The following is a 72,089-nucleotide window of genomic DNA, read 5'->3' on the forward strand; positions in this document are numbered from 1 at the left end:
TCTATTCTAATGATGGAGAAATAATAATAAATAATAAAATATATTCCAAAATTAGCAAGTGAAATCAATTGCTACTTTAATATGTAAGGAACTATGTTATGAAGAAAACCAAGTGTGCTAGACACAAATTTTACATGCCCTAGCTAAATGTGAGAGAAGAATGGGGACAAACTATGCCCCTTTTTTTTCCTGAAGGTAAACATGGGTGGAAAAACTGTTGAATAGAATGCTATAACTTGGACTTTTCTCTTATGTACTCAGTGTGTGTCTAACACAATGTGTTTGCCCTCCTTTGCCTTAGGTGAATAAAACTAATTTTAATTTTATAATAGGAAGCATAAGGTTAAAGTATGAGTGGAATAACAATACCTATTACGGTGTCAAGGCACTAAAGGAAAATAAATGAACCCAAGTAATGTCAAATATCTTGCCTATTATTTGGGGGAAAATGTTGGAAACTTACAACAAAATACCAAGAGCGCATCAGTCAGTTGAAAATTTGAAAAAAAAAAAAAAGTGCACAAACTCAGTCTGTCTTAAAAGTATTGGTATATGTGTGAAGTAATGTTAGATTATTACTTGCAGCTATATCACCCAGACCAGTGTTATCCCAATAACTGTCTAACCATGAGATTTAACAGGATAAATTACTTGACCCTTATGTTTTCTGTTGAACCTAACTCAACAGCAGTGGAATGGATGTACTATCTCACTTCAGTTTTAAATTTACAGCAGACAGAGCCTAGGCAGGATCCAGGCATGCCCATTACTTGACGTCTCTGGGGCTCTGGGTCCTTAGAAGTAATAAAATGAGTTTCCAGGTTTAGTGAGGGAGGCACTGGACAACATATGCTGTCTGCTAGGTCTTCCAGTGGACATTCTTGGGACTCTTTGCCCTTTGCAGAAACTCTTCTCTGTAGTACATGGGCTGCTTGAATAAAAGAGAATAATTCTGGAAAATATCAGATTCATGACTAGGTTATGGCATAGAGTTTGGAGAAGGGCAAATCTGTGCACATATATCTATTTTAGCAACAATAGAATTGTCATTTTTTAAAAATTTATATTTATTTATTTGTGATAGTCACACACACACAGAGAGAGAGAGAGAGGCAGAGACATAGGCAGAGGGAGAAGCAGGCTCCATGCACCGGGAGCCCGACGCGGGACTCGATCCTGGGTCTCCAGGATCGTGCCCTGGGCCAAAGGCAGGCGCCAAACCGCTGTGCCACCCAGGGATCCCAGAATTGTCATTTTTTAATCCTTTTATGTCCATCCATCAGAGTTGCAAATGACATTATTAGTGAAGATGTTTAGTGACATTTATACAGAACATAAAATAACTTTCCTAAAGGGATGACTTAATATTTGAGTTGTCCTGTTAAACAGATTCAGGATGTTATATAAAGAAAACTGCAATTTGACTCTGGGGACTTCTTATGCCAATTTTTAAATGGGTTTGCAGAGCCATTGATTTCTATAGAGATTCTCCTAGAGCTTCCTAAAAGTGGAAAGGAGATATCAGGGGGGAGTGGGGAGACCAAGCTGAGAACCAAGATGCCAGGGCGCCCACGACCATTGTCCTCTATAGTTGCTCTGCCCATTTGTCTTCCGTGTTAGAATCTCAAGAACCAGTTCAGCTACTTAAATTAAAAACTGCTGATCTCATCTTGGCATCTGATTTTACACATGAGGAAACTGAAGTATTGAGAGATTAGGTGGTTTGCTCGTAGTCATCTGGCAAGAGTCGCAAATCAGGTTTGGGCTTAATCTCCAGTCTACTAGTCTCAACTACACTAGGTTAGATCTCTGTATTTGGATTGCTACTTTAAGGTACAACTTGCAAATGAGACCTGGAGGATGGTCTTTGAAATAAGCATCCAGTGAGGTGTTACTTAACAAGCTACCCTGACTGTGATTATTTGTTCATAGTATACAGAACACACCAGGATGGGAAGCACGTTACACGATTTCAGAGGGCAAGGAAAGCTTTTCTTCACACTCCACTCCTAAGCAATTACTAAAAAGCCAACTCCAGTCCACGGGGAAAGCTAACTCACTTGCTGAGGCTTATATATTTCCTTTTACATTGGAAAAAACATATGACACTAATCATATTCAAGCTTCTTAGCCACCAGAACCTCCATGTGAATGAGCTCAGTGCATCATGATTTACAGCAGAAGAATCCAAGGTGTAAGGCATGGGGAAAGGGAGAGCACAAAGATTAGAAAGAGTAAAAGTAAATAAATAAAATTGCCATGGGAAAATTGTGTGACATTTCTGTCTCTCCATTTTGAGGAAAAGTCTAATTTTCCTTATTTTCTTAGCTATGCAAGTAATGTTCCTGAAAAATGAAACAGTTCCTCCAGTGGAAATAAGTGCTAATGACATCGTTAAAGGTGGCACTTCTGTTGCAACTAAGCTGTGGAGGGAAAATCCGAGATCATTACAAAATATAATTTTTGTTATTGAGTTTACGGTGCTGACAAAAATATTTTGTGAATCTTTTTTTGTCTGTAGTCTCCATTCTTTTAGCACTGTGTTTTCCATGGCTTTGGGCAAAGAGGTAGGGAATATTTGTTTATAAGCTACAAAGCACATTTTGACTGTTTATCAATGTCAGATCAGCCCCACTTAAAAGAATATTGTTACAACCAAAGTATGAATGTGTTTCCAAATATGAGAAGGAATAAACTCTTAAATAGAATTACTCACTTCAGAAATCATTTTCTTTCAATCTTTGTGAAATAACCACATAGTATATACAGGCACCAAAAGTAAGATCTGCCAGGTGAAATACACACTGGCACAATTTAATTGGTTTTAACACAATTGGGGTGAAGCAATTGCCCATGATAAAAAAAATAAACAATATTGCAGTTGAATATGTAAAAAAAAAAAAAAATCTCTGAAGCTAGTAACAAAGCAATGCCTACCATTAAAATTAGACATCCTCTACATTATATATTTTCTTGATATTCTTCATACCTCTGGTCTGAACAAAAGTTAATTGTTAACCACGAAATTGAAAGTAAGGTATACTTCTTTGAACTATTCAGTTTTCCACATTGTTTATAAAAAAAAAACAATTAGGCAAGAGCTCAGTATTCATGAAAATGAGATTTTCTTTTAGTAGTGATTTTAATTTTGGTGACATCAGAGGCCTTCTGGTATTAATTTCCTGACAATATATTTTCCCAAGTTAACCATGCATTTTTATTTTAACAGCTTACAAATGATTAGAAGAATTGGTTCTTTCTGAGACTCATCAGAACATTTCCTATAAAATCTGACCTTGCTACAGACTCGTGAATAAGGTACAGTAAAGACAACACCATGCTTGCTTGGCATTTGACAGAGAAGACCTCAGTCCGCACGAGAGCTACAGACAGGATGTGTGTGACTGTGTGTGGGGAGAAGCCAGATGAAGGGCGAGGATGCATCTGGGTGTCCCGGGACAGTAGATAAGGGAGAAAGCACAGTAAGCATGTTCTCGGAGATACCATTTCAATACTCATGCAATAGGAGAAAATTTCAAAGACGAGAATTTTGAGGAAATACCCTATATGATAGTATCTTTTGTTTCTTCCACTGGTAGGTAGGTAGGTAGGTAGGTAGGTAGGTAGGTAAAAGCAAGAAAGGGGAGGGACTAACCTGGTGAGTCCATCTCATTAAACAAAAGGAAAAAGCATCTGTGTATTTGGAACTGGCAAAGGGATATTTCAGTTGCGTTTTCTTTGTACTTTGATCTTGTTGTACTGATATTTAAGCTTCTGTTTTATGATCTCTTTCTCATGCTAGACCCAGACCTCTGGAAACCACCTCATCAGACCTGGGAGTCTGAGAGCAGCAGGTGCTGAACCTGAATTTTTTTCCCTGCGTAAGAGAATGGGCTGTGACCGCAACTGTGGGCTCATCGCGGGCGCTGTCATCGGGGCAGTGCTCGCCCTGCTGGGGGGCATTCTGATGCCCGTCGGAGACATGCTGATTGAGAAGACAATCAAGAAGGTACGGGGTTCTAAAGGGTATTTCTTGGCCCTGCGCTGCAGTCTGCCTTCTGTCCCCATTGCACTGTGCACCGCTACTATACTTCATGGTGCCTGGCAACTTTGTGTCTTTAACACAAGGGTGATTCTGAACCCTGGTGACTTCACATGACACAGGAATGTTCAGAGGATAACTACATTTAACAAGAATGCACCATTGGCTTAAGAATGATATCCAAATTCTGATAAAAGCTGTTTAGAGGGACGCGGGTCAGTTAGTAGAAATCGTGGCTTTTTGTTATGTCTAAAGGCTATGTTGATAGCTTTTGAATGAGAAATAAGTAAGTGTGTTTTGTGATTAATTATAGAATTATGTATTAATTATGTATAATGTAATAACTATTATGTGTTAATTATAAAATTAGTTGTGCTTTGGTTAACAGAGAAAAGTTTTATATAGATAAGAATACATATATATACACACACACTTAAAATTGATTGTATTTAATAATGAAGCAGGAGTCTTTGGCGAAACTGGTATTAACTTTTTCACTTGGTGAACTGCTGCTTTTTACAATACATGTAATAATGTATGATTGTCTTGTAAACATTTCCTACTTATAAAGCTTTATGCTGATTCTGCAAAAATACTTTCAGAAACGTTATGTAGGACACATGCCAGCATATATGCAATGGGTTGCCTGTAGTCTTAGCAAAAATTAATTTTTGATTCAATACACAGGCTTTGCACAGCAAACTAGGATTCATCTCCCACCCTGGTTCTTTCTAATGAGCTTCACACTCACTGAACTATACTGAGAGAGAGGGAAGACCAGACTAAGAAGCAGATCTGCTGAATTTCTCAACCAGCAGTGGCAAATTCAAATGGCTTCAGGGGTTTGGAGACAGGGTTTAAAAAAAAAAAAAAAAAAAGTGAAGGTTCCAAGAACATTCCAAGAACAAAATAACATAAGAACACGATGATTGTGAACCTTGAGAGTGTGTGTCCTGCCCCAAGGCATGGAAGCTCAGTTTTTTTACTACAATGCTGGCCAAATAAAACATAATCAGGGTGCTGCCCTGGGCTCTCAGCCTGCTTAGATACCAATGGCTCAAATGAGTTAGTGAGCATAGTAGATCATGGAGAACAACAAGAAACAATCCATAAAATGGGCTAGATTGACCAATTTATATGGAAATTTCTGTTAGTGCCAAAGCCTTTTCTTCTCTCATCCATTCATCCCTTTTGACCTCTTGCTCTTACTGTGAATATAAATAAGTACCATTTTATTTCACTGAGGCATTGACTTAATTGGCAAATTAATATGAAGTATTCATTTCAAATCCGGTTATTCATGACAAGAGGGTACAATTTTCCGGTATTTTTTTCCTTAGCTACAAATGATAATGGTTTTAAAATTAAATGAAATTGTCTCACTATAGCTGTTGGCTTAGTATAGAAGAGAGGACAGTAGGACATTAGATATAGGTATAGATACAGATATAGATCGGAGTGCTATATTTTCTCAATAATAATATTGGCATTTCTAGCTTTTCTATTGCTAACAGATTCCAAATCTTCAATGCCATGCATTTAACTTTAAAAAATATATTGTAAATAGGAATGTTATCCCCTTCCTTGGAATTCCCCATTTTCTTGCTATTATTTATGATCTAGTTTAATAGAGACAGGCAGATGTGGATGAGGTGAGGGCTTAGGTGAGCATGTGAGATGGAATTCCATCACACGGTCCTCTCCTATTCTGTAAACTATGCTTCTCTTCTAGGATCTTCTGTGGAGAGAGAACAGAATCGGTTTCTATGCTAACACACAGGCTAGAATGTAACGTTTGGGAAAGTCTTCAGAATGGAAAGTCACAATAATCTCCTACTGCACAGCATTTTAAACTATTTTTTTTCTGACACATAACAAATGTCCAACAGCTAAATATTGATCATTTATCTTTTTCTTTTTTCATTCAACAATAGTACAGATAGCCTCTCTATGCAGTGGTGTGTGAGGGGCTAACATCTATTTTAATGTTTAATATTTATGTTCATAATAGTTAATCAAAAGAAAATAAGAGTTTTGAGATGTTAAAAATTTGTTTTTATAGAGTGACAGAGAGTAAAATAATTTTTTTCCTCAACAAGTATAGGATTTAACTGGGGACAAGCATATCATACCAACATATAGGGAACTGTAAGCCTAGTGCATACTATGGGAAAATGCTACTTAGAAAGAGTAATCTCTCAGAATATTCAATAACTTCAGAAAGGTGAAACTGCTGATTTTGAGCAAGTATAGGATTTTGAAAGTCCAAAGAGGACTGCAATGAAGGCATCTGAGGTCTCATTAATATTATGGAAAAAGATGTGAAAATGCAACTAACTACTGGGAGGCAGAAGGAAGAATATAGAAAATGTGTCCTAATATGGTATCAACAAAAGAGATTAGAAAAACAGCATGGAGTAAAATTTAGGAAGCTTCAAACATCAAGAAGAATATTTAATTGACTATGTGACAGGCAATGGTATTTGGGGAATGTCTCCTGGTAAATGTAAGAGATAACAAAGCCTGTGTCTAGGGGTTGATATCACATGGCTAGCCTTTGTTCAGTGCTGTGAAGAGCTTCATGTATACCAGTTCATTTAATCTTTGTGGATATCTATGAGAAGGTACTATTTATTATTTTACTCATTTTAATCATAAAACCTTAAATCGACTTGCCAACTTGTGTGGCCAAAAGGAGGAGTCAGTTCCCGAAACTAGGAAGTAGGAAGGCAAAAACTAGAGGACACACAGTACTGTGCACTATGATCCTACAATAGAAAGGACTGGAGAGCAAGGAAGCCAAAAACAGGAGAATGAAGAAAAACTACATAGGACATGGCCACTTTCTCTTTCTCAAGGAGAACTTGAGACTCCCTTTTAGGAAGATCTCTGCTCAGTCTGCACATTATATCACAAAGGTGCCCCAGATAGCATGGTGGAGTACACAGAAAAAAAAATAGGTGATGGAGTGCAGTGGAAGTTTGGATATGGAACAAAATTAGGAGAGAGGGTAAAAATACTTCAAGATGTCCAGCTGAGTTATCAGGAGAGATGTATACCTTAGGAGAAAAAAAGATAGAGGTTTTATGAGTGCTGTGATGTGAACATGTATGTATTCAAAGGTCAGAACTCAGATTGATCATTGCTATAGAGATTATAGATAAAACCAAACAGTCAATTTGCTTTCTAGAGAGCTTGAATGTAGAGACAAAAAAGCAGAGAGATTACTACAGGTTCTATGCATAATTCAGAGGAAAGAAAACCAAAAAGCCACAATGATTTTAGGTGAAGAAATAAAAACAAAAGAGTATAATTAATTTGGAAGTTATCAAGAGGCCAGCGCTCAAGGAAAGAAAATAAAATGCTCTCAGGCAGATGAAAATTCAGGAAATAATGGTTAGAACATGGTCCCTAAGGTTCTTGAAAATAGAAATTCAGTAGGAGAGGGCAATAAACTTAGTAGAGTAGGACACAACAAAGAAATGGAGTACTTTCTCTTCTTGTTTTTGAAATAAGGGCTATCTGTGCAATCTTTTACAGGACAAGGGGTATACTATGGATCTAGACCTAGAAGGCAGGAGGAGGCACAAAACTGAGCTTTAAGGAAGAATGGGTTCGAAAAAACTATGACATGATAGTTTATATTGTACGCCTACCACATATCCATTAATCATCAGAATCCCTTCAATGGGGGTGCCTGGGTGGCTCAGTGGTTGACCACCTGCCTTTGGCTCAGGTCATGATCCCTGGGTGCTGGGATCGAGTCCCACATCTGGCTCTCTGCAGGGAGCCTGCTTCTCCCTCTGCCTGTGTCTCTGCCTCTCTCTGTGTGTCTCTCATGAATAAAGAAAATCTTAAAAAAAAAAAAAAGAAAGAAAGAAAGAAAGAAAATAAAGAATCCTTTCAATAGTCAGAATCTCTGATGTATTTAAGACTAAGCCTGATTTTGCTCTCAGATTTCCTTGTCAGTTTTAGTCCTATAAAGATGCTGGGACTTTTTCTTTCCTTATTCTAGGCTGTTTCCTTTTTCTTCAGTTTATAAAACTGTCCTAAAATAAAATTGCAATATGTATCTGTTTGACATAGTGTGGGAGTCAAATCTCTGAATTATGCATAAACCCAAAAGAGCCAAGTGCCTTTTACCCCTTTACTTCAGGAGGACTTAGGTTAAAGCTGTCCTTTTACAAATGTATAAAAATTTTAGTTCTGGTTTTTGTTTACTATTGAAATTCACTGAAGATTACTTTCTTCATTTAATTGACTAACAGCAAATTGGGAAAGTTATTACCTATATACAAGCACAATTTAAAAAAATTAAAGTGCTTATTTGAAAAAGATCAGAAAATCATCCCATACTGTTCTCTCATTTATAAAGTGGAGCTGGAACTCTGTGATATGTTCTGTGATACTGAAATGATAGCACCATGACAGCGAGACTTAAAATGGTCTAAAATGGTCCGGAAATTTTACTTCTTTGATATATATGTGTGTGCATGTATAGGTAAACATACACTCATTTTACTCTATTTCTAAGGGATGTTTTCTAGGACTTCATACCTTTTTATGGATTACAGCTGAAAACTTTCTTACCAGTTCTTTTTAATTTTTTTTTAAATTTTTATTTATTTATGATAGTCACAGAGAGAGAAAGAGAGAGAGGCAGAGACATAGGCAGAGGGAGAAGCAGGCTCCATGCACCGGGAGCCCGATGTGGGATTCGATCCCGGGTCTCCAGGATCATGCCCTGGGCCAAAGACAGGCGCCAAACTGCTATGCCACCCTTACCAGTTCTTTTGACTATGATTCCTAACAGAGGTCTGTAGAGCCAGCAGGTTTGTGCAATCTTACGTAGATGGACAAAGTCAACAGTATCAGCTGCCACAAATGTAGAAACTACCAGAACACTTTGGAAAAGGTCAAAGTTCTGTCACCATTTACAAAAGATAATTTATTAATTGACATGGTTAATATGACTTGATAAATGTTTAGTGAATTTTGTATAACATTGGTATTTTTGAATAAATCTTAGTTTCCCTATGATATTAAGTATAGAACATCAAGAAGCAAATTAAAGCTTTCTTATCTTTCCTCCTGAAAGACTAATGTTAAATTATAGCATCACTCAATTATATCATCATTTCCTTCCCCTATTCTTGAAAAGAACAATCCTTTAGTAGCTTGTAAGCCGTGGCTTCAGATAAAATAAATTGAAATACTATTTTTTATTAAATGGCCAATATTTGACTCGATAGTCCCTATTTTAAATAATATAATACGTATATTACTTTTATAATATAAGCTTATGGTATTTCCAGGTATGAAAAAATAATTTGTAGAGATTGTTTTATATTAATAACATATGAGAATATAAACATGAACATGAAACAGTCCAAAGTAAATTTTAAATTAAAAGAGAGGTATTAAAATGGATTAAATGCTACATATAAAAAAAAAAATGCTACATATATTTGCATTTTAACTGCAGTAATAAAATTACTTAACAGTGTTTCAAGAAACAGCAGGTATGTATATATAATTTTCTTCCATCCAATTTATATTAACATAACAACATAATTTAGTATTCATGCCGAATGCACAATCTCCTATATTAAGTTCTCACATAAATTTTTGGAGGCTAATTTCCTGGGTTGCAGAAACATTAAATCTAATCGGTTTCACCAACTCTTATGGTGGGTTTTAACTGATGACCTGAGACTGAAGCCCTTTATTGACTGTCAGCACAACTGCCACTAATAATTCAGTGTCTTCCTGTGCACATGCACTATGCTCACTTGCGCACACGTAGTGCATGCACAAGCCTTTTTGCGAGTGAGGAAATGGCTTATAACTGGTCCTAAACGGAACACATTGTGGTGGTGAGTAAGGGGGGGTGAAGACTATTTTCAGCATGTCTCTGCATTTTAAGGAAGTTTTAATGTCAATTCAGTGAGAATAAATTTTAAAATGATTAAATAGCAAAAAAGAAGTGTCACCGTATCCTACATGAGTTATTGCCACATGACTGGTTGAGACAGGAAATGCTGTGAGTGAAATAATTCAAGCAGTATGGAGAGCTCATGATGTTAGCATTCTCCCTCCAAAGGCCAGGTAGGATTTGCATAAGAATAATAGCTAACTTAGCACACAGCTTGGTGATGTGCTAACACTGGGCTAAGTCCTCGCATTTATCAATCTCTATAAGAGGAGGATAAATATTCAATTATATGAAATGCATACATCTCAGAGGTAGGGAAGTTTTCTGTCCTGTCAAATACCTTCCATCACAGTTCTTTTTCAATTCTATAACCATTTATTGAGTTTCTTTCATTAGGAACTAAAGTAAAATGTGTGGCTTAAGAGTTATAGGATAAAGAATCGATATTGCATTAGTCCTTAAGCTTCTTATGGGGCAAGCGTAGTAGTGTGTTTTCCCCCTCATACAGTCTCTTGAAATTGGTACATTATCATAGCTTTTAGCTCCAACGCCCTCATCTAGCATCTGCATGTAACTCTGTTTTAATATTGAGCTTGTTAGTATTGGAAGTAAGACACTTAAGGAGCTAATAGAAAGTTTTTCAAGGGCAAGTCGTAAAAAGTAATGGTCTAACATCATTTTAGCAGCTCCAGTGAACCCAGTGAAAATGCATTGCAACAGCATAGGATTTCATCATAGCATTTCAGCTTGGTGCCCTGTTCTTCTCTAAGGAATTTCCTTAGTCTCTGCATTAAGCAATAAGTAACGTATCCTGAAGATATGAAATTTAATTTGACTTCTACCAACTAAGTCCAGAGTTGACAGAAGGAAAAAAAAAAAAAAAGATATTTTTAGCAGAGTGTAAAAGAAGACCAGTCCAAGAGTCAGAGACTAGGATTTTCATGGTGGTTCTGCTCTGGCTAGATGGCCCGGGCGCCAGCCACAGAGCTCCTCAGAGCCTCCGTGTGCTCTCCTAGAAGACAAGGTGATGTTCAGTGTCCCTTCAGATTCATCATTCCATGAATTGATGCTTCCTGGTGAGGGAAACAAAGAGGTCAGATTGTTCCTGTATTCATGGGTCTGTGTGGGCTCATTTCCTGTGAAATACTTTTCTTCCTTTTCCTCAAGCACAAAGATCAAGGTTTCCATTCTGGGCATTCTTCCCAAGGTACCTAGTTGGAAATGCTGCCTTACTACCAAATCACCTTGGTTGGCTCTAGTTAGGATAGCTTTACAGACCCTCAGCTCAGGGAGTGGGAGCCATGGACAGCGACTTGGAGAGCTTCTAGAACTCCCTCATTTAATAGATGGTGAAATTGAGCCTGAGTGGGTTGGTGACTTTCCACTCTGTCCCACAGCATCTAAAACAAGGGAACAGATTTCTAATATAGCATTTTGTGGTTCTGTCATTGGCACTTTTTCCACTTGTTTATCTTCACTACATGGGGTGTCGAGGATTTGTAATGAATTCCACAAAATAATAGGACAACTTCCTTATTTCATCCTTTTATTTTAAAAGTAGGAACTTAATAATGTTGACTGTTGTAGCTTTTGAAAACATGTCCTATTCAGTTGCCACAAATATATTGAGTTAGGGATTGAGAAGGATTTTGAGAGAGAGAGAAGGTGCACAAGCAGGCAGGAGGGGAGGCAGGGAGAAGCAGAAGAGGAGGGAGAGAGAGAATCTTAAGCAGGCTCACACCCAGCATGGAGCCTCACATGGGGCTTAATTTGACAACCCAAGATCATGACCTGAGCCAAAATCAAGAGTTGTATGCTTAACCAATCGAGCTGCCCAAGTGTCCCAGGATTGAAGATTTGGGAGAGAAGTCAAATTTGTTCTTTTCATCCAGAAGCTTTTTTTTTTTTTTTTAATTTAATAAATGTTAAGTGATCATCCTCTGCAAGTGTCCAACTTTTGAAGAAAAGTTAAAGCTTTCAATATCACCACATTTTTCTCTCAGCTTTTCTGTTTTGTCTCATCAGTCTCACTAAGGGCAGAAGAGAAGTTAATGTTCAAGCTGATAGGAACTATTTGGAACGGGTTTAATAAAATTTGCTTAATAAATTGTGTTAAAACTGTTGCAATATTACCAGAGGGGCACCCTGAAGCTTGCCAATGGTTGGCCTTTTTTTTTTTTTAATTTTTATTTATTTATGATAGTTACACAGAGAGAGAGAGAGAGAGGCAGAGGGAGAAGCAGGCTCCATGCACCGGGAGCCCGACGTGGGATTCGATCCCGGGTCTCCAGGATCACGCCCTGGGCCAAAGGCAGGCGCTAAACTGCTGCGCCACCCAGGGATCCCAATGGTTGGCCTTAAATCAGCTGCCATGTCGGCAGTATCACACACTGACTCCCTTTTTAAAAGGGTGACTGAAAGAGGTTTGCCCTGATAATTTATTAAAAACATCTCTGTTGCAACTGTATGGCAAGTTTACCAAGGTTCTCAGGAACAGGGTCCTTGAGCTTGGTCCTTTCAAAAGCTAACCGAAAGTGAGGAACTCCCAGATGTGCTCCTATCTTACTACACAGAAATAACGCAAACTTGTTTTCTCTTTCATAGGAAGTTGTACTTGAAGAAGGTACAATTGCTTTCAAAAATTGGGTTAAAACAGGCACAGAAGTTTACAGACAGTTTTGGATCTTTGACGTGCAAAATGCACAGGAAGTGGTTGCGAACAGCAGCAAAATTAAGGTTAAACAAAGAGGTCCTTACACATACAGGTGAGTCCACACAGATAAGGGGCATTCTTTCCTTCACCATATGTATTTCTGAAAAGACTTGGAAAATGCCACTGTTTTCAGATGTGCTTATTATTTTTCCCAGTAACATATAATGAAATGTTTTAGTTTCTGTCTATAGTGAATCCTAATCTAAGGATTTAATGATCATAAGAAATATGGATTTTATTAGAAATTTAGCAGCATCAAATAACTGCCCTACATTTAAGAAATCATGGGTGTTTTACACTTGTGACATATATTCTTGACAACTCTCAAGTGTGCATGCTTAAAAGTAAACAATCTATCAGAATTTTAAATAACCAGAGCGTCTTAAAATCCTAAAATTGAATGTATACATTATACCAGTGGTTCTCATAGTGGGGTTCCTTCCCCAGCAGCATCAGCCTCACCTGGGAACTTGGTAGCAATGCAAACTCTCAGATGTCACCCCAGATCAAATGAATCAAATTCTTGAGTCGGAGCCCAACAGTGAATTTTACAGACCCTCTGGGTGATTCCTGTACATATTCAATTTTGAGAACCACAGCATCAAATGGATTTTGTGTAACTGCAGTACCTGCTAAGGATTTCTGTTAAAACTAATTTCCAAGTCAGACAGGTGTTTGTATTGATTCAGTGGTTTCATCCTTATATTTTCTCCAGGACTAATATTGAAGCTGCTGTAGCCCTATCTGATATTCCCTAATAGTTGAACATGCTTTTGAATAGAATCTTCACATGTTAGAACTAAAGGGAAATGGTTAGCCAGGAACTTTTCATTTTGCAAACTAAAAAAACTGACACCAGGGAAAGTGAAGTGATTCGTCTGTGTTCACACGGACCTAGGAACTGGTGACTCCTAGATTTTCTTATGTATTTTTTTCCTATTTAAACTACAGACTAGGGGTTTCTTCCAACTATTAGGGTACAAAAAGGGGGGGGGACTGAGGTGCAAAAGGCACTAACCATAACCAAAGATGAGGAATACATTTATGATATCCATGTGGGAACACAGTTAAGCCCTGCAGTATCAGCTATTATACAAATAGCTGGCTTTTCCTCCAGGATAATTACTACTAGTTACACAGCATGATCAATTCCTACCACAAAATTTCATATTTATAATGATTTCTTATAATTCATAGTTTTGAAATCGCATCTGTTTTAGAGAGTCTATATAATTTCTTTCCCCTCTAGACGTTAATATGTCTGTAGATTGACAGGTCACACTCAAAATAGAATACACCGACAGCAGTTGGGAGGGTAGTGCCTGGGGCCGTAGCTCATGCTAGAGGCCCTTGGTGACTCGTCTGTCCTACCAGTTGTCCAGTCTCTTGTACCTGTGCCTGTGTCTGTGACTATTCACACTGCTACTGAAGAACACTTGGTTTTCATTGTTGGCGGAAAAAAAGAAAATCTTACCTTGGAAAATGTTTTCATTTTTTCATGGTCTTAGAGTTCTTGTTATTATCAAAAGCCTCTATGAGTATCTTGCTAAAAAAAAAATATTTATGGCTATGATGTATACCTATGAAAATCTGGAATTCACACATGGACAAATGAGAATCTAAGAAAAATTATCAAACAAAATTATAACCCAGGTGAACTGAACATGCGAGGAAAGTGAATCGTTGTTAGAATTTGAGAACGTCTCTGTTTGTTTGGGGAGAAGGTCACATCTTTTATTTTTAAAGCTATTACTTGAGATATGGAGAAACATCAACATAACACTGAACCCAACCCTCTGCTCTGATAGGTGACAGCTAATATATATTTTCTTTCTAGAGACTTTAGCCTATCCCTCCAAGGGACAGAAGGGTTAGATATATTTGATTTACTTGGAGAGGCAGTGAGAAGAAGGTTGAATTAGAGAAGTTGGGTTTGCAGCTAAAGTTTACAAATAATAAATTCCCGTTTACATAATGATGTTAAAGGGATTTCTAATTAACTCGGGGTCATCTTGTCTTAGGATGTCACCAAAGTGGAGCCATTAGTGTCTGTTTGGTTGCCTTAAATAACGGGAAAACCATTTGTTACCTTTCAGAAAAAAGTTAGTCATTTTAGAGTCTTCCTAACAGTTAATAGTCTGAGGTGACCTTGCTTCCACATATATGACACCCTGAATGCTGCTGATCCTGGAAGCTTAGGAGGATGTCCCACCCCACACAGAACCACAGGCTCATTTGGCTGATGTCTGCTAAAGTGAGTTCAGTGACACTTTGATTGACAAGGTATAACATGGGTCCAAGCATGAAATTGCCTGCGTGCAGATCTTAATTATATATATTGCAATTTCATCATCTCTATGAAAGGTCAGTAATTCCCAGAGAATCTTCCCTGATCCCACATTACTGCTTCTTGTTGTTGTTTTTAAGTTGCTTCTCCTTGGCAGCGGTACAAAGAAAGCAACTGGCGCTAAATCTAAGGCCAATTTCTCCCTTTGACCTTATTAACTGACACTTTCCAAAACCTGTATACATTCCACGGTTTTAAACAAAAGAAGTGAGTGATTATGTTCTTTCTCAAAGTACATTTTAAACACAAGCGTCAGTTTAAAGGCTTTTTCTCTTAGTGCCATCTACTGGTACAATGTTGTAAGTACAATTTAAGTGAGCTGGAATCTTGGTCACTTACTTTGCTATGGTCTTGATGATTACACATAGATAAATGTTCCTGAAAATGAAAGAGCTTCAATTTTAAATGTTAATAGCAGGTTGTCTGATTTTAAGATATAATTGCATCAGAGAAAATAGTAGTTGTCTAGTAATAGACTGTCCTGGGGGATGTTTCAGAATTATATATTCCTGCTATGCCTACAGTACTACAAGAAGAATAAATAATAAATCTTTGATGAAATCATGGTAAAAATAAATTATCTTCTCATCTTACTGTGAACTCTTTAAAAGAATGTGATCCATTAATTAATTTATTCATCTTAAATTTATCAAGAACTCATGTGCCATGCACTGTGTGCTTGGGGATACAAAACAGTGATAATTCCTACCCTACAGTTACTTACTTAAAAAAAAGAAAGAGAGAAAGACTCTATTTATTTAGAGCTTGAGAGAGCACTTGCATGTGTGCACATGCGCATGCGAGCTGGGGGATGGACAGAGGGAGAGGAAGAGAGAATCTGGAGAGGACCTGGTGCTGAGCAGGGAGCCCAAAGCAGGGCTCATGACACCACCCTGAGACCATGACACCAGCTGAAATCAAAAGTCCTGTGCCCAACTAACTGAAGCCACCCAGGAATTTACATTTTTATTATACCTGAGTGAAATAGTGTGTTTTGTGTTTTTACATTTTTTAGTTCCGTGCTTTTTGTCTTCACCTTACCTACTGGATTCATCTCATGTATAGACATGCACATATGTGATAGTGCAATGATGCATACTTTGTTTTGTCTCAGTAAATCTCTCATATTTGCAAAAGATTTTTCCACATAATAATTACCCATCACCATGTTCCTAAAAGTAGTCGGTACTTTTCAGCCTAGAGATTTTACAGCCAGGAGCTTAGAACTAGTAAGTATTTAATATATGTCTGGAGTGGGGAGGGCAACTGGCCTGTAAAATGGAAATCATATTCCATTAGTTATCTTTAATTCTCATTAAAGTACTGGAAAATATGGAAAAGTCAGTGCTGGAGAGGCCACATATGTTGAGCATTCTTTCTAATATAAGGAAAGGGATTCTTCATATTTCCCTATGTGAACCTTTCTACTGTCTTCTTACCCTCAGGATAGAATTAGAGAATAGGATGCAACCCTTTATGTGTGAGCTCTTGCTTATGTTTGATGGCTTTATTTCCCACTGTTCTCCTTATTCTCACTCTGCAATCCAACCAAATTCAACAATTTGCATTTCTAACAATACACTGTGGAGCTTTTTACCCAGTTTCTCCTAATTTAACGTCTTTTGCCAGATCCCTTATATGGAATTGCTACCAAAATGTATCTTGACCCTTGCTCTCACCATGACCAAGTATCTGTTCTGGGTTTTCCCATGGATTCCATGAAAACTCATAATAACACCTATTACTTCTCCCATGTTGTGCAGATTTAAAATCCCCTTCTCTTATTTGCCCACAACCCAGCATTGGCTTATTTATCATTGTAAACCAATTGGTTAATTTCTGACATAGTCTATCTACTCAAAAATTATTTATTATATGAATGGATGGAATTTGAGACCTGTTCACTTGAGACAATTGTTTTGAATTTTATCAATTTCTGTTTTTCAGAGTTCGTTATCTAGCCAAAGAAAATATAACTCATGACACTGAGAACCACTTAGTCTCTTTTGTCCAGCCCAACGGTGCCATCTTTGAACCTTCACTATCTGTTGGAACAGAAGATGACACTATGACCGTTCTCAATCTGGCTGTAGCAGTGAGTGAACAACAACATTATTTGTTTTGAAATACTCTAGAACTCAGTGTAGTTAATCACATGAGTAGAACTATCATCAAGTATTCTTTATTTTGTCATTTTTATAAAAATATGCTCCTATGTCATAATTTTGAATGGAGTAAAGGTCATTTGGAAAGATGACAAAAATCATAACAACTGAATTGGAAGACCACTTAAAGTATATTATTTAAAAAAAATAGGATCTGACTTTAAATGTCTCCTTGTGCCTAGAGCTGAGGTAGAGAAATGTAATCATCCAGAGATTAGACAAATTATACTTTTTGTCCTCTAAAGATTGGAGAATAATTTAAAGGTACAGTTCATTTTCCCCCATTATAGTTAATTCTAGTATTTAATCCATCTGTTAGATACTAAATAGATACTGAAACTTATGTCTCAAACAGTGTTTTGCTTTGTTTTTTTGTAGGCTGCACCCCATCTCTATCCAAATGCATTTGTTCAAGTGGTACTCAATTCACTTATCAAAAAGTCAAAATCGTCTATGTTTCAAAATAGAACTGTGAAAGAGCTCTTGTGGGGCTACACAGATCCATTCTTGAGTTTGGTTCCATACCCTGTTAACACAAAAGTTGGTGTGTTTTATCCTGTGAGTACCAAATATAAATGTTGATTTTTTTATATGTTGATTGGATAAATATGTTGGCATTGACAATTTATAATTTAATGATTTAGTGGGTTTACATGATTTCTGATCTGGGAACAAATATTCTAATTTTTTAAAGTCTCTGTCTCACATGGCTTCAGCTTTCCTGGGTGGGAAAATTTACTCATCTAAATTTAACAAATTTAAAATAAAGATGATGAGATTTAAATTGCGTTTCCATTCTTTGAGAAATACACAATTGTCTAAAATAGGTTGTAAGCCAATAAGGTTTTGCATTCTATTTTCAGCTTTGCTTTCCTTTCTCAAAATATCAGGTTTATACCATATTTTTATTTGTGTTAAATGGATTAATCTAATCATTCCTCCGTCTCCAGACCTCTTAACAAATTTGTGTTAATATAAATTTAAAAGTTAGCCTAAATTTGCACACAATGAGATGAATAAATCAGCAACGTCCTATTTTAATGCAATTTGTCATGAAATGGCAGTTTGTAGATTAAAGAAAAGGTGAACTTGGCAATGTACTTACTTATAGCTTAAGGTTTTGAATTATAGTAAATAGGACAAGCTATTGAATTGGAATTTCGACAATGATTTATTTGGCACTATGTGTGGTATTAGTTTATATATGGTATTATTCAAATTTTTGCTATTTTAGTTTTTAGATCGTGTTTAGGATTGCAAGGTTATATGTCAAAAAATATGAATGTAGAAAGCCTTAAAGGATCAGAGGCTCAGTTTTTATTTATTTTTAAACCAAGAACTCATAACTCTTTCCTTGGCTAATTCTGTTTTTAATTTTGTAGGCCTATTTTTTAGTATCTATTTATTAAAGATCATAACACTTGGAATACCTCTAGAAGTCTGTCCTTGTACTTATAGGTATTTTTAAATATCCCCTCACCTCAGTATAATAGGAGGAGTGATCAAAATCACCTTACTGGCTTAGCTAGGACAAAGAATACTAGAGTTGGGATCATGTTAACTTAAGATATTGGTTTTTCTTCCTTTGTCTCAACCTCCAGCACTTATTTCTCAGGGCCTTTTATAGTCTGCCTTTAAAATGTTCAAGACCAATAATTTTAAAACTTCATTGCATATATATTTCAAGCCATCTAAGATAATTACAACGAATAACCAGTATTTGAAAAACACAAAAGTGAGTTATATCTTTTATAACTTGGAAAATATGGCTTGTCCTAAAAGTAATTTCTTCGCGTACATATCTTTTCAGTACAACAACACTGTCGATGGAGTTTATTCAGTTTTCAGTGGGAAAGACAACGTAAGCCAAGTTGCCATAATTGACACTTACAAAGGTAAAAAGTAAGTATCCAGGTAAACTGCGTGTATTCCAAGGCAAGAATGGTATTGGCTTAACATCTGGCAAGGCACAGGCACCAACCATAGTGCAGATGTGCCTGTATCTCAGCCCTGGAAATTTTTGTGTGCCAAGTGTGAACCCTTTAGTTGTGACAGCTGGTCACACCTGGTGCATAGCTGCTGACTGTCAGCCCCACTTTAGAATTTGGTTTACCCTCATGCACAGGTTCGCTTACATAATGAAATCCCAAGGGACTATTTCCATATCTGCTGCACAGCCAGCACTGCAGGGCACTCCTACGGTTACGTAACCACAAATGAAAGGCAGAAAAGCTATACATCAGCTGATCAACCAGTAGTTAGAAAAACAGTTTGCTGGGAGTGTTGTATTTCTGTTATTCAGCATATGAAATAAAAATTGTTCATTTCACTGAATGACTTAATGTGTCTCTAAAGATGAAAACAACGAATCTGTGCAAATGTTTTCATGGCTTTTCCCTTCAAAAATTTCTGGAAATAATTTTCTACATTGATAAACCAGCCTTTTTAAACCTTTGTCAGTTAAAAAAACTAATTACTACTGCAAGTATAGTTCTAAAATGGGCATATTAAACTTAAAAATAAAGACTGCGCCTCCTTCGCAGTAGTAATAGAATGACATGTGTTTGTATAGTCATGATTTGCTTTTCTTTTCCTGGCTCTTGACCATTCATCTGGCATATAAAAAATTTATTATATGTATAAAAAATAGGAAGAATCTCAATAAATGTCAAGGAAGAAAGTCCTCTTCTAATCAAAGTTAATAAATATGCTTTAGATCAGTTTTTTTTCCTGGAAAAGATTACAGTAGTCAAAATTGAAAGAGATTAACTTTTTTTATTATAAGTAACCACTGCCTCACACTGAGTCCCTTTCTAAAAATTGCATACAACTGTTCAATAATAATCACTAAGGTAGTACTTTTCTTCTACAGATTCCATAGTAACACCTTTCTATAGAAAAGCATAGTTGAAGAAAAACACTTCTAAATGCTTATTTCAGGGGAAATAGCATCACTGTATATTGAGGAACATGAACATTTCTGCCATTTCGTTATTACAGAGACATTTTGAGGAGAGTTGCTAAGTGCTTCTAATCAAAGTAAGAATTCCACATCATTTTAAGACTATGGTAAGGTCAATTTAACTGATCATGGCAAGAATGAGCATGACTGCCAGCATGTTCTGTTTAAAAAACAATCAACAGCTTGCTTTGACATGTCACTAGATGGTATGTTAACAGTGGGGAAAAGACAGATTTTCCATCACCAAAAAATGGCTGAGGATACAGAGAAACTATTACTACTATTGGTTTTATTGCTTCCAGTATCTGACTTAGACACCAGAGTGGAAATTAATCAACTCTGTCCTACCTGAATACCAGCTCCTCCAAGCATTAAAAGGGAAAAAAAAGTATAAATTGGATGGTCTGCACATTTCCACTCTATTCTCTTTCTTCAACATCTCCTTTTCTTACCTCCTCTCCATGCGCCTCTTCTTCCTCAGACTGGAGGAGAAGTTAACCACTTCATATTTTTATCACTTCACCACTTGATATTTTTCTCCCACTTATTTTGAACACTCAACATATTACCAAGGAAACCATTTCTCCCAATGGGAAAAAAATTCTCCCCTAGGTAGAGATCTGAATTTCTGATGTGTTTCTCCGTTTTCTTTCTTCAGAAATGTTCTCTATTCCAAGTTGTTTCAAATTAACACGTGGCAATTTTATTTTATGACCTGGCCACTTAACAGTATTGGGCACTTCGTTTATCTCAACAAGATGGAACCTTCAAATAAAACATGGGCTGAATGATTGAGAACATTTCTTAAACTTAGCATGTGTCACATATTTAATCTTTATTATTTTAAAGAGTATTGAATCAGAAGTATTGAATCACAGTAGACAAAGTAATGGCAGAAAGGTGCTCCAGAGAAGAGAATGTTTGCTCATTTCTTTTTTTTTTTTTTTTTAATTCCTCAGGAATCTCTCCTATTGGCCAAGTTATTGTGACATGATTAATGGTACAGGTAAGGGCATTTATTTCGTGGTAATTATCACAATGAACCCACGTCCCGCTATTGCACAAATTCCACCACTGTAATGTTCTGAAGGTTAAGGGTATGCATTTACCTATCTTTATAGCCCTACAACATAATTCAGAGTCTCTATCGTTACATAGGCTTAGTAAATATCTGTCTAATGTGATGGGATTTCTGAAGATTAGTCCTTGAGGATTAGCCTTTACTGCATTACTAGGGAAACATTTGATAGATAAAAGCTTGACTGCAGGAACTACCTTCCTGGCCGCAGAAGTAAAGGGCTAAAAAAATAAAAAGTTAAAGACATAGTGACCATTCACATATTTTATAAATATTGTGCAGATAATAATTTTAAATTGAGAGAATTTTGAAAAAGAAAACATACATCCCAGGAGGCTTTTTAGTTGAAGTACAACCTGTGAAGTCGCATCTATTTTGAACAAGGTGGTCAGGGTGAAAGGAAGAAAAGAACAACAAAATTCCCGCAAGGTTAGAGATCTACTAACCATGAGAATGTGTGCAGAAATGAACATTCTGAATTAGAAGTGGGAAAACAAAGGAAGTGTAGTATGAGTTTACATTTTTGCAGCAAGGTTAGATCTGGCTGCTTATTCTCCTTGAAGGAAAGCAAAAGCAAAGTACACATAGACCTATTGGTTGAAGAATTAAGGATTAAGGTTTTAAAAGGCAAATGGGAATCAAATACTGTGAGGTGATTAAAACCTGACCTGAGGTGAGCTTTCAACAATGCAGAAGCAGGGGCAGAAATATGAGGGTTCCAAAATTGGAGAGGCACCACCCTGCAGGAAACCAGTATAATAAAGATGAAGAAAGTTCAATACAAAGTTATAAAAAGGGCAAGAATAAAAAGGAAACAGAGGGCATATTTCCTTTTTCAAAGGTTATTGTTGAGCTTCGCATATCTATTTAATTTGGTTACCACTGTCTTATAGAGAAAACGATAAAACAGCAAAAATCTTGAGTCTGCTTTGTATCAAATTTCAAGTAAATTTCAAGTAAAGAATTTTTGCAAATAAATCATCAAGTGAACTAATGCTACTAACTCCAGTCATTACATAAGCATAATACTTCAGAAAGTAGATTAGAGAAATATATTGTACTGCTCCTAAATAGTAAAGGATTCTTTATGGGTTTAAGAAAAAAATAAAACTATTAAATGATTCTGTCCAAAGGTTAGAATTTTTATTTTTTTAAAGAGTTTATTTATTCATGAGAGACACAGAGAGAGAGGCAGAGACATGGGCAGAGGGAAAAGCAGGAGCCCGATGCAGGACTCGATCCCAGGACCCCAGGATCATGCCCTGAGTGAGCCAAAGGCAGATGCTCAACCACTGAGCCACCCGGATGCCAGGTTAGAAGCTTTAAAAGGAGAGGTAAAGGATTGATTAATCACAAAAAGATAAATGTGTGAATGTGTGAGCATCAGACATAAAGTTAAAAGTATCTAAAAAAAAATATCTAAGAAGAAAATGGAAGGAAAACAAATTAGGGTCAGAGGTAGATTGGACAGGGCAAGGGACTCTGATGTGATTTCTGTGAGAGAGATTCTCTGTTTATGGCATCAGAGAATAGCAACCAACAAAACAAAAAAGGTCCTGATTTAAAAGTGCCTCGTCTACTTTCTAAAGTAAGTAAGAAGAGACATAAAATGAAAATACTGATATACAACTGAACTTTTAAAAAAGTCAGCAATCTTATAGTTATTTCCATGGTAATTGTTGGGAATAATTATGGTATAATCTTCAATGGTATCTCATATAACGATTCTTAAAACGTTTAAGTGTATTCTTTCCCTTTAATGATTACGGTGTTGGGAAGGCAGGTGTAGACTGTGTCCACTGAGAGTCCTGAGTAGTTCAAACTAGCCTTGAGGATCCAGTTCTCTTACTGCCAGGATCAAGTCCACTGTGATCTTCTATTATATTTCACTTATCACAGAGTATAAGTGAAATGTAACAAGATCACAAGGTTGAGGCATTTAAGCAGAAGCAGAACCCAGGATGCATTATTGAAGGATGGGTCTTCCTGTTTTCAACAAATACAAACACATTCAGTGGTGTGGCTCGTTTTGGTGACACTGACTTGGGAAGCAAATGCAAGAGTTATCTAGCTATCTCTTCATATATCCAAGTGTGTGATGGATAGGTTTTCAATACATTTGGGGGAAATTCTGGTTAGTGAGAGAATTTTACTAAATGACTTTCAAAATATTTAGGGTGCCTAGGTGGCTCAGTCAATCAAGCATCTGCCTTTGGCTCAGCTCATGATCCTGAGGTCCTGGGATCGAGTCCCGTATTGGGCTCCCTGCTCAGTGGGGAACCTGCTTCACCCTCTCCCTCTGCCGGCTGCTCCCTCTGCTTGTGGTCTCTGTCAAATAAATAAAATCTTAAAAGAAAAATATTAATCAGCCATTAGGACAGATGAATGAATCACTATCAAAAGTAGGACAACATAAATCTAACAGAAGCTCTAAGAGAACTTCACGGTAAGACACTTCATAGTGAGAAAAGTGCCACACTACTGAGAAGGTGGGGGATTTCAAAAACTAACATTTAAAAACATGTGACTTTGGCATCATTTTTGTAAACTTTCATTTATTTTTAAGGAGTGGGAAGACTTAATATGAAATTAAATACCAATGAATATAAATTGGACTTATTGAATATGGCAGCTGCTGGCCACATGATGCTATTGAAGAAATTAAGAAATGTGCTTAATTGAATTGTGAATTGAAATGTGCTATAAATGTAAAATACACACTGGATTTTGTTAATTTTTATATCAATTACATGTTGAAATAATGGCATTTGAGACTTTTTTTTTTAAGATTTATTTATTTATTCATGAGAGACACAGAGAAAGAGAGACACAGACAGAGGGAGAAGCAGGCTCCATGCAGGGAGCCTGATGTGGGACTCGATCCCAGGACCCTGGGCTGAAGGCAGAGGTTCAACCACTGAGCCACCAAAGTTCCCCGAGATGTATTGGGTTAAATCAAATATACCCATTTCTTTTTATTTTCTAAAAAAATGTGGCTACTGAAGAATTTAAAAATTACATATACAATGTGCCTTATATTTCTATTGATTATACTGGAATAGAGATGTCTAGGTTTTTCTAGGACACACATTACATCTAATCCCTTGTCACTGGCTTGATTTTTAAACAGATGCAGCCTCATTTCCACCTTTTGTAGAGAAGACACGAGTATTGCGTTTCTTTTCCTCTGACATTTGCAGGTAAGACAAAGACACTGATGTAGTTCCGTGAGTCAGAATTTTTTTCCCCCAGTGACAAAACACAGACCAAGAAGCTCATACTTAATGATGTTACTGGAGAAAAAAGTACACATAGGGAGATTTTTCTGGATTTATTCAGAGTACAATATGGAACTCATAATGTGCTTATTAACTTTTATAAAAATTGAGGGCTGCAGAAGGATAATATACAGAATGCAAATTATTTTCTTTCTCATTTTTAAGTAAGAGCTATTTTTTCGTTTTTTATTTTTTATTGTTTTACTACACTAGAACTATATTCAATAACAGTCACGTCTAGGACATGCCCATCTTTTTTAATGATGTCCAGGGAAAATGATGCCATTGTCACCGACTATGTTAATGAGCTCTAGTGCTACTACTGCCCCTTTTAAGATTGGTGGGTCCAGCAGATATCACACAAGCATTGGAGCCCAAGGCAGTCCACTTGAGTCCTTGCCCTGTTCCTAAAGAATGTATCATTATGAAAAAAAAAAATGTATCATTATGGGCAAACATTTGAAATCTCTCAATGTTTTCCTTATCAGTAAAATTGAAGAGAGCAGTGTTTCTTCATATAGGGTTATGTGGGAATTAGAAGAAATATGTATTGATCCCCAGCACATTGTCTAGGTATGGGTGAGTACTCAGTAAATGGTGGGGGTGCACAGGAAATAATGAGATCTATGTATCAAGAACTCACCTACACACGCCCCAGTGAGTCCGTGGCCTTCCCTCCAGGATTAAATTTTGAAAGAAAGAAATTTTAATTGTATTTCATGTAAAGTGGGCACAAACAGGGATTTGAGGGAAGTCATATAAATATTTAATGCATAGAGGAAATTAACTATGAGAAATGTCTTCAGTATAAATTCCCATGGTAGTTCACAAAAACTGCTCTTGGAAGCTTTTGAGACTAAAGGTAAGAAGAGCTCTTACTCGAATTATTGTATGTCCTGGTATGCCCTGAAATTTCACAAAGATTTTTTTTTCCTGTGAATTACATGAGAGTTTAAAATTCTAACAAGAATATAAATCTAAAAATAAAAGAAAAAAATCTCCAGAATGAAGTTCAGTTTCCTGGAATAAAGTTCTTTCTTATCTGTGTTTAGGTCAATCTATGCTGTGTTTGGAGCTGAAATTAACCTGAAAGGAATTCCTGTCTATAGATTTGTTCTTCCATCCATGGCCTTTGCATCTCCACTTCAAAATCCAGATAATCATTGTTTCTGCACAGAAAAAGTTATCTCAAATAACTGCACATCATATGGTGTGCTAGACATTGGCAAATGCAAAGAAGGTAAGTGTTCTCAGTACCACAGTCCATTATATAATCTGCAGTAGTCTGAAATGCAGCCTTTACCCAAGATCCCTTTCCACCAAAATTTAAAATCAAAGTGAGAAAGCAAGTGGTGGTAGAGAAGTGTTGTTTTGCTTTTCAGGTCCAAATTGTGTGTCAATGTTGTGAAACTTTAGTTATTATTAGGTAAAACCATACTGATGTTTTCCCTTCTATTTTCGTAAATGTCTCTTTCGGGCCTTATTTCATTTTTTAAAAATGGGTTGTGTGGTGTTTGTGTTTTTTTGTTTGTTTGTTTGTTTTTTTAGAGTTCTATGAATCCATTGTGTATTTTTGATATTAACTACTTATTGGATATTGGTTTGTTGTAACCATTCCATAGTTAGCCCTTTCATTTTGTTGGTTTCCCGTGCTCTTTTCAGGTAAGATAAAAATAATTCCTAGGATATTCTGAGCATACCAACTTATCCGTCTGCCATTTTTCTAGCTTTTTCTTCCCTAGAAATTGATTAATAAAAATATGTTTTCAGGGACATCTGGGTGGCTCAGTGGTTGAGCGTCTGCCTTTGGTTCACGTTGTGATCCTGGAGTCTGGGATCGAGTCCCACATCAGGCTCCTTGCATGGAGCCTGTTTCTCCCTCTATGTCTCTGCCTCTCTCTCTGTGTTTCTCATGAATAAATAAAGATAAAATCATAAAAAAATATATGTTTTCAGTATGTCTCTGAAACAAGAATTGACTTAAATACAATTTGAAGTCCATCTAGTTTAGTGCACCTCCTTCATATTGGGATGAATGTGAATGGAAAAAGAAAATCTACTAAATTCTCAGTTCACAGATATATTACTCACTGAAATATGAACATAATGGTTGAAATTTTGTGCTCAGCAGCTACATTTTACATATTGAAAATGAACACCTCAGGAAAAACAATTGACATTAGTTGGATGATGCAGAGATTTGTATTTTATTTTTTGTACAATAGTGATCAGATCATACAACTTCTTCCCCCATCAGTGTTCAAGCCCAGTTATGTCTTCTTTTATTGAAAAAGTTATATTTTTAAGGAACTATTTTCCTAGTGGTACGTGAAATGAGGAAAACTTTTTATCCCAAATTATCTTTTAAATTTATTTTCAGGAAAACCTGTGTATATTTCACTTCCTCATTTTCTACATGCAAGTCCTGATATTGGAGAACCTATTGAAGGCTTAAGTCCAAATGAAGATGAACATACCACATACTTAGATGTTGAACCTGTAAGCAAATATATTATTGATCTGATTTGATTCATTAAATTGAAAGAAAAAATAAATTCTCTTGTTAATCATTTATTGACTCACAGTCTTGATAAATTACTACTTTTATTTCAGTGAAAATTACATTGATTTCTTTCTTGTGTTGGTTATGAAATATCAAGGTCATTAAACTTTAGTTTTTCATCATATGGAACTTTATAGGCCTTTTTAATGGTTCCTAAGTCAGGAATACCAATGATAGGAATGATTCTAATTGGCTTAAAACAATTTAATATGTATAAAATAAGCATAAAACAATAATTCATGGGATACCTGAGTGACTCAGTTGGTTAAGCGTTCAATTTTTTATTTCAGCTCAGGTCATGATCTCAGGGTCATGAGATGGAGCCTGCCCCTTGCTTACTGGGGAGTCTGCTTGAAGATTCTCTCCCTCTGCCTCTCCCTCTCTCAGATAAATAAATCTTTAAAAAGAGAGAGAGAGAGGGAGAGAGATTTTATGGGTATATGTGAATTCGGGGCAAGATCTATTATACTTAGTGTCAAGAAAAATTAATTAAAAATTCCTATAGCTCAACAGTTTAATTTATTTAAATATTTTCCTCTTCAGAAGTTAAATGAAATATTTTAGTGGTCATGTGTCAGTTTAAATGATAGAACTAGTTATTATAATTAAACTGATGATACATTGATTCTGACTGAATATACGATTGGTGATGCATAGTTCAGCAATCTATATGAGTTCTGGGTTTCAGTATTGTTAATTACTCAAAACCATTTTTGGTAAATACCTCAAATCTAACTAAAACCTTGAGATTTGATTGATCAAAAAAATTGTGTGTATACATGCATCTGTATGCATACATGCACAGACACATGTAATCATAGTTATGTAATATATTTAACATTTCAGTTTCACAAGTTGCAAGTTTCATCATAATTCTATATAATAATAATAAAAGTGAGTTTTGGATATTATGATTTTTTTTTAGAAGTTTGTAATTAGTTTGTTCTCTTTTTAGATAACTGGATTCACTTTACGATTTGCAAAACGGCTGCAAATCAACATATTGGTCAAGCCAGCAAAAAAAATTGAGTGAGTCTCTTCAATTTTATGGTTACACAATTTTTAGTATTTTCTTGTAAGAATGTGAGTCAATCTATTAAAGTAAGTGGAAAGAATACAAAAGTTCAAGTTCTCTCTGGCTTAATGTCATTAAATAATAATTACTAAATGTTCATGATGATTTTTATTAGTAATTTAGAATTATATCTAGTGTTTGTTGAAATGATATTTACATATATTTTGGAATGTTTTGGGTATTTGGTGGTATCTTCTATTTTGCTAGCTTTCCAAATATTTCTGTGACCAGTTTCTGGAATTCATATTTTACTTTCCTGGGTAGAATTTGTTGAAAGGGAAAATTTGTGCTTAGAAAAAGTTAATCTAATTAGAAATCTGTATTAGAAAGGTTTATAAGAATAAAAGATTTCTGAGAAACAGTCATATTAACATTTAAATTACTACTGGGAACAAAAAAAATTCAAGGACCTTAACCAAGTTGCAGGAGCAGCTAATTTCTAAACATACGTTTACACTAGTACTTACTGAAATTTCTGTTGTATATGTGTAATATGTTGATATATGTTTCCATAATTACTTTTAATGTATATTACAGAGCATTAAAGAATCTGAAGCGAAACTACATTGTACCTATTCTTTGGCTTAATGAGGTTAGTATTTTTATCTCTCAGTTGTGAAAAGCAGTAAACTTCTTTGTATATAAAAAGAAAGCTTTTGGCGTTTCAAAATTGATTATGTATGTATAGTATTTGATGTTGTACATGTTTTCATTGCCCGTGTAGATGAGTATACATATTATACCTATTTGAGAAAACCCAACTACACTGAGATCAAGTTTGTGTTAGTTTTCACCGGTTTTTTTTTTAGAAATTCAAAGCATTTTCTACCATTTTCGATTATTTTCAAAATGCATCTTTTAAGCACTTTTTCTTGTCATAATGCTTGTTTTAGGTAACTCCAAATAACCCAAGACTGTGAATATTACAGTGCTAAAAAATATTACAGTTTAATGTATCATCAAACAAGCTTATAGAGGTCAGGTTAAAGTAGGTGTAGGCAGTCTATCCTATTACTAGATGAGATATTTGTAGTGTAAACCATGCAATCAATTAGCCACAGATTTAGGAAATAAGACTTTAGGGGGATCAAAACTGTTGACATTTGTCACTTCCCTCTGTCAATAGGAGACATGTGCTGGAAAATTGTTAACTATTTTAGTAAGGCCATTCTGAAGCAATGAAGCCTAGTATGTTCAATAGTCCTATATAATATCTTCAAAGGGAGGGGGATTATATTTCAGTCTAAGTAGTCTATCTTGGCATTTATTGCCTTCTACAACGTGCAAAGTGAATTCTCTTGGCTTGTCATAAAAATACAGATAACTAACATCATGCAGGTGTTTGGAGAAAAGAGTGCCATATATGTGGAAGGCTTCAAGTATTTTGCTTCACCAATTTCAAATAATGCTAATTATTATTTGATTACAGACTGGTACCATCGGTGATGAGAAGGCAGCACAGTTCAGAAAACAAGTGACCGGAAAAATAAACCTCCTTGGCCTGGTAGAAATCATCTTACTCACTGTTGGTGTGGTGATGTTTGTTGCTTTTATGATTTCATACTGTGCATGCAGATCAAAGGGAAAAAGATAAGTAAGTATATACCAAAAATTACATATTGCTTCAGTAACATTAGGTTACATATTACTTTTAATTTTACCAAATAGGGTTTATAAATTAGGCTGCAAATGTTTCTAGCCTTGTTTAGTCTACTATCTACTATCATTTTTAGAGAATGTCTAGATTAAAACACAAATGATGACTGAACAAGTAAATATGGCCTATGAATATCAGATTGCTACATTAAATCTTAAGTTCTGAGAGGAATGGAATAAAAGATGAAATTACCACCTTTGGAAAGTTAGTATGACTACAGCTTTATTCTGACTTTCCTTGATTATTTCTTGCTCATTATAAAGAGAGTCACAAGTAATTAATATATCATTGCCTAGGGAAGGTTATGCGAGATTGAAATTCTTAAGGGAAAAAATAAAAATTAAGCTAGCAATTAATAAAAAACCTAAAAACTCATTTAAAAGAGATAAAAGAAAAATATGCTATTAAAAAACACACTGAAGTAAAATGAATATGTTAATATAAAAACAGAATTGCTACATACAGACATGCCGGCCATGCTGGTCTGAAATTAGGGTATGCACCCAAGATGTTTACTGTGGAAGCCCCAATGTAGGATTAAAACACATGAGTTAAGTTTGAATATAATAGTACAAGAGAATAGGAAAAAGTAGCATTCACCACAGCAAAACTAAATTACTCAGTTTAAAGGAAGTTTTGGAAAAATTGTAGAGGTAGTTCAGACCTCTGTGTTTTAGATATTAGTGCCTGTGCCACCTTGTTCATAAACAGAAATGAAAGTCTTTAATCATTACCACCGGTGGTACTGGTGTGGCCTCTGGGGGAGAATTTTCTACTTTCCCAAATGTTTCCACCAGGCTTTCTTCCTAGGCACTTCAAAACAACAAAATACAACCTAAATAAAAGCAATATGCTTGCTATGAAAATCACAACTTCAAAACAAGTCCTCTTACACTACTTCAAATCAGACTTTTGACCCTAAGCTGTCTTATATAGAAATCTGGAATTGCCCCTGATAACTCTGGAGTTCTTACTATGTGCCAAGATTATGTTAAACATTTTTCATGGATTATCACAACTAATCCCTAATAAAATTTCATGAGTTTACACTAGCCAGGAAATCATTAGCATTCATTCTATCTTCTGGAGACATTCCAGAAAATTTTAACAGTACAAATACTGTTCATTCTTAAAATATGAAGCAAATTAATTGTTAAAAAATAATACAGTGGAATTTTCAGCTCAATATTTTTGTGTGAGATTCAGAGCTTGTGTCTAGGGAAGCAGCCAAATCTTGTTCTGATCATTTCTGCCAATATTTGTCCACTAGAAAGTAGACTGGATGACTCTGCTTACAATCTCTTCAGACAGAATATTCAAAATGATGGCCTAATACACTCACACTAAAATAAAGGACATATTACATCACTTTAAGACCTAGCATTAGCACAGTGAAAAAAATAAGTTATGATTAGACAAAGATATTCTTATGACAATCTTTAATAGAAAAGGTCATCCTCTTAAAAGCCAAATAAATTACAGAAAAAATCTTTTTCTAGTGGGACAGCATGATTTTCAAAAGATAGTAGTTATAAAAATTTTCCTGGATTCTCTAGTACCATTATATGACAAATTTCATCAGTGTTTAATAAGCCATGAATGTCAAATTTCTTCAGTCCATGCATGATTAAGTTAAGGTGAGTAAGTGAAAGCTTTCAGAGTGTTTTGGCAGCAAGTATTTTAGTTTTGCTTGAACACTTGACTGTCATAAGAAAAAGTTACAGCTTTTTATAAAACTGTCTTTTTCTTTGTAAGCACAGAAGAAATTTCTCTGTGTAGATTACAGGTTCTAGAAAAATCACAGAAGGTGGTGATTTCCTTCAGCATCCATTTTGAATATTATAAAAAGTATGTGTTTGGGTGGATTTGTAAACAATTGAAAAAATAATGAGATATACAGAGGGAATAAAGATGATGGAGCTAATGTGTGGTTTTACTCAATGGATCACAAAATAAGCCGATATTTCTTTCAAAAGCAATAGTATATACATCTCAAAAAAATAAAAAAATAAAAATAAATAGTATATACATCTCTAAGTGAAAGATAGTCTGAAGGGACAGGAAAAAATGGTTTAGTAGCTACCACTTTTTATCTGGCTAATTCTTGGGAGAAAAGAAATAGCCTTTCATGTATCCTTGATTGGGAATATGTATTGCCTTATCCATAACATCCATTCGAGAACTTTTGTTACTTGAAGAATTAGGCTAACTGAAAGAATGATATCTTGCTTATATAGAACCTAAGTAGTACCTGTTTTATTTTTCCACTGCTTTCTAACAAGTGATAATATTTCTTCTATTTTACAGGCAGTAAATGAGATTTAACCTTTAATGTACCAGCTACGACAGGACCTGTGTTACTATTGGCCTACAAGATAAAGACTTAATATGCTTTATTTTTACAAAACACACCTTATCTTCTAGTTGAAGAAATGGTGGCATTATTTTTTTTGCACTAAACAGCAGCATATTTCTAAAGGATTTTAAGATGTTGTTAAAATCCATACTTTGAACACAAATATGGAACCTTTTAAAATTCCTCATGTGCACCATCGAATTGATTTCAGTTTCTATAGACCTGGCTCAAGCATGAACCAACTGCTTTTATTTGGTACTGATTTACTAACTGGTTCCCTGGTGGCAAATTCAGCAGAGTGGACATTCTCAACAAATCTTGGACCCAGAACTCCTGTCTTTTTTATCAAGGGAAGACAACAGTATCCCTGTTCACTTGCAATAGACGGACTCCAGGACTGTCAGTACACTACATCTCATGAGCACTGACTGTTTTGAAAGACATTTAAGAATGGAAAAGAAATGATTGGCCTAGGAGTCATTCATTATATATTACTCAAGTCTCTCTCTCTGTGGAATCCTTCACACAGCAACAGCAAGCATTGTAACCATTTTCTTATTTCATAACAATATGGACTTATATTTTGTCCCTGATTATGCAAATGGACATCATTTTTTAGCACATTTTGCCTCTTCGTGTTTAAGGACTTTGTCATCTCCCACGTGCTGCAGCTCTTCTGGCACTATAAGTAGACTGATATCTTTCTACTCCGTTACTTGCAACTTAAGCTTGGCAACTTCAGAATGCTGTGCTAGTATTGAGATGTAAATGGTAATAAAGGAATTACTGTATGAAAGATGATCTAGAATGTGTGTTAATAGTTTTTTGTTGTAATAGTTCTTGCTTTCATAGTCACCTTAGAACGGTCTCAACCATTAAACTATGTTCTTCCTTAAATTCCTGTACTTTGCATGGTTCTTGCATTATAGGATACTTCATATAAAAAATTAGGATAAATGTTCTGATTCTCTATTTCTTTCTGGCATATGTTTTCTTAATTCAATCATGACCACTTTCTCCTAGGTTAAGTTTTTAAGCTCATGAGAGGAAAAGCAAAAGAGATATTTGGTTTCATATGTTCATCAGCAGGACGTCAGTCCAGAGCCTAAGGATTTTACCTTTTTATTAGACAGGTAGTCTTTCTTTGTTTAGCAAGAGTTTACTTATTGCAGAGAGCACTATTCCTCCTAAAAAGCTCCTCATGGAAAGGGAAAATGGACCACATTCTGTTTAGTGCTTTATACACAAGGGTTTATAGGACAAATTAGTGGGAACTGGTATGGATACTAAAATTAAAAATAACTAGTTTTCCTCACATTACTTTCCAGGGCAAATTGAAAACCCTAAAGACACCACCAGATTTTTCTTGAGAAAATCTCAAAGGCATACTGATTTAATGTGTTTACATTTAGAAGAGTGGGGGGGGCGCGGTATCCCTGTAAGATATGGTCACATAAGATGAGATTCTAGACATCTTCTGAAAGGTCAAAGCTGACATGTTGATCTAAGAGATATATGAAGAAAATTTAATTCTTGAACTAAGTGGGGCTGAAGAGTTGGATGAAAAACATACATATCTACCTCACACAACATCTGTGTACCTAAGCAATGATTCAGACATTAAAATCTTCATACAGAAAATCATCTACAGAATTTAGGTATCAGGGAAAAGATTTTCACTTCTGTGTCTTTAGTATTATTTAAATGTGTGTATATTCTAATCTTTATCATTACTCAACATTTTCTTCAAATTCTATAAAATATGTACAAGAGGAAAGATAATACATATGCAAAGGTAAGTCAATTGTATTAAAAATATCCTGTGAGGAAGACAATATTTTCTTTAAAGAATCGAGATTTTTTTATAAGATTTTTTTTATAAGAAAAATTGGTTTGGATGTGTGTGTACATGCACATATGTGTACTAAGATGGGAGTGGGGCATTTTGGGGAATGTATTAAATGTGTGACTTGTGTGGTGTTCAAAGAGGGAAAATGTTTAAACACCTATAACTGTGCATTGGTAAATGTGTATGCTTTATTCCGCAGAAAAACACTATTTGGTAGAGAGGCACATTTTCATCCCAAATCACCTTAACCATCACACAAACTGTAGTTGTTATTCATACCTTAAGTTTGAAAATCTAGAGAATCTGAAAAGGGGTTAACATAATTTAGAGACTCTACAACATCTCAAAATGGGTTAATGCTCATTGTTGCTAACAAGTGCATAAAGAAAAAGTCTATATAGCTTTTGATTCTCAGGAACAAAGAGGTAAAGGGGGTATCATTTCAAGAAAAAAAAAAAAACTATAGACAAATTGTTTATCCCTGAAAATTTACTGTGAAAGTACTAGATATTTGTGTTTGGATTTGTGCATTTGCAATAATCTGTCAATCTTTTAACCCACAATCAGTGTCTGAGCCACACAATTGTATCTATAATGAAAGTCAAGGCAGAGGGAGAGCTCAAAGATGACCTCCATTGGCATTGGCATGTTCCTTGAGAACACCACAATAGGCTCCTAGATGTGGGCCAAACCTAAAGCCTGTCCCTCAGGCCAAAGTTCCTAGACAAGTAAATTGGCCTCTTCCTCAGATAAACTGAGGTATATTTCAGTCTGCTGTCTGTGCAATGCTCTGGGAGAGGTTATCTGTCAAGAACAATCTCCCAATTATTTTGGTTCTATGGGATCCAGGAACATAAGCTCCCCTGGACCCCAAACCCAGGTAATCAAAGAGTGTTTCTTGAGCAGCAGAAATCTGGGTACCAGATGTGTGTAAAAGCTCCCCTCTAGAAGCTACTGACACTCAGGAGCATGGCGAGTAGCTTGAAATTGGTGCCTATTGGCTGGAGCAAGGCAGAGAGCACAAAGATGGCAACTGCCAGCTTTTGTCCCTGGAGAGTATCTCAGCAGGCTACTAGTACTAGGTTAAAATTCATCTGGAGATTTGGTGACTGCTGTCCAGGGGACACATAGAATACCTGACTCTAGCAACCAGCAGGGTATGCCTTTGCAGTTCCATAAACCTGTATATATTTTCATATGTTAAAAGCTGCTGCCCAAGGGTCTGACTCCAGGTAGCTTGAGTGTGGATGCCTACTGAGATCCCCTTTGGGACACTGACATGTCTTGGCACACCTTCAGCTACTCAGTCATTAAAAATAAAATAGGCTGCTCAGAAAATCGCAAAGGTTTGAGAGACAACCAAGAGTGAGGGCAGGGTTGAACAATAAGGTTCATCTACAGGAGGAAACTCCTTCAAGACTGTTTCATCTAATGCATAGAAACTACCACAGAGAGTCCAGTAAAACGAAGAAACAAAAGAATATATTCCAAATTTTAAAAAGTAATCATAAAACTCAGAAAAGAAAAACCTTAATAAAAGGTAGATAAGTAATTAACCTGATAAAGAGTTCAAAGAAATTGTCATAAAAATACTCAAAGACCCAGAAGAAGAATGGATGGACACAGTGAGCTTCAACAAAGAGAAGATAGAAGTATCAAACAGCAGTTACAGAGCTGAAGACTGAATAACTGCACTGAAAGTACATGAGAGGGTTTCAGCAGAAGACTAGAAGACAAGATGAAACAGAGGAAAGGACCAATGAGCTCCAATAAGTGGCAGAGGCACCCAATCAGAACAGCAAAAAGAAAAAAAAAAAAGAAAAAATGTAAAGATAGCTTAAAGTACTTAAGGGACAACAACAAGCAGGATAACATTTACATTAAAGGGAGCCCAGAGGAAAAGAGAGAGAGAACAGGACAGAAAAAGAAATAAAGGCTTAAAACTTCCCTAACTTCCGGGAACAAAATAGACATCCAGATTCAGAAAGCCCATCAAATTCCAAACAAGATGAACCTAAGGAGAGCCTCACTGAGACACATTACAATTAAATGTTAAAAAGTTTACGACAAAGAGAGAACCTTAAAAGCAGAAACAAAAACTACTTGTTACCTACAAGGGAACCCTCCATAAGGTTATCAGAATTTTCAGCAGAAATTTTGCAGGCCAAAAGAAAGTGGCACAATATATTCAAAGTGCACAAAGAAAAAAATAATAATTCCAAGAATAATCTACGCAAAAGCAAAGTTATCTTTCAGAGGAGATACAGAATTTTTCAGATGAAAAAGTTGAAGGAGTTCATCACAACTAAACTGGCCTTATAAAAAATGTGAGAGGGACTGCTTTAAGATGAAAAGAAAGTAAGCCAATTAATAACAAAACCTCTAAAAGTATAAATCACACAGATAAACCTAAATATGTAATAAAGGTAATAGATTACTCACTACTAAAGCTAGTATAAAGATTACAAGACAAAAGTAGTAAAAATAACTATAATAACTAATTAAAGGGCATACAAGATTTTTAAAAATGTGAAATGTAATGCCAAAAAAGACATAAAAATATGTAGCTTTAAAAATGCATTCAGGGGCAGCCCGGGTGGCTAAGTGGTTTAGCGCCACCTTCTGCCCAGGGTGTGACCCCGGGGTCCTGGGATGGAGTCTCATGTCTGGCTCCCAGCTTCTCCCTCTGCCTGTGTCTCTGCCTCTCTTTCTGTGTCTCTCATGAATAAATGAATAAAATCTTTAAAAAAATAATAAATAAAAATAAAAATGCATTCAAACTTCAGTTCTTATCAACCTAAGTTGTTATATTTTTATATGTATTGTTATAACACAAAGCAAGAACCTCTAATAGATACACAAAAAATAGAGAGTAAGAAATCTAAACATACCATTCTGAGGGTCATGAATTCACAATGGAAGAAAGCAAGAAAAGAAGAAAGTATAGAGCAGAACTACAAAACAGCCAGAAAACAATGACTAAAATGACAAAAGTACATATCTACTGGTAGATACTTCAAATGTAAATGGACTACATTTTATAATCATGAGACAGAGTGGCTGAGTGGATTTAAAAAATTGAAAAGAAGACCCAGATACAGGCTGCTTACAAAAAATTCACTTCAGGTATAAGTGACTAAAAATGAAGAGATAGAAAAGGATATTTCATGCAAATAGAAAACAAAATAAAGCTGAAGTAGCTATACTTATAGCAAACAAAAATAGACTTTAAGATGAAGACTGAAAAAAAAAAGAGAAGACTGTAATAAATGACAAAGGACATTATATACTGATAAAGGGATCGATCCAACAAAAGGATATAGCATTTGTAAATATGTATGCATCCAATATAGGAAAATCTAAAAATATAAAGCAAATTTTAACATACCTAGAGAGGGAAATAGACACCAATATAATAAAGTAAGGGATTTGAATACTCCATCTGCACCAATGAATAGATCATCCAGACAGAAAATCAATAAGGAAACATTAGCCTTAAGCATGTTAGACCAGATGGACTGATACAGAACATTCCATCCAAAAGAAACACAACACACATTCTTCTCAAGTGCACGTAGAACATTCTCTAGGATAGAACATATGTTAAGCTACAAGTCTTAATAAATTTTATAAGATTGAAATCATATCAATATATTTTCTGACCATAATGGTATAAACCAGAAATCAATTATAAGAAACTAGAAAATGTATAAATATGTGGAGATTAAACAACATACTATGGGGCAAAGAAGAAATAAAAAGAGAAATTAAAAAATACCTCGAAACAGGGCAGCCTGGGTGGTTCAGCGGTTTAGCGCCACCTTCAGCCCAGAGTGTGATCCTGGAGACACAGGATTGAGTCCCACATCAGGCTCCCTGCATGGAGCCTGCTTCTGCCTCTCTCTCTCTCTCTCTCTCTCTATCTCTCATGAATAAATAATTACAATCTTTTTTTTAAAAAATACCTCGAAACAAATGAAAATGGAAATAAAACATTCCAAAATATGTGGGATGCAACAAGAGCAGTTCTAAGAGGGCAGTTCATACCAACAAATGTCTATCTCAAGAGACAGATATCTCAAATATTCAACCTAGCGTTACAACTCAGAGAGCTTAAAAAAAAAATGAATAAAGCCCAAAATCAGTAGAAGAAAGAAAATACCTAAGATCAGAATACAAACAAACAAAAAGAATAAAAAGGAAATAGAAAAAGATTAATGATAGAAAGGGCTGGTACTTTGAAAAGAGAAAAAATAATAAACTTTTAGCTAATCAGGAAAAACACCTCAAAATCAGAATGAGAAAGACATTACAACTGATACCACAGAAATACAAAGGATCATGAGACTACTTTATGCCAGCAAACTGGGCAAAACTAGAATGGATTAGCTCCTAGTGACATACAATCTACGAGGACTGAATCATGCTGAAATTGAAAATCTGAATGAACTGATTACTAGTAAGAAGATTAAATTACTAATCAGTAACCTCCCAACAAACAAAAACAAAAAGTCCAGAACAAGACAGTTTCACTGGTAAATTCTACCAAATATTCCAAGAATTATTACCAATCCTTCTCTTCCAAAAAACTTCTTCCAAACTCTTCCAAAAAAACAGAACACTTACAACTTCATTTTACAAAGCTAGCATTACCCTGATACCAAAATCAGATAAAGATGCCCAAAGAAAACAAAATATAGGCCCAAATGTCTGATGAACATAAATTTAAAAATCCTCAACAAAATACTAGCAAACCAAATTCAAAAATACATTAAAAGGGTCATACATCATAAACAAGTGGGATTTATTCCAAGGAGGTAAGAAAAATCCAACATTGCAATCAAGCAACATGATATGCCACAGTATACCAACAAAGTGAAGAATAATCATATGATCATCTCAATAGATGCAGGAACAGCATGTGACAAAAATTCAACAACCATTAAAGATAAAAATTCTCAACAAAGTGGATATAGAGGGAGTATTCCTCAACATAACAAAGGCCATATGTGACAACAGCACAGCTAACATTATACTTAATGATAAAAAGCTGAAAGAGATCTTTTACTCTAAGATCAAGAGCAATACAAGAATGTCCACTCTCACTACTTTTACTCCACGTAATATTGGAGGTCCTGGCCACAACAATTAGGCGAGAAAAAAATAAATAAAAGGCATTCAAATTAGAAGAAAGGAGTAAAATGGTCACTATTCGCAGATGACATGATACTATAGAGAAAGTCCTAAAGACTCCACCGAAAAGCTATTAGGACCAATAAATGAATTCAGTAAATTGCAGGATACAAAAACCACATACAGAAATCAGTTGTGATTCTATATACTACTAACAAATTATCAGAGAAATTAACAAGAATCTTATTTATAATCACATCAAAAAGTAAAATAAGGGGATCCCTGGGTGGCTCAGCGGTTTCCCGCCTGCCTTTGGCCCAGGGTGCAATCCTGGAGTACCGGGTTCGAGTCTCGCATCAGGCTCCTGGCATGGAGCCTGTTTCTCCCTCTGCCTGTGTCTCTGCCTCTCTCTCTCTCTCTCTCTCTCTCTCATAAATAAAAAATTAAAAAAAAAAAGAAAAGAAAAATAACTAGGAATAAATTTAAGGAAGGAGATGAAAGATCAGTACAGTAAAAACTATAAGACATTAATGAAAGAAATTGAAGGAAACACAAAGGGAAAGATATTCCATGCTCATTGGATTGAGAAAATATTGTTAGCACGTTCATACTACCCAAAGCAATCTACAGATTCAATGCAATTCCTATCAAAATTAAAATGGCATTTTCCACAGAAATAAAATGAGTAATGATAACATTTGTGTGTAACCACAGAATAGCTAAAGAAATCCTGAGAAATAAAAACAAAGCTGAGGAAAAAAAAAAAAAACAAGGCTGGAGGCATCATGTTTGCTGATTTCAAAGTATATTACAAAGCTATGGGATCCCTGGGTGTCACAGCAGTTTAGCGCCTGCCTTTGGCCCAGGGCGCGATCCTGGAGACCCGGGGATCGAATCCCACGTCAGGCTCCCAGTGCATGGAGCCTGCTTCTCCCTCTGCCTGTGTCTCTGCCTCTCTCTCTCTCACTGTGTGCCTATCATAAATAAATAAAAAAATTTTTAAAAAGTTTAAAAAAAACAAACAAAAAACAAAGCTATAGTGACCAAAACAGTATGGCATTGGCATAAAAACAAACATACAGTTCAATAGAACAGAATAGACACCCAAGACATAAACCACGAATACATGATCAATTGCTTTATAATAAAAGAGCCAAAAACAGGCATAAAGGGCAGTCTATAAATGATATTGAGAAAAATGAAGGACCACATGCAAAAGAATGAAACTGGATGACTGTCTTACAGAATGCACAAAAATTAACTCAAAATGGATTACAGAAAAAAAAATGGATTACAGATTTGAATATAAGACCTGAAACCATAAGCCTCTTAGAAGGAGACAAAGGTGGAAAGCTCCATGATATGTCTTGGTGTTGATTTTTTGGATCTGACATCACAAGTAAAGGCAACAAAAGCAAAAATAAACAAGCAGAACTATATCCAACTAAAACCCTGCACAGCAAAGGAAACATGAGAAGGCAACCTACAGAATGGGAGAAAACATCTGCAAATTACATATCTGGTAAGAGGTTAATATCTGAATATCTAAGCACTCATGGGACTCAAGAGCAAAACAAAACAAAACAAACAAAGCAAAACAAACAACTGCAACAACAAAATGAAGAATCCAGTTTAAAAATGAGCATAAGATCAGAATAGACATTTTTTCCAAAGAAGACACATGGTTGGTCAACATCACTCATCATCAGGGATATGCAAATCAAAACCACAGTGAGATGTGCTCACTTTGGCAGCACGTATACAAAACCACAGTGAGATACCACCTCAGACGTGTCAAAATGCTAAAATCAAAAAGACAAGAAATAATTAGTGTTGGAGAGGGTACAGAGAAAAAGAACTCTCTTACACTGCTGGTAGGAATGTAAACTGGGTGCAGCCACTATGAAAAACCATATAGAGTTACCTCAAAAAATTAAAATGGAACTACCACAGGATCCTGCTCTCCTACTTCTGGGTATTTTCTGAAGAGACAAAAATGCCAACTAGAAAAGATATCTGAACCCCTATGGTCATTGCAGCATTACTTATAATAACCAAGATACGGAAACAACCTAAATGTTTATATATATATATATATATATATATATATATGGTGTTGTGATTATATATATATACACACACATATGCACACATACGTATGTAATGGACTATTATACATATATTATATATGTATAATTATATTATACAGTCCTAAAAAATTAAATCTTGCCATTTGCCACATGGGTGGAACTTGAGGGCATTATGCTAAGTGAAATAAGTAGGTCAGAAAAGGACAAATATAATATGATCTCACTTACATGTGGAATCCAAATAAATAAATAAATAGGCTCAGCTTATGGATATAAAGATTGGTCGTTGCCAGAGGTATGGTGTGTATAAGGGGATTGAAACAGTTGAAGGAGGTTGAAGGGCTCAATCTTCCACATATAAAATGCCTAAGTCATGGGGAAGTAATGTGCAGCATGGGGACTATAGTTAAAAATATGGCATTACATATTTGAGAGTTATTGTGAGAGTAAATTTTAAAAGTTCTTATCATAAGAAAAAATGTTTCCTAACTGTGTACAGTGACAGATGTGAACTAGTTATTGTGGTGATCATTTTGCAATACATATAATTACCGAGTCATTGTGTTGTAATCCTGAAACTAATATGTTTATATTTATTCAATTTATACTTATTCAATTTTTAAAAAAGCATATTCAGCTCCGCTAATAAGAGAAATAATATGGAGAGTTGAAACTAAGTGTGTAAGGCTGTAGTTTGTGTGACATGTTAGACGTAAAGCATGTGTTGAAAATAGAAGGTATGAAATTACCAGGTATGGGAGTCCCTAAATGTGTAGAATGCATTTACATGAGGCATAGAAGAATTCCATTTTTCCCCGCCCATAACATGCAGAAGAAAAGCAAAACCCAAAGCCATGGCTGTCACCGGTTCTCCACAGCTGTGGCTAGACATACTTGTCCTTGTATCTCTCTAATACAACAAGGGTGGATCTTGACACCAAGCACTCCCTCTATTTTGGACCCCCCTTGCTCAAAACCCAACTCTGGTCTTACTATCCTCACCATCGGCAGCGAGGGCTGTTGCAGCAGCACATGAGGGAGGGTTTATGAATGTCATGTATGTCAGGATTCAGGTCTAGTGGGGCTTCCACTCTGTCCTAAGTTTGAAAACCTAAGCAATCTCTTTTTTAAGATTTATTTATTTATTTATTTATTCATTCATTCATTCGTTCATTCATTCATTTATTTATTATTTATGATAGACACACACACACACACACACAGAGAGGCAGAGACACAGACACAGGAGGAGGGAGAAGCAGGCTCCATGTCGGGACCCTGACGTGGGACTCGATCCCGGGACTCCAGAATCGTGCCCTGGGCCAAAGGCAGGTGCCAAACCACTGAGCCACCCAGGGATCCCCCCCTAAGCAATCTCTTTTTGGTAATTCCTCACTGCGCATTTTAAATTTATTAGCTTAGCAAATGACATAATTTAAATTTTCTGAGATTTTCTGTTCCAAGACCTGTGGGATAGCTTCTGACGGTCTACTCAGAGGATCCTACTGCATCAAGCAATTCCCCACAGCACACTAGAGTGTCTATAATGGGACTAAAAACAACAGGTTTGTTTGTTGAGAGTAATTTAGCATGCAAGATAAGAAAATATTCAACAGGCTTGCTAAATAAACAAGTTACAAATAGTATATGCAGCCTAAAGACCCAGGTGACAAATAAGTTTCTTTCAGCAACTATTTGATAGTAGTTGCCTGAAATCATTTGGTTGAAAAAAAAATGAAGTGGCTGAAAAAGATACGTAGACAGACCCAAGATCTGCCTAGATCAAAGGCCATGAACAGTTAGCAAGGTCTATCATGGGAAATATTGAGAGAAAATCTTCCCTGGATATCTAGGGGAAGGGAAGGTCCCCAAAGTTACCTGGGCAAGTTGGTAAGTGGTTTTAAACACTGACACCCTTAAATGGGATTAACATTTATGATCAACAAGTTTAATTCACTGCCACACTGTAGAAATATTTATAAATAAAAATTCTCAAAGTTTTAGTAATTGTAGGCTTTGCCTCTAAACATGAAAGTTATGGGCAGCCCAGGTGGCTCAAAGGTTTAGTGCCACCTTCAGCCCAGGGTATGATCCTGGGGACCTGGGATCAAGTCCCACAACGCGCTCCCTGCATGGAGCCTGTTTCTCCCTCTGCCTGTGTCTCAGCCTCTCTGTTTCTCTCTGTGTCTCTCATGAATAAATAAATAAAATATTAAAAAAAAAAGAGCAAATGAGTTTTGTTTTTTTTTCTTAAAGACTTTATTTATTTATTCATCAGAGAGAGAGAGAGGCAGAGACACAGGCAGAGGGAGAAGCAGGCTCCACGCAGGGAGCCCGAGGTGGGACTCGATCCCAGGTCTCCAGATCAGGCCCTGGGCTGAAGGCGGCGCTAAACCACTGAGTCACCCGGGCTGCCCTCATTTGCTCTTTTTCAGATAATCTGTATACTTGTTGGACAATAAAATTTTGATTTTATTTTTATGGGAAGATATTTGCAAATTTAGCAATTTCATATTTCAGAAAATCTTTCTTTGATTAGGTTTTTTATTTTTACTTTTGTTCTGATAGTTTTGGTTTCTACTGTGACTAAATCTAAAATTCTTTATCTCTTTTTTCTCAGTTTGATAGTCAGAAATTAGGTTCTGGTGCCTAGGTTTGAATTCCAGGCCCACCACTTAGGGTATGGCCTTGGGAAAACTAACCCCTCTATGTCTCAGTTTCCTCATCTGTAAGAGGAAGGCACTGATGGAGTGCTTCTGAGGATTAAGGCGGCCAGTGCATATAGAGTGCTTTCAAGGGACACCTGGGTGGTCCAGTGGGTTTAGCATCTGCCTTTGGCTCAGGTCATGATCCCAGGGTCCTGGGATGGAGCCTGCACTGGGCTCCCTGCTCCCTGCTGGGCAGGGAGACTGCTTCTCTGTCTCCCTCTGCCCCTCCCCTCTGCTTGTGCACACGTGCGCGTGCACACACACACACACACACAAACAAATAGAATCTTTAAAAAAAAATAAAGTGCTTTCAACAGTTAATGAAGCAGAGTAAGCACTCAAATGTCCTCAAATATTAATTAAGAATATGTAAATTTGGTAGATCCCAGCAACTATTGAGAGGATTGTCTACTAACTCGTATTTCTCCTCTGTCAAGTAAAATTCATAAGCCTGGAAAAGTTATTCAAATCAACCTTTGGAAAGAGCTGAAAGTTTATTACCCCCATTGTACTGCTGTCTCCTATATTTGAATTTACTCTACTTTTACAAGCTAATACTTTAGCCCATACTGTTCATGGATGTGGGCAGCAGACACATGATACTCCTGGGAAAGACACAAAAGACTTTGTCGCTTACAACACACGGAAGCTCAAGCATCAGCAAATAAGCTGTCAGCTGCTCTGGACCTCAAGCCTCAAGGGTGACGCGATAGGTCCCAGAAGGATGCTGTGCACACAGTGGGTTTGTATCTCAGCTGAGGAACACTGAGTTGTAGGAACCTACTACTTAGAGAGTAAGCAAGTAAGCAGTAAGCAAGGCTGCTTTTGGTTTGGGGGTGGGAGTGAGACATTCCTTTATCTCTCCTGATTGACCACTGCAAACAAACATAAACCTTCGAGAAGGACCACGGGAGAAACAGCGAGAGCCTTTCTTTCTTGGCACATCCAGCAAGACACATAGGAAAACAAGAAGCCTGATGAGCACTATCTCTATCAGTAGTGTGCAAGGCCAAATGCTTTGTGCTAGGTTAATTTTTCTTTGCTCCTATTAGCTATATGACAGTTTGATATATGTGGATAAGTAATGTTAAACTGATTTCTTCCTGGAAAGCTTTTCAGAGGCTTTAAAAGTGCTATAAATCTCCAAGAGGAAAAATTACTGTTCAGTGTATCCCAAAGTTTTATGACTCTGAATTCCTTTTGCTTAAGAGTAATTACTTATGAATGCTAAGTACATTCTTTAAAAATGGTTGGCTGTTCCTATTTTGCTTGTTTCTCACAATTTATTTCTTGGTCTTTTTTTTTTTTGTCTCTGTAAAATGACCTTTAATCTATATTTATAGAATATAAAGTGCTTAGGACAAAAAAGAGCACATATAAAGTGCTCAGTATTGAAAACCGTGGTCTTCCCCTACTCTGTGGCTTTCAATGATGTGCTAACCTTAATCATCTGATCAGGGCGGTGACTGTATTGTTATATAACTTTTTGTGCCACATGACACATTCCTGGACTACATAGCTACCCTTTCTAAGCAAATGCCAAACGTTCCTTGCCAAGACTTTCTGAAATTCATCTCTTGCTAGTACATGACACATGTCTTACTAATGCTTTAATCTTCTCTTCTACCCCGTACTTCCTCCTTCTGTGACAAACTCTATTTACCATCTCACAACCTGTTTATGAATCTCTCAAGGCTTTCAGGAGACATTGATCTATTAATGGCATAGAAATTCCAGTCACAAAAAGAAATTAAGCAGCATTGTTAGTAGCAACAGAGAAAGTAGTGTCCCTAAACATTTTGTCCACTTCCCTGCATCTCTCAGACCCCCAAATTCCAGAGTCGTGCAATAAATTCTGGCCAAATGTCTACAGACAGAAGGGCCGTGCAATACATCCTCAGAAGCGCTGAAGCACTTTTAGATCACTGTTACCTATTGCTACAGGTGACAACACAGATAAAGCTTGGCTTCCTGAGTCACTGTGTGCCACACAGCCACCAGCAACTTTGAGACATGTGGCATGGGAAATAAGCTGTTGTGTTATGCCATAAAGATTTTTTCAGTTATGTTATGATAAAAACAAAACCAATTTTGAATAACAAAGATCCCTCAAAAGGATTCCTCAAAACTTGTTTCTTTAAGTTATTTTTGGATCCATGAACACTGTTAATAAATTTGGAAACCTTGAAGACCTTATATTGAGAATGAAGGTATCCTGTAGTAATGTTTATTAAGTGGTGTCCCTAGCACACTAATTCTTGGATATGATACTCTACAGGAAAAATTGGTCCTCTGGTGAAATATTTGGAAAATATTGCAAACTAAATAGCCCTCTTAGTCACAGGTCATATAAGCACGACATATGTTCCAAGATACCATTGATTCCTTTAATGCAATGTTTTCCTTTTATTAAGTTTTTTTAAAGATTGTTATTTATTTATTCATGAGAGAGAGACAGATACACAGGCAAAGGGAGAAGCAGGGAGCCCCATGTAGGACTCGGGACTCCGGGATCACGACCTGAGCCACACAGGTGTCCCTAAACCAATGTTTTCTGAACTTAAGCATGGAATACAGTTTTTTCCACCAAATATCTGTGGTTATAACTTACGGAATTCCAATCTAGGAATACCATTGTAGAGAAATGTTTAATAAGTCTTCTCACTCAGGCTGCTATGTAATAGAGGGATTATGCATATTCCATATTGCTTAAGAACTCCACGATAAATGGGTATGATATAAGGAAGATAAAGAAGATCAATGTTGACTCAAAAAGAAAGCCTCTTGACTCCTACAGAAGTGCTTGGATATAAATAAGTAAGGACAACACTGAGTTTTAGCTGGCAGCTCCAAAAGCTCCAATAGATTATCTGGTGGGGTGCCTAAAGCACCTGAACCTTAACTTCTCAGGTCAAAAATTCGTGTTTCATATAAAGTTTAAAAACAGACCAAAAGGGAAAATACAGGGTATCTGTGTATGCACACATATGCTCTCACATGCAGATTGTATACGTGTGTGCATGTATGTGCATATAGAAGAACATAAAGATGGCCTTGTTTCATGGATAAACCCATACCCTGAATTTTATGAACAATAAATTTGGAAAGGCTAGTGGCTTAGACAAAATTCAGAGAGCAAATATTTACTGAGCATCCGTTATGTGCCAAACACTATTCCAGGATCATCAGCTCTCACAGTTTTTTAAAAGATAGGGATAAATAATTAAATGAAGGAAGGTGATACAATAAAGTGCTGAACAGTCCCTTAATACTGGGGAATCAGCAATGATCTCTGTAAGGATTTGACATTTGGAGTAAGAAGATTGGCCCTCCCAAAATGTCTATGCCCTAATCCCCAAAAGCTGAGACTTTATTTTGTTACATGGCAAAGGGACTTCAGAGCTATAATTCAAGTGACAGAGTTCAATTGGGAGATTATTCTGTGTTATACACATGGGTCGAAATAAATCACATGAGCCCATCAAAGTACAAAATTTTTTTTCTGCCTGGAGGAAAAAGAAATGCAGCAGAAGGACATCAAAGAAGAGGCAAGCATGTTTCCTTCATTCAGGTCTTGGTAAATGGAGGTGAAGAGTTAGATTGATTTCTGTAGGATAGAACCTCCTCATGAGAAGGTACCAAGAATTACGAAGAACAAGCCAAGTTAATGCAGTATTTCTCAAACATATTTTTTCAGAGCATCTTCGCAGGACTAGCTCTGGGAAACAGTCATCCAGACAAATTATAATCCATATTTGTGAAGGGTAAAATGTTTTGGCTGAAGAGTAATAAATAGACCAGCAGACAGGAGCTCCACATTCAGTCCTGTCAATAACATTCTCAGTAAATTTCATTTGCTTCATCTATAAATTGAAGGACTTGGACTAAACTAAGTGCTTTTTATCTTGAAAATTCTAGATTTTTTTTAAAAAAGCTTATGCTAGTTATAATATGCTGCACAGGAACACGGAACACACACAAGAAAATTGCTATTGTTACTCTAGAATCAGTCTGGTTAGATTTCCAAAATAAATTTATTGAAATTATTTGAAACATCTTAATATTTGATATGTCTGATGAGATTTACTTGGAAATTTGTCCTCTCACTTAAGATAACATTTTCCCATATTTAAGGGTTTGTGTTTTGTTTTTCAGATTAAAAGTGATGTAAACACTCCTCAAAGACCACGTGGCTACCTTATCATCCTGGAAAAACATCTTGGTCTATAAATGGTTCATGGGCTTTTGGTGCTTCTGAAACTTTAATGGGCATCAGATCACCTAGAAATCTTGTTAGAAGGCAGACTGATTCCATAGGTCTTGGATGGGGTCTGAGCTGCTGCATTTCTCCCCAGCTCCAAATGTGATTGAAGGCTGTTTTTCTGCAGGCAGTAGCACACACTTGAGTTTTAATACATTTTCTATAATTGTCAGCCTTTGTGAGATTCATCAACTAAGTATTTCTGTTCCTGTTTGCTCACTGGCAAATAGTAGTAACAAAACTTGCTCTAGAGGCCACCCAGAGTTTATTGTTATTGAGGATTTTATGTAGTGATTGGACAAAATTTTAAAATATTCTATCCATAAGGCTAGGGATAGATTCAATGGTTCCCCCATGGGTATTTTTTATCCTCTTTCCTATAACATATGTGACTTATGTTAATTATCTTTTAAAACCTCATTCATTGATTTTCCACATAATTCTGGTCTTCTAATAACTAATACATATGAATGATCTGTGTAAGTAAGGTTTGAAGATAGGAGAAGAGTATCAGTAAAAATTGTGATTTTTCTATTATTAAGTCAAGATTTAGTATAGTACCATAGAATTTTACAGTTAAAAGAGATTTTAACCTCAGTTTGTGGAGGAGTAAATGGAGATTGAGGAGGATGAATAAAAGAAGAAAATATTATTGTTAGTAGCCAAAAACTAGATTATACAAAAAATTCAAGATGGCAGACAATCTACTAATACATGAGATAAAAATAATCTGCACACAAAAGTGCTTTAAAAGTGTTAAATAAAGACTTTGATTAAATTTCAAAACCAAAAAGATTGAATAACCTACCGCCGGAATGATTCCTTAGCTTTTACATGTGGGTTTGTCAAAATTCCACTAGATGGCAGACAAAACCCAGTGAAGAGGGAGGAATGGCTACGCAAATATTTTTCCTTCAGCAACTACTTCTTTATTGAAACACCGGGCCTCTGATTTTAATATGTCTATTCAATTTACTAATACAAATCTTACCACTAATATGCAGAGATATACTTCCTATATGTTATTTAACACTGAATTAATTGGCTACACAGAGAAGAGTATTTTGTATCATGGAAAGAACATAAAGTGAAGCTTGGAGCCTGGTCATAGTTTTGACACTAAATGAAGGAATTGTATGAAGATACCCAACCTCTCTGAATCTCACATTCTTACCCATAAATTATGGATAACAAATAATAAAGCACTACCTAACTGGAGGGCTGTAGGTTGTAGGGGAAATTGCCTTTGAACTATAGAATAGTACTCAAGGGTTGATTAATGTTATTTCAGTCTTTTCCCTCTTTTTTGACTGGATGGGAGGAACTGAGAACCTCAAGTCAGGCTGGCCCCTGTGACCAACCCCCACTCCGGTATCAGCCTCACTGAGGATGAGGATGCTCAGGCTCCAGGAAACATCAGTCTTCACAGGCTCCGGCTGGCTTCTGTGTTCGGCTCCCAGACTGCTCTGGACATTTCCAAGGTTGTCTACTCCAGGTAAAACATTCTACTGGTTAAACACAAGACTCTTGATTCTGCTCCTGGGAATTAAAGCCCTGAGCTGGCTCTCATGAGAGAAAAACAGGAAACTTCAGAGTCACATTTCTAGAGTCATTGAGTTTTCAAACCTACCAGACAGAAGCCAGATGATGTCACACTTGTCCCCTCCATTCCCTCTGCCCTTCTGCAGAGGTTTTGTTCCTCTCCGGGTACTGTCCCAATTCCAGTCATTCAGACTCAGCAACAGCCCAACTTCCTCCTCAGAATGCTTTACAATGGCACCGATTCCCACTTGTAAACCACATCCCAACAATAAAGCCTAATTTAAGACTCAAATTAATTAATACACCCCGAGGTTACATGAAATAGGACTCAAAACTCTACAGCAGCCAATACTGAAGACAATCGTGCTATTTAATATGTGAGAGGAAATAAAAGGTGACTTTGTCAGATCTGCAGCTGGTTAGCACAATAGGTGGTAAAATATTCCCCCATGAAGGTTGTTGCCAAGCCATTATTGGAGAGTGTGACCCCATGGCATTTACCGGGGGTGAACTAGCCATTCAGTGCAGGAACAGTGGGAGTCTTTGAACAATATGCAAAACTTCTAAGTAATAAACTAGATTCCAAGTAACAAAGCAGGCTGTCAGAAAGGTGGGTCCCTCTGTCCTTTTCATTAATAATTTTCACAATAAACCAAACTTCTCAGCTGGTAACACTGTTATCAAGATCTGCTTGTTTTCATTTGTGAAGGAGGTGAAATGGATTCACTGTGATTTCTTTCTGGGAACACGTCACTCCCGCTTCCACAAATGTCCCTACCACTTCCCAGAAATGCCCCTACGTTTAAGCTTTCATCTTTTTCCACCCATCATGTCCTACCCTCCCTGGGTTGCATTTACACAGAACTGTAAATACTTGATAAAATCTGAATAAATTAAATACTCTTTCCAAAGCTTTCACATTTCAAAGAAATCAGAATGGGACAAAGCAGCAAGAATGGCTGAGATTCTAACTGGTGCAAATTCCCCAAGACGGACATCTCTAGCATCCTTTACTAGTCTATATAAACATACTAATTTCTGTCTTTTTGTTAATGACCAGAGACAAATAGCTGACAGAGTTGTAACAAACTGGAAGATTATGCTTAGAATGATTTGACTTGAAATGGGTCAGTCTTCACAAGAACATCTCTCAAAGATATCCGTGAGCAGCCTGCAGAGCAGAGGTAACGGGTGTACTAGAGGCCCGTCTAAGTTCAAACCATACAGTGTCCTGTACAAATTGGAATACTCTATATAGAGAAAACACACAACGCTTTGAATTCAAAGTCCCTTAGTTGAAAGTGGGAAGGACAGATCATCCAAAATACGGGTGCTAATATGATAGATTCTTAAACAGCTTTTCACTCAAGCAACTCCAGAGTGAGCGGCAACTAAATTACTTACATAGACCAAGCAACATGAAGGAGAGAAGGTAGTGAATACATATAAACATATATTAATAACCTTATCTCTTAAAACACTAAGTTCACATCAGAAAAATACTCCTGGAATAATAGAGAGTATCTATGAAAGGGTCTAAAGCAGTGTGGAATTATTTCTATTAAATTGCCAACACTAGCATATTCTGATCACATCCTACCACGTCTTGCTTAGGCAATCAATGACTTCACCTTCTAATTCACGAAGGTCACAGGCCAATGTGTCAGAGGGTTCTTAGATTGCTTTCCTCAACCCACCAACATGATTATTTGCATATCTTGCCATCTACATCTATTTCTGTAAAAGTGCAGGAAGTATTTGCTTTTTCTTATATGCCCATCTGAGCATATAAGTATGCCAAAATATTTCCTACCTTTAAACTGAAACACACAATAATTTCTTTGCAAGTGCAATATTCTAGGCAAGTGGTCAAAGCCACCATTGTCTTTCCTAACGGGAAACAAAGCTTCCACTCTTGCCACTCTCTCTACCCCCTACTACTGGTCTGTTCTTAACCCAGTAGTCAGAGTGTCCCCGTTCAAATTTTGATCCATGTTACTCCTCTGCCTAAAATGCACAGAATGTAAGCCAAAGCTCATGAATTGGCCTCCAAGATTCCAGGTGATCAGTCCACCATCCACCTCTCACTCTGACCTTAGAGTCCTGGGATAGAGTCCCCCACCGGGCTCCCTGCTCAGTGGGGGGTCTGCTTTTCCCTCTCCCTATGTCTCTCCCCCTGCTCGTGCTCTATGTATCAAATAAATAAGTAAAATCTTTTTAAAAAATCACTTTCCTCTGAGGTCTTTCCTAATTGCCTTATTGAACTTTGTATTCTACCTCTAGTCCCTCCATTTCTGCTCAGGAAATATATGTTAAATGAAAGAAATGGCCATGCCAGTATGGACTATGAGAATTGGTAGTTAGGATGGAGAGAATGCATAGATTCGAGCAACATGTAGGAGATGGAAATGTCAGGATTGGGGAGTCAGAGAATGGCCTCTTAGAGGAGCTTGAGAAGAGGCAAACAGAAAAAGCCAAGAGCATGGGGACATAAGGAGGCAAAGAACGAACTCTTCCTGGGAAAAGGAGAATACTAGAGAATATTAAGATAAAAACAAAAAAAAATTCTATTGGATATAATCCAGGATAAATTCTGTGAGCATATATTTGCTATAACTCCACAAACGGTCTCTGATTACTTTTGCACTGTATTGCTTCTCATCAGACAAGCCTTTTCCTTCTTTCTGTGAACACATATACACACAAATCTACGCAGCACGCATACAAATGCATAGTTGTTTATTCATGGTGGTTTTAAAGCATACACACAAATTGTTTGGTGTTTCTTCAATCCAGAGGTGGAGTCAAATTCTTCTCCCCTGGAATATGGGTTGGCTTTAGTGACTCATTTCCAATCAGTGGAATGTGGCGAAAGTGATGCTTTCCGCCAGCTTTCGTGGCTGCGGAAGAGAAGTCATACAAGGTGATGCAGCTGCTGCTTGGCCTGGTCACACTATTGACACATATCCCTTTGGAGCACAATGCCAACATGTAAATAAGGCTGGCTGCTCTTAAAACACCGTGCTGAGTAAAACACACGGAGATAAGGAAATGCTGTGGGACCCCAACACTTCAGCCTCCAGCTGTTTGAGTCTTTTCAGCCAACTCCAACAGGGGAATAAGGAAGCTTTTGAAAGGACTTCAGCATCCAACCCCATCTGACAATAACAATGATACAGACCTACATTAATCATACTGGGCTGACATAATAAAACACCATAGATTGGGGAGATTAAACAACAGAAGCTTACAGACTAGAGATAGCAAGACTGAAATTAGGCTGCCAGCCTGGTGGGTTTCTGGTGAGAACCACCTCCCTAGTTTGGAGATAGCCACGACCTCACTGGGTCCTGACATGGTAGGGAAAGACAGCAAGATCTCCGGTGTATTTGCACTAATCTCACTATGAGAGCTCCACCCTCATGACCTCATCTAGTCCTAATTACCTTCTGAAGGCTCCATCTCCAAATACCATCAAACTAGGGATTAGGGCTTCAACATGTGAATTTTAAGGGGATACAAACATTCAGTCCATAACAGAGACCCTGATCTGGAATGCCTACTTGAGGCTGGTCCACACCAGAACCATGAGAAAGAATATCAAATAATTGTTACTGTCTCACGTCACTACAAGAGAGATAATTTGATATATAGTGAGTGACAGAACACTGGGTGACTCCTCTTTAATATAATAGGTCTCTATCACTTGTTTCATGGAGAAAAATTTTCTGTACTATTCATTTCTCCTACCCAGGCGCAGGGTAGCTATACCTCCTGTGTGCTCCCCCAAATCACTTATTTCACTTTAATATGGCATTTACCACAAATGAGTCAAATTGTCTGTGTCCCCCATGAGAGTCTCTGAAGGCAATACAGAAGTTCTAAAAACATGTTGAAAAGGGACGCCTGAGTGGCTCAGTGGTTGAATGTCTGCCTCCAGCTCAGGTCATAATCCTGGGGGTCCCGGGATTGAGTCCCACATCGGGCTCCCTTCAGGGAGCCTGCTTCTCCCTCTGCCTGTGTCTCTGCCTCTCTCTGTGTGTCTCTAATAAATAAAATCTTAAAAAAAAAACACGTTGAAAAGATAAACATTACAAATCCATGTTCATATGATATCTCTGAACAGTACACTTGCAGGTAGAGAGGAATTAGGGGCAGAAAAAGATGTGGCAGGAACAATTAGATATTACTCCTAAAGAAAATGCATTAGTTTTACCCTTCATCTTCTCTCCCTCAATAATTGTGTGTGTGAGTGTGTGTGTGTGTGTGTGTGTGTATTGGAGTTTGGTTGAATTTTTAGGAAGGCACAGACACAGAGGAGAGTATTACCAGAAGTAGCAAGCTTGTTTTTGATATAATTATATATGAATGGTTAAAGAGAACCACAGATGGTGACTAACATTGCAAACATTAAATAGAGGAAAGATCCAAATGTACTCAATTAATCAAAGCATATTTATCGAATGTCTGCTATATATTTACAACTATCTCATTAGCTATGGGAGAAATGAGGGAATTATAAGGAGGACTTCAAGGGAGTAATTACGTAATTGGTGAGATAAGATATAAACACAAAATAAATTTAATAACAGATGAGATATATGGCTTATTTGAGCATATTAAGATCTAATACAACCCAGCCGGAAATGATTTGTGTAAGTGACCAATGCTATGTTCAAAAATATTTTTCAAAATTGGGACATTTAAAATTTAGGAAAATGAGCTATACCAAGCTGAAACACAAAAGAGATTGCTTATATTCACTTATTTTATTAATACCACAATTATTTTAAAAAACGAAGATATGCCAAATGAACTCTTTATTGAATTTTATGATTAAGAAAATGGAAGTGTTCTCCTAGGGAATCTAACAACAAGCACATTTACTTAATGATTTTCCACTTTCAACTTTGTATTTAAAGGATACTTCTAGATTTCTCTCTGGTGTTCTTAAGGCCTCAACATTTTCAGAATTTTTCATAGGGGAAAGCATTTTGCCAAATCTGATTCAGGCCATCAAGAAATATATGAACATTTCTCACTGTTTTCCCTGAAACTCATAACTCCCATTCCAAGTGATTATTATTTATTCTTTTGAGGCTCAACTTAAAAGAATTTTTCTCAACAAAAATTATACTGTTTTTAGTTTTACGCATAATAAGTTAACATAAAAGCAAAATCAGAAAAAAAATACTGGATACATATTGGAGAGTTTTGAAAAAGCAGATAGAAATGTGTTAAACTAATTACATTTCCCTATCCTGTTCTTTTCCTTTCTTCTCTACACTAGTGAATGGCTCCATCATTTATGCAGTTGTAAGGAAAATGAACATATGTAACTTTCCGTTTAGTGGGGATACAATAAACAGAGAAGTATAATGCACTGTTAAGCAGGGCAGAAGAAAAGACAACAGAACAATCAGACTGAGAAAAATGAGAAAAAAAAAAAAAACCTAATTGTTAAGTCAAAAGAGGGAGAGTTCTAAGCAGAATTAATGCCCTACAAAAAGATCTAGAGTGGAAGGGGGATTTACTTGAAGGAGCAAACACAAGTTTTACATGGCTACAGTTTCAAGTGCAAGTTGGGGATTGGCAGGAATAGGGCTGAACACACGAACAATAGGTGAGCAGGGAAGTATCTGGAAAGCAGGCTAAGGAGTAACGGACATAGGAGGGCAAGGTGGAGACCATGAAGGTTTAGAGAGTAACATGACCAGTGATCTTTCAGAAAGATCACTATGGCTACTGTGTATAGAATCGATTGAAGGATGGTATAACAAGCTTAGCAAAAGATATCAGTGATCAGAGCTAAGGTAGTTAAAGTTTGCAATGATATGGAAAGCATTCAAGAAATATTGAGTGGATTAAGTTGGCAGGAATTATTGATTACTTTGTGGAAAGTAAGGCAATTTTATTTAGGTAGTTAAGCAACTTGATGGATGGATATACCAATCTCTGATATAGGCAACACAAAATTAGACATGGTTTTGGTTAAGTGCTGATTTTTTTCAGATGCATATACAGCTTATAGGTAGAACTTGAGAGATCGAACTGGAAGGGGCTATAATTAAAGCCATGAAAGTGAATAGATTCATCCAAAATAGATTTATAAAGTAACAAGATAATCCTGGACAAAATTCTGAGAAACCTAACTTTATTAAAGGACCATGTAGGAGGGGGAGTATTTCCAAAGAAACCTAACCTACCAGGAATGCTGAGAATAGTAGAAGGAGAACCACTGTGGAAGCTAAGAAAAAAGTGTGCTGTAGAAAGGAAGGATCAGTGGTTAGCAGCCTCCAACCTTATGCTGAACTTTGGAGGGCAGCAGGGACCTTGGAGTGGTGATAGTGGATACCAGAGTCCCAAGAGTGAGTGGAGTATTAAGAAGTATAAAAAAGTATACACAATCTTTCAAAAGCTGAGAAAAAAAGAGGCCGTCAACTAAATCTCATCGTATACATTAATCAAAAAATTAAAAGAAGGTAGCTAGAATGGTGTAGTGAGCACACTGTTTTCTCTGCAAGCTGTTTATCTTAGAGAGTTTTAGAAGCCTATAAAATGCAATTCCACATGAAGGTAACCTCACTAACTGAAGTTGCAGTTCCAAAGCCCTTGGCTTTTCTTCTTCCATCCATCATCAACCAAACATTGGCTCTGTCACTGGTTCGGGGAAGGCATGGTATGTGTAAGAGGTCACTCAAGCTAGGGATGACAGTCTTTCCTTTTCCCTCTCGTGGTACAATTTAGAAAGAACTGAGACTTTAATGAAATCTACTTTGTGACCTCAGGGGCAGAAGAAATAGACCTTAATTTGGCCAGCCTTTTATGGCATTTCAGTACTGTGGAAGCTGGAGTCTACACCTGGGGAGGTGCTCTCTTGAGGAGTCTCAAGACGTCTGCCAATTAAATTGAGTACAGGCTCTTTTTATAAGTCTTGTGAGTATAAAAGTGACTATGAAAGCTGCTATCTCCATGTCAAGAGCTTCCCCAACTGAGGATCCTATTCACTTCCTCTTCTGGTTGTGATGAAGGCAAAGCTACTTGTCAGTCATAATGGGTTTCAATATTATAATCACTCAGGATAACCTATCACCAGGATAAGCCTGACCAGCTCCTTGCCTGTTTCTGTGAATGCATTCAAATAGTTTTTATTGAAATGACTGCCTACACTGGCCTTTCATCCAGAGAAGAAAAAGCCACCGGATTTAAAATGATCAATCTGCTTGCAGATAGGACAAGGACTTGATATTTCAAGGAAATGGAAAATGAATCTAATTTGAGGTTGAGTTACAATATCCTAATTTCTTCAACAAGCAGCCAAGTTCCCACGACTTTTGGTGGACGCTGTATAATCAGATATCCAGCTATGCTTGTATGAAGGTCACTTCCCCACTTGAAAACTTTTCCGATCTGGCCTAAGTCACTGGGACAAAGGGATCCACCAGAATTAACACATATTTCATATCTTTTAAAGGAGCGATAGCACACTATGATTTAGAGCATAGATTCTTGAGCCAGAATGCCTGGGTTCATGTCCTATCTCCATCTCTTATTAGTCATGTGACTTTGGGCGAATTAGTTATCTATTCTATTCCTCAGTTCCTCCAACTGTAAAATGCAGATATTAATAGAATCTGCCACGCTGGATTATTAGAAAGATCAAATAAGGTGATATTATTAACAAACTTATGATGGTACATAGTATGTAGTACTCTCCACAGTGCACACTAAGTGATAAATAAGTATTTGTTAAACAAAGTAAAAATTTCATAACCATGATAGGCTTAGGTGGCATCCAGATTGAAGCTCACGAGGATAAACACCTCAAGATCAGAATTATTTCCACATTGTTCTCTCCCCTGCGTTGTCTGGCATGTTTGTTTGCACATGGTAGTTTGTAAAGAAGAGTTTGCTCATTTTAATTTGCTTCCTAAGAACGAAAGTCTAAATGAGTTTGGAGAATTAGAACCAAGAAGTTCTCTAACTGCATGCCAAAGAAGACAATAAAGAAGGAAGTGTTGCAAGACGACTACAACTTTATAAACTGCACCGCATGCAAATAGTGGTAATTTCTGGTCAGAGCTGTAATTTCATGCTAATGGCAAGCATTTCAAAATGTTGAAAGTGTGATAAATACTGCTGTCATGTCTGTTATAAATTTATATTTATTATTACCAAATAGCTCTAGCCTACAATTGAATTCTCCTTGTGACCAGTGTTCTTGTACACATAATTGACTCAGCTTGGCTTCTCAGAGTCCCTGGGGGACCTCTTGGCTCGCTGCTCACACATAGTCCCTCCATGGTGTGCTCAGCACATTGCACATCTCATTGTCAGGCACACCCACCTGGACTCCTTCTCCCGATTTACATGTGATACTGCCAACCTCTTCATCATCTTCTCGAGTCAGTATTCCCCGGTGGTCTTACATCTGGCCCAGGGACTTTGAAAACCAGGAGTCAGGCCCAGAATTCCTGGATATTTCTTACTGCCAACTGGGATTAACATTTGGGTTAAACTAACCATGCTTTCAGTTTCTATGAACAGAGGAGCGCAGTAAACCTACACGTGTCCAGCATGACAGCTGACCAAGTCTTAAATCCCCAAGCAAAGGTTAAGCCTTCTTTAGCATACAGCCAGGGTTTGGGATTCCTAATTTTTATCCCTCATTCTATTGTACTAGGACACTCCCATTTTCTCCTTTATTCTATTATGTATTAATAATACTTAGTGTAATTTTTAAAAACTTTATCTTGTCAAAGAATTAAAAAGGCAAGGTAAAATAATTTTAAAGCAATGTAGAAGTTTCTAAGTCGGCAAGGCCTATTTTACTTCAGATGTGACTAACTTTTAAATGATCAAGAGTGCTGTTTTCCAAAGCAGGATTTTGGAATACTATTTCCAAACATTGTTAATGGTATTTACTAAAAGAAAAAAAAAGAAAGAGAGGAGAGCAGACTGAGAATAAACCTGAGCAAAGCTGGATGGAGTATACAACATTAAACAGTCTGCTTTATTGCAAAATTCTTCAGCTGTTAGTAAATAATTGTGCAGTATGAACTCTTAAGAAGACAGGAATGCAGTGCACAGCACTTCTTGCTGGAGTTTCTTGGGTTAGTAGTGTTCCATGCATCATGGTTAGAAAAACAAATGCTCCTCTAAGGGCATCAACTACTCACAGGCTCACACAGGTCATGCATATACATGAGCTACCAAATCACTGGTGGTTTTGAATTTGCTTTAGCTCCAGGACTGGGAAGGACCATCATCCACATTGCTCTCTGGTGCTCTTGTGGACTCTGGGTAGAACAGATTAACGAAGCGGTTGATTGACTGCTTTAGGTCATGGGTACCAAAGGCATCAATCAGCTAATAATGTTGGCATCAATTTCTACTTCCAGCTTCTACTCAGACTGAACGTAGAGCAAAGTTAATCATCTCCTTGGCCCTACCTAGCATTTTAGCTAGTTGGCATTATTCCTCATAAATCTATATAAATAGGAAATTTTAAAAAGAAGCTTTAAAAAATAAAAAAAGAAGTTCTATCTAGGCCGGTATAGTATCCCTTAAAAATAAAAATAGGGGATCCCTGGGTGGCTCAGGGGTTTGGCACCTGCCTTTGGCCCAGGGCACGATCCTGGAGTGTCGGGATTGAGTCCCGCATTGGGCTCCCTGTATGGAGCCTGCTTCTCCCTCTGCCTGTGTCTCTGCAGCCCCCCTCCATCATGAATAAATAAATAAAATCTTTTAAATAAATAAAAATAAAAAGCTGATTTCTCACCTAGTGACCAGATTTTCTGTATGTATTTCCTGAATCTAATAGTACGACAAAGAATGTTGAAAGCACAAAATTAGATCATAAACTATCGCCTTTCAGTAATACAGCTGAGAATAAGTCATCTGATGGAGCCACAAGAGGTAAAAAGATTCCACTGCCATTCTTGATGTGGGGAGAGAAGCTGAGGCAAGCATCTGTCTTTTCTGGCTCCCAGTGCTGTACTATGTCCTGAAGCAGAATATCCGATTCTCTTATCTATAGGTGAAAAGGTTTTGTATACAATGGAATATTCCTCAGCCATTAGAAACGACAAATACCCACCATTTACCTCAACGTGGATGGAACTGGAGGGTATTATGTTGAGTGAAATAAGTCAATCAGAGAAGGACAAACATTATATGTTCTCATTCATTTGGGGAATATAAATAATAGTGAAAGGGAATAGAAGGGAAGGGAGAAGAAATGTGTGGGAAATATCAGAAAGGGAGACAGAACGTAAAGACTGCTAACTCTGGGAAACGAACTAGGGGTGGTGGAAGGGGAGGAGGGCGGGGTGGGGGTGAATGGGTGGTGGGCACTGGTGGGGGGGCATTTGGCGGGATGGGCACTGGGTGTTATTCTGTATGTTGGCAAGTTGAACAACAATAAAAAATAAATTTATTATTAAAAAAAAGTTCTTAGAAAGAAGGGCATCACATTAACCTAAGGTTTTAAAAGATGGTTTCGAGAAGATTCTGTTCCTTTCATATGCTCGAGCAATCGTGTTATCTTGGGCCCCATGGATACCACCATTTCAAACTCTGGTGTGCTGGTCCTAAGGAATTGCCACACTCTAAGCACTGGTGTTATTTAACGATGTGCCTCAAAACAGGATCTACTGCTACAAATAGACCAGGGTATCCACAGTTCCTTAAAGCCCAGCGACAAGGGGTCTAATTTTCTCCTTCCAAATTTAGAGGGCAAAATATCAAAGAGATAGAAACTGAAAGCTCTCAGACTCAACAATCACAAAGAGTGGTTTTCTTGTCTGGAAAATTTATGGATGGATGAACTGGACTACCGGCTACAGTAATACACTAAATATTAATCTATTTGACAGATGTTTAAAATATAATGCACATAATATAAATTAATATCTATATTATACATTATAGAATGTATTATACAATTTTTATATATTTATTAAATATTTCACAAAATAAAACATTAAATAAAAATGTAAATTAGGAATGTTGTCACCAGGACGTGACATAGGTTGTTCCTGGCTTTGCTCCCCCTCAAAAGAAAAATAAGTAACAATTATTCATGTACAAGACACCACCAAGAAAACCATAGGGCACTGGGCTGAAGCTGAAGCATCCCCCTGAATGATAGAGACCAACACAGACCACATCAGAAGGGTACGAGTGGCTCCACACTGACGACATTGCCCCTCCCCGACCGGTGTGCAGCACCATGCTTAGAAACTTTCTGTGAGTCTATAGCTCCTCCAGTGGAAAGAGGAGAGGAGGGGAGAGAGGAAGGGAGAGGAAGGGAGAGGAGCGGGAGAGGAACAGCCTAGGATGGACATTCAGCTCCTTCAGTGTTATGGTTTGCCTCTCGGGAGCCCCAACTAGTCTTGTCCCATTGGAGACTACATGGGAATCTGTGGGACTTGACCTGCTAGGAATTGTAATGGAGAAGCAGAGAAGGGCTTGCAATAATCAGCACTCAGATGATGGTAGACCAAGTTCTCACCGTAGCCAACTTGTAGGCCCAACAAGCAGTTTTGCTTACTTGCAGAGCCAAGATGCTGGTGCCATTGACCAGACCAGGGAACAGAGCAGGATGCAAGTCTGCCTAATTCAGCTTTACCAATCTCGGAGCCTAACCTGCCTTTGCCTGGGCTTTGGGGAGCTGAGTTGTAGCCCAAATTGCTGCTGAGCTTACCTCCCAGTATACCCTGACAAGAAAGCCTGACTGGGAACATGATGGATGCGCAGCAACACTTGAGAAAAGAGTCTGGCAGGTAGAACTAATTGCAAAGCCAGCCAGTGCACAGTTCAGCCAGGGAACACAGGGAGTGGGTTGATTTAAGTCAAGAGCACAGAGGGTCTGGGTAAGCTTGAAGCATGCTCCTCCACCCTGCCCAGCCAGGAAACCTCGTTTTAATTTAATTACTATGTGCTTGGTGAGGACCTCCTTGTGATGATTTTCTCAGGGACTCTCTGTGCCTCCTACATCTGGATTTCTGTTTCTTTCCCCAGATTCAGGAAGATTTCATCTATTATTTCTTCAAATAAACTTTCTGCCCCCATTTCTCTTCTGCCTCTGAGATCCCTCTAAGGCAAATGTTATTATGCTTGATGGTGTGGCTGAGTTCCCTAAGCTTACATTTTTTTATGATTTACATTTTTTTACATTTACATTTTTTACATTTACATTTTTTATGATTTTGTCTCTCTCCTGTTCAGTTTAATTGCCTTCCATTACTCTGTTCTCCAGGTCGCTGATTTGTTCTGCTTCCTCTAGTTCATATATTCCACCCAGTGTATTTTTAATTTCAGTTACTAAGTTCTTCATCTCAGATTGTTTTATATTCTCTCTTTATTAAGGGTGTTGCTGAAATCTTCCACTCTTCTCTGAAGTTCAGTGAATATATTTATGATCATTACATTCTTTCTTATATTACTTATCTCCATTTCATTTAGATCTTGTTATGATTTTGTCCTATTCTTTTATTTGGGATATATTCCTCTGTCTCCCTATTTTGTTTCTGTTTCCATGTGTTAGGAGAGTCAGCTGCATCTCCTGCTCCTAAAAGCAGTGGCCTTCCAGGGTGCATGTGTGGCTCAGTCAGTTAAGCATCTTCCCTTGGCTCAGGTCATAATCTCCAGGTCCTGGGATCAAACCCCACATTGGGCTCCCTGCTCGGTGGAGAGTCATTGGTCGGCAGGACCTGCAGTCAGACCAGATGCCTGTCCCCAGCCCACTACTGGGGCTGCAGTCAGACTAGTATGTGTGGTAGTTTCTCCCCTCACCCTGGTGCAGGAGTCACTTTGGTGTCATATTGGCCCCTCGTTGGGGCTGCTTGTACACTGCTAGGCCTGTGGCATTGCTTTTGATAGGCTCTAGCCAAGGGTGTATTGGAATAGGCAGGCCTGCAGGAGAACAGGAGCAGGGTCCCTCCAATGGGGTGGCACCCAGAGCTGCTTTAAAAAATTCCTGCTGCAGGGCTGGAAGGCGTGGGTCTGCAGAAACACAGAGATGAGGGTACTCTCAGCAAGCCAGGTGGAGAGTGTTGACACTAAACTGGTACCTGCAAGTGTCTATGTGTCTATACTGAAGGGCAGGAGAAGAAAATGGTGTCAGCAAGCTCTTTTGTTCTTAGAGAAGTCTCCCAATGATCCCTGCCCCTCCAAGACAGGCTCTGAGATTAGTAAACAAGTCTCCATCCCATATGCCCCATATACCCCAAAGCATTTTTCAAACTGCTGCTTCTATGCTGTATCTCAGTAGTGCTAGTCATTGTGTTTTCCCTTTAAGGGCTGGGACTCAGCTTCCCATCACCCTCCTAGATTTTCCAGAGCCTAGACTGCTGATTTTTCAAGTTCTTGGTGTTAAGCCCCACTGATTATAAGAACTCATGAAATTATGCCCTTCTAGGTTTCAAAACTAAATGTTATGGGGCTTCATCTTCCCGGTACAGGGTCCCTGCACCTGGGGTGCCGGGTATAAGGGTCTGTTTCTCTCCTCTCTCCATGCTTGTCCTATCCCTCTTTCTAGACAGTCCCATACGATCATGTCTCCACCTTTCCTACTCTATTTAATGGGGCCTCTTCATTACATTTAACTGTGGAGAGTCATTTTTTCCAGTCTTTGGGTCATTTTCTGGATTATTTATACTGATATGGGTGTTATCTAGTTGCATCTCTGGGAAAAGGTAATAAGCTTAGTTTCCTCCTAGTCCACCAACTTCCCCAGAAGTCCTGAATAGATTAATTATTATTAAGGAGACTAAATCAGGAATCAAAAATCTCCCAATGAAGAAAAGCCCAGGACCAGACAGCTTTACTTTAACCAATCATTTTAAAAAAGAATTAATGCCAATCTTTCTAAGACTCTTCCAAAAAACTGGAGAGGGGAACACTACCAAATTCATTTAATGATGCCAGCATTACCCTGACACCAAAGTCAGAAAAGAACACTGCAAGAAAAAGAAAATTACAAGTCAGTATTCCTGGTATATACAGATGCAAAACAACTCAATAAAATACTAAAATGAATTCAGCAGCTCATCGAAAAGGTCATTTACCTTTAGATCAAGCAGCATTTATATCTGGGATGCAAGCATGATTTCCATACAACGTGATACATCACATAAATAGAATGAAAAAAAAGAGTATGATCGCCTCATTAGTTGCAGAAAAAACAATGGACAAAATTCAACGTCTGTTCAGTCTTAACAAACTGCATACAGAAGGAATGTATCTCAATGCAATAAATGCCAGATATGACAAGTCCACAGCTAATAATCATATTCAACTGTGAAAAGCTGAAAGCTTTTCCTTTAAGATCAGGAACAAGACAAGTGTGCTCACTATTACACTTTTATTCAAAATGGTGTTGGAAGTTCTAGCCAGGGCAATTAAGCAAGAGAAAGACATAAAAGATATGAAAAGTAGAAAGCAAGAAGTAAAATTGTCACTATTTGCAGATGACATGATGTTATATATAGAAAATCCTAAAGGCTCCACTAAAAAAATGTTAGAACTTATCAACAATTTCAGTAATCTTGCAGAATGCATAATCAATATATAAAAATATGTCACATCATTATTTCAAAGTAAAAGCTTTCCAAAAATTAAAATATGTCACATTTTTATACACTAATAATAAACTAACAGAAAAGTTAAGAAAATAATCCAATTTATAATTGCATAAAAAAAAGAACAAAATACCAAGGAATAATTTTAACCAAGGAGATGAAAGAACAGTACACCAGAAGCTATAGAACATTAATGAGGGAAAATGAGGGGGACATTGCAAGGTATTCCATGCTTTTGTATTGGAAGAGTTAGTATTGTTAAAACGGTCATACTACCCAAAGCAATCTACAGATTCAATGCAATCCCTATCAAAATTCCAAATGCTATTTTTCAGAGAAAAAGAGAAAAAAAATCCTATAATTTGTATTGAACTTCAAAAGACTTTGAATGGCCAAAGCAATCTTGACAAGAGCAAAGCTGGAAGCATCACACTCCCTGATTTCAAACTACATTATAAATCTAAATCAATCAAAGAGTATCATATTGGCAGAAGAATAGACACATATATCAATAGAACAGAATAAAGAGCCCGAAAATAACCATACACATATATGGTCAATTAATTAACAACAAAGGAACCAAGAATAAAAATAGGGATAGACAATCTCTTCAATAAATACTGTTAGTAAAACTGGAAAACCACATGCAAAAGATTGAAACTGGATCACTATCTTACATCATACAGAAAAATTAATTCCAAATGGATCAATGACTTAAGAATAAGATTAGAAACAATAACACTCCTACAGGAAAACAAAGGGAAAAAATTCCTTGACATGGGTCTTGGCAATGATTTTTTAAGATACAACAGCTAAAGCACAAGCAACAAAATAAAAAAAATAAAATAAAAATAAACAAGTAGGACTACATCAAACAAAAGAACTTCTACACAGCAAAAAAAAAAAAAAAAAAAAAAAAAAAGATCAACGAAATAAAAAGTCAATCTACGGAATGAGAAAAAGTGTTTGCAAATCATGTATCTTATAGGCAATCAATATCCAAAATACATAAAGAACTTATACAACACAACAGTAAAAACAATCACAAGAAAAAAACAAAGAATCTAACCTAAAAAATAAGCAAAGGCCCTGAATAGTCATTTTTCCAAAGAAGATAAATTAATGGTCAAGAGATAAATAAAAAGGCACTCAATACCACTAATCAAAAGAAAATGCAAAGCAAAGTCACAGTCAGCTATCACTTCACACTTGTCAGATGGCTATTATCAAAAAGACAAAAGATAACAAATGCTGGTGAGGGTGTGGAGAAAAGACAACCCTCACACACAGTTGGTGGGACTGTAAATCAGTGCAGCCTCCATGGAAACCAGCAAGGAGGGTTCTCAAAAATGTAAAAATAGAGGTACAAATGACCCTGCAATCACACTTCTGGGTATTTCACTGAGGAAACTGAAAGTATTCTCTTGAAAAGATATCTGCACCTACATGTTTCTTTATAATAGCCAAGCTATGGAATCTACACACACACACACACACACACACACACACACACACACACACACGAATGTTATTCATTAAAAAAAAATACGATCTTGTCTTTGTGACAACATAGATGGATCTTAAAGGCATTATAGCTAAGTGAAACAGGTCGGACTGGGAAATACAAATAAACTATGATCTTATTTACATATGGGATTCAAAGGAAAAAAACAATCATAGAAAAAGAGATGAGTTTTGCAGTTACCAGAGATGGGGGTAGGAGGAGTAGAAATTAGAGTAAGACAGTCTAAAGATATAAATTTCCAGTTAGAAGATAAATAATTACTAGGTATATAATGTGATACTATAGTTAATACTGCTGGGTATTTTTGATAGTTAAAAATACTATGAAAATAGGGTATGTTTGAGTTTTCCTAAGACTTCTAATCACAAGGAAAAAACCTTTCTTGATCTTGTTTGCATCACTATGAAATGACAGGTGTTACCTAAACTTATCGCGGTAACCACTACACAACATATGAAGTAAATGATTATGTTGTACACATTAAACTTGTGCAATGCTATATGTTAATTATATATGGTGAGGGAACAGGGTTAGCTGCACAAAGCATAGCTGATATTCCACAAACGACCCCCACCCAGGGTGGGATATGTGTGACATTCTTCAGGAAGTTTCCAATTGTGTTAATGTTAATGCCTTGCTAGAGGGAAAAACAATTTTTAACTGACCATGGCAAGGCCTCCAGTAACCTGTAGGTCCTCCTTAGAATATGAAAATCCTTTTGAAATCTCCCTTTTTGCTTACCTCCCCCAACTCTGCAGGTATGTAATCAGCCGCCCCTCCCAGGTTCCTGGGCAGCCACCTTCCTGCCCACATGTCCTGTCCCCTCACCCCGCCGTGCTTTATTTATTTATTTATATTTAAAAAATTTTATTTATTCATGAGCAACAGAGAGAAAGAGAGAGAGACAAAGACACAGCCAGAGGGAGAAGCAGGCTCTATGCAGGGAGCCCGGTGTGGGACCCGATCCCGGGTCTTCAGGATCATGCCCTGGGCTGAAGGTGGGCACTAAACCGCTGAGCCACCCGGGCTGCCCTTGTGCCTGTGCTTTAATTAAATGACCATTTTGCACCAAAGACGCCTTAGGAATTCTTTCTTGGTGGTCAGCTCCGGACCTCACCTGTATTCCAAAACTTCATCATATGCATTTCAATAAAACTGGAAAAAAATTAACGCATGTTTTCCAATTACCCTTATTTCCCCAAATCAATTCTAGTAATTTTAATTTAGGTCTCAGTAGGCCAAGGACAACATTTTGCTTGAATAGCTTCTTTAAAAAAATTGCCATAAAGGATTAGATAGAACATTAATTACTATGTTAAAAGTATTGTTTATTTCTTAAGCCCCCTTTTCCATTAATATTTAGAATTAGAGGTAGAAGTGTGTAAACCTAGGCGACTTTCAGTTTTCAAATGACTACATATGCTTTGTCAGTGAAAAATCCCACTTGGGGACATGATAATGATAAAGAAGCCAAACTGTCTATACCTGAATCCTGGTCTTAACCCCTTTCATTGTGTGATCTTGAGCATATCACTTAGTCTCTCCCATGCCTCAATAAAATCTCTATGCACCAAGGATAACAATAGTGCTGTTCTCCATAATTATTGCAAATATTGAGTTATTATTATACATGATATGCACAATGTACCCAGCACAAGTAAGTATGAGGGTGGTTTTAGCTTTATTAGCATTATAATGATGATACTGATGGTAATGATGATGATAATGTTGATGACAATGAATATATATGGACAATAAAGAGGAAAACTTTCCTTCTTTCTGGCAGAAGGAAAAAGAAGGTAGAGAGGACAGACAAGTGAGTGTTTAATTGTACTTCAAAGCAAACTACAATGAGCACTGCAGTGAAAATATAAGGAAGATGACCACCTGTCCCAGGACCATTCCAGTTTATCTCTATTTCCCCAGGATAGTTATTAATTTCACCCACTACACCTTTAGAACTGACTTTTGGTCACTGTAAATAAAAGCCTCCTGGTATGAGAGGCCAGGGGATGGACTTAAGGCCTAGTGAAGGAAAGACATTTGAACTGACCCATAACTGGAACAGTTAGAAAAAGAAAGCCATTTCTCTTATTCCTTGCCCACCTCCTCCTAAAAGGAAACTGAGTAAGGGAAAATTAAGTTTTCCTTCTGTTTTCATAAAGCAAAATGCAGAAAAATTTGAAACAAAACTGTATTGGTTTTCTCTTGCATCAAATTACCACCAAATTAGTGGTTCAAACTAATACAAATATATTCTCCTAAAATCTGGAGGTCTTTCCCACAAGAGTATCATTCAAAAATAAGAGGAGTGATAAAGAGTTAATAACAAACATAAAGTAACTAATCAACAGTAATACAATAATAATATGAGACTTTAACATTACATCAATGGACAAATCATCCAAACAGAAAATCAACATGGAAACAATAGCTTTGAACGACACACTGGACCAGATGGACTTCATATATTATTCAGAACATTCCATCCTAAAACAGCAGAATGGATGTTCTTTTCAAGTGCCCATGGAACATTCTCCAGAACAGCTGACATATTAGGCCATAAAATAAGTATCAAGAAATTAAAAGAGACTGGAGTCATACCATGCATCTTTTGTGACCACAACACTATGAAACTGGAAATCAACCACAGGAAAAAATTTGGAAAAAGCACAAATACATGGAGGTTAAAAAACATGCTAATAAACAATGAATGAGTCAACCAAGAAATCAAAGAGGAAATAAAAAATACATAGAGATATAGGAAAATGAAAACACAATGGTTTAAAAGCTTTGGAATGCAGCAAAAGCAGTTCTAAGAGGGAAGTTTATAGCAATACAGGCCTACCTCAAGAGGCAAGAGAAATTTCAAATAAACAACCTAATTTTGTACCTAAAGGAGACAGAAAAAAACAAACAAACCAAAAAAAAAAAAAAAAAAAAAACAATAAAACCTAAAACCAGAGGAAAAGAGAGAAATAGTAAAGATCAGAGCAGAAGTAAATGATAAAGAAACTAAAACAAAACAAAACAAAATGCCAGTAAAACAGATTAATGAACCTAGGAGCTGTTTCTTTGAAAAAAGAAAATAGTAAGATAAAATTGATAAACCTCTAGTCAGACATATCAAGAAAAGAGAAAGGACTCAAAATTACAAATGAGAAAGGAGAAATAACAATCGACACTATAGAAACATATAGAATGGTAAGAGAATATTATGAAAACCTACGTACAACAAACTGAACAACCTAGAAGAAATGGATAAATTCCTAGAAACACATAATCTCCAAAAACCGAGTCAGAAAGAAAGAAAAAAAATTTTTTTGACATTTTATTTATTTATTCATGAGAGACACAGCAGAGGGAGAATCAGGTTCGATGTAGGGAGCCCGACGTGGGACTCGGTCCCGGGTCTCCAGGATCACACCCTAGGCCGAAGGTAGACACTCAACTGCTAAGCCACCCAGGTGTCCCAAGAAAGAAAATTTGAACAAACCTATTAAAAAAACATTGACCCAGTAATCAAAATCTCCCAATAAATAAAAGTCCAAGACTAGAGGGCCTCACAGGTGATTTCTACCAAACACTTAAAGAGGAGCTAATACCTACTCTTCTCAAACTATGTCAATAAATAGAACAGGAAGGAAAGTTTCCAAATTCATTCTTTGAGGCCAACATTATTCTGATAAAGACACTACACACAAAAAAGAGAAATACAGGCCAATTCCTCTGATGAACACAGATGCAAAAATCCTTAACAAAATAGTAAACCAAATCCAACAATATATTTAAAAAAAAAATCACCACCACGATCAAGTGGGATTTTTTTCTGGGTTGCAAGGGTGGTTTAATACTTGCAAATCAATCAACATGATGCATTACATCAACGAGGCAAAAGGTAAGAACCTTATGATCATTTCAATAGATGCAGAAAAAGCATTTGACAAAGTACAATATGCATTCATGGTAAAAAAATCCCAACAAAGTAGGTTTAGAGGGAATACACCTCAACATAATTAAGGGCAAAAATGAAAAACCCACAGCTAACATTGTCCTTAATTGGAAAAAAACTGAGAGATTTTCCACTAAGGTCAGCAATAAGACAAGGATGTCTACTCTCATCACTTTTAGTCAACATGGTACTAGAAATGCTAGCCATGGCAGTTAGAGGAGGAAAAGAAATAAAGGCATCTCAATCAGTAAGGAAAAAGTAAAACTTTCACTATTTGCAGATGACATGATAGATATTACATATAGAAAACCTGAAAGACTCCTCCAAAAATCTGCTAAAACTGATCAATGAATTCAGTAAAGTTACAGGATACAAAATTAATATGCAGAAATCTGTTGCATTTCTAAACACCAATAATGAAGCAGCAGAAAGAGAAATTAAGGAATCAGCCCCATTTACAACTGCACTAAAAACAATAAGATACCAAGGAACAAACCTAACCAAAGAGGTGAAAGACCTGTATTCTGAAAGCTATAAAACACTGATGAAAGACATTGAAGAGGACACAAAGAAATGGAAAGGCATTCCATGCTCATGGATAGGAAGAACAAATACTGTTAAAATGTCTATACTATCCAGGGCAGCCCGGGTTGCTCAGTGGTTTAGCACCACCTTTGGTCCAGGGTGTGATCTCAGGGACCCGGGATCGAGTCCCACGTCAGGCTCCCTGTGTGGAGCCTGCTTCTCCTTCTGCCTGTGTCTCTGCCTCTTTCTCTCTGGTCTCTCATGAATAAATAAATAAAATCTTTAAAAAAATGTCTATACTATCCAAAGCAATCTACAGATTTAATGCAATCTGTATCAAAATACTAACAGCATTTTTCAAAAAACTAGAACAAACAATCCTAAAGTTTATGGAACCACAAAAGAACCTGAATAGCAACAGTTCAGATTATAACTTCAGGTTATATTACATGGCTGTAGTAATCAAAAAAGTATGGTTCTGGCACAAAAGTAGACATATAGATCTATAGAATGAATAGAAAACCCAAAACCCACAATTACATGGTCAATTTAACTTTACCAAAGCAAAAAACAATGTGCAATGGGTTAAAGACAGTTGTTTTACAAAATGGTTTTGGAAAACTGGACAGCTAACTACAAAATATTGAAATCTGACCGCTTTCTTCCACCATACACAAAAATAAATCCCACATGGATGAAAGACATAAACGTGAGAACTGAAACCATAAAAATCTTAGAAAAGAGCATAGGCAGTGACTTCTTTGACATGGGCCATAGCAACTTGTTTCTAGATAGCTTCCCTGAGGCAAGGAAAACAAAAGAAAAAATAAACCATTGAGAATACATCAAAACAAAAACCTTCTGTACAGCAAAGGAAGCAATCAGCAAAACTGAACAACAACCTGACTGAATGGGGAAGATATGCACAAATAACATCAAATAAAGGGTTAGTTTCCAAAAAAAAAAAAATAAAAAAAACTTACACCACTGAACACCAAATAATCCACTTAAAAATCAGCAGAAGACATGAACAGACATTTCTCCAAAGAAGACACACAGATAGATGGCCAAGAGACACATTAAAAGATGCTCATCATCACTTATCACTATGGAAAAACAAAAGTACTACAAGGAGCTATTACCTCACACCTGTCAGAGTGGCTAAAATCAATAGCACAAGAAACAACAGGTGCTGGCAATGAGAAAGGGGAACCCTCTTACACTTTTCATGGGAATGTAAACTGCTGCAGCCACTGTGGAAGACAGTCTAGAGGTCCCTCAAAAAGTTAAAAATAGAGCTACCCTCTGGTTCAAGAATAGCACTATTGGATATTTACTGGAATATTATTAAGCTAAAAAAAAGAAAAAAAAAGGAAATCTTGCCATTTGCCATGGCACGGGTGGAGCTAGAGAGTATAATGCTAAGTGAAGTAAGTCAAAGAAAGACAAATACCATATGATTTCACTCATATGTGGAATTTAAGAAGCAAAACAAATGAGCAAAGGGGAACAAATGAGAAAGAAAGAAAAACCAAGGAACAGACTCTCAACTGATGGTTTATCAGAGGGAAGGTGGGTGAGGGGATGGGTGAAATAAGTGATGGAAATTAAGGAGGACATTTTTTTTTTAAGGAGGGCACTTGTGATGAACATTGGGTGATGTGGCGAATTGTTGAATCTCTACATTGTACACCTGAAACCAATATAACGCTGTACGTTAACTAATTGGAGTTAAAATAAAAATCTTT

General features: G+C 36.8%; 1 protein-coding gene across 1 annotated transcript; it reads left to right on the forward strand.

Annotated features, from left to right (window-relative positions):
• The first annotated feature begins 3,246 nt into the window (after nt 1-3,246).
• On the forward strand, nt 3,247-32,724 carry CD36 (CD36 molecule). The gene is given in 14 exon segments (NM_001177734.2): nt 3,247-3,318; nt 3,803-4,009; nt 12,582-12,742; nt 16,985-17,132; nt 17,581-17,760; nt 19,013-19,104; nt 21,124-21,170; nt 24,373-24,442; nt 25,573-25,760; nt 26,901-27,019; nt 28,039-28,112; nt 28,696-28,750; nt 29,588-29,752; nt 32,123-32,724. Coding segments are annotated over 12 exon segments (1,419 nt in total). The 5' UTR covers nt 3,247-3,318; nt 3,803-3,889; the 3' UTR covers nt 32,123-32,724.
• The last annotated feature ends 39,365 nt before the right edge of the window (nt 32,725-72,089 follow it).

Source organism: Canis lupus, chromosome 18 (assembly GCF_011100685.1).
Source record: "Canis lupus familiaris isolate Mischka breed German Shepherd chromosome 18, alternate assembly UU_Cfam_GSD_1.0, whole genome shotgun sequence".
Taxonomy (NCBI): domain Eukaryota; kingdom Metazoa; phylum Chordata; class Mammalia; order Carnivora; family Canidae; genus Canis; species Canis lupus.